This window comes from Argiope bruennichi, chromosome 8 (genome assembly GCF_947563725.1).
Source record: "Argiope bruennichi chromosome 8, qqArgBrue1.1, whole genome shotgun sequence".
NCBI lineage: Eukaryota > Metazoa > Arthropoda > Arachnida > Araneae > Araneidae > Argiope > Argiope bruennichi.
Window position 1 is genome coordinate 17,416,724 of NC_079158.1, and position 72,089 is coordinate 17,488,812.

Here is a 72,089-nt window from a genome sequence, read left to right on the forward strand (position 1 = left end):
AACCGATACAATACCAGCTGATACCTATATCTGCATGAATTGCAAATATTTTGGAATTGTGACAGTATTAGAATTTTTTATGATTTTCTGCTAAATTCAGACTATTTTTAAACTATCTTTACATATAGAAATCTAAATAAGTTCAAGTAATATCATTACATAATGTGGCAAGATTCTTTAACGACCACAAAATATGCACTTTCTTCCCGAATACTCGAATGAAACTTCACATCTTTTGGTTAAGTTGAGTCAGTATGGGGAAACTTTACTGAACATAGAGCCATTGAAATGGAAAAAAAAATCCTCAATCACCAGGAATAATAATTTTCTAAATTATTTGCTATGTAAATAGTTAAGAGAGTATTGCATAATATACAGATTAGAAATCGAAATTAAAAAAAAAAGTTTTTATCTTGTAAAAACAATTACATTTTTCATAAGCCTTTATTAAAGAGAAAAATTTATTTGGAAAAAAAAGAATCCATAACTGAAATTCTGTTTAGTTTGGTATAATTATTTAACGTACTCACTACTGAAATACTGAATACTAACGGAATACTGAAACAAATACTCTCGGAACTTAGATATTTCAGAAGCAAAGAGTTTACAGTTTATGAACAGCGCTCATCGCCAGAAGTAGTCCTCAAGGATTTTATAAAACTTTACTTTATCCTTTCAGTGAAGGTATCATTTCCCTACTCAACAAAAGTAATATAACAATATACACGTTTGCATAAATGACGTTATTTTGGGCAGATTGCTCATAAGAAAAAAATGACATGCGCTTTTAAAGATAAACAACATTTGTATTTCTTTTCTTCAGCAATTCTTACTTTTATTGCTGTTTCGATACATAAAAAAGTTTTTTTTTTAAATAATATGCATATCTTTAGTTGTAGAAACGGTTTTGAATATGAAAATGCTGTTATCATTCCATAGTTCTAACAAAGTTTCGGAGTAATGTTTCAAAATCCACATAGCATTTATTATCTAATTTTTGATACTAAAGAATTATTATTAATGTTATTGTTACAGAAAAAGGTTTCTTTATCTATGATTTGTATGGTAAATCCATCTCAAAAGAATATAACTTGCATGTTATTTTGATGCGAAAATAAGGCTGCTTTTATGACCTATAAAATATTTTAAAAACAATAAAAGCATATAATCAATCAAATTTTTAGCATTTTTTAAAATTTAAAGAATTTTTTTGTCGTCGCTGTTAATCGAAAAACGAAGTTATTTTCTACACTATGAGAAGTAATAAATACTTTATTATTTAAATATTAAATTGTATTATTAAATTATAATAACAATAATTATTTTTTACGTACAAACCATTTTGTATTTTCATATTTGTGTTGGACAGAATTTACGACTGCAATAATCAAAAAATTTAATGGAGAAGATAAAATAAGAATTTCAAGAATATTTAAAAAAGAGTACACTATTGATTTTTTTCAATCTACAAACTCCCAAACTACCTAAAGGCATTCTTTCAAAAATATCTAAGATTACCTTAAAAATGACCTTACCAAAAATATCAAAGAAACGGTTTTGACACATGCCAACAGAATCTCTTAGTAAAATCACTAAAGGCAAACATTTCTGTAACTTTTGTTCTTGTCTTGTGGCTGAAGGTATGCTTTCCATCTTGGTCCCCATGTAAAAATCATACCGTCCCGAGGAAAAATAAATTGAATTTAAAACTCCAAAGATGTCATCTTCTTGGCCATATATAATTATATCTCCTATAATTATAATATATATATATATATATAGCATAGTACGTTATATACCTCCTTTATATATCCTTTTTCAAGATTAATTATTCATAATTTTATGCATTAATATATTTCCTCAAAATATTTCTTTTATTATTAAATATTACGTTATGGTTTATGAGAATATTTCACTGTTTTGTAATATTAAGCAAATATCATGTGGCATCACGACTTTTCAAATGGATTAAATTATTATTTGAAACTACTTCTCATAACCTAAAAGTTTTCGTTCCCACGAAGCACATGTTGCATTGTTATATAATAAAACCAGCGCTCGGTGACCAGATAATAAAATTTCTTTAAGAAACCAATTGTTTCGAGAACTTAGGTAACTGCCATTAATAAGTTTGAATTTGTTATTTTCTTTCCAAGTTTCGGAAACGTTTTTTTTATCACAATAAAGTCTGATTAAACAAACACTGAAAGTCAAATGAATCCCTTTTACTTCAAAAAGTTTTATCTTTAAATTTTCGAAACATAAAAAGTATTTGTAAACAGTTAGAAACTGCTAAGCAATTTAATTTTAGAATTCAGTAACCTTTTTTTGTTATATAATCACCTTCAATTCATCGTTTTCAATGGAACCTTCAAGTAAGTGGTTTGAATAAATTCTTTTTGAAACGAAATTATATTTGCAGATTTAAGGCCTTCTGATATGTTCATTACATACATCCGATAAGTTTCATCTTAGAAATATGGAAACCGGATTTCACAAATATCATAATTATTTTAAAGATTTCTACTTAAAGCAACTAAAGTTAATTTTCGTCATCGATACTTGAATTTATAGAATAACATGTGTTGTACCGTAAATTTTTTCGTCATTTTACAATAAAAAAAGCAAATGATTGTGATATTTGTACAAGTACATTTAATGTTATAAATGAATTTGTAGTTGTTTCATAAAATCATTTTTATTATAGCCTTTCTGTTCTGAATTATAAATAAATGTTGACTTTTTGAAAATTTCAACCTTTGCATTGCGAAATAGCGTCTTAAATTTATACTAGTAAAATGCGTGTTAAATAAATTCAAATAAATATCAAAGTATCGTGAAGTCACTACTGAGGATACAAAGATTGTCATCATTAATTAGTGTATGGCATTATCTTTATTTATGTATTTTTAAAAATATACTTTTGCAATTTTTTATGCAACTTGAATTTAATATGGAGAGGGAATTAACTTTAGAAATTGGGATCGATAGCTTAAAATTTGTACTTTTAATACTAATACATTTTTCTACTTTAGAGATGACATATACAAAGTATTATCTAAGCTATTCAAAGTACTATATATCTCAAATAAATGTTAGGTATGGATCAGAAATTAAAAATATGCATATGACATACAAAAATAAATTTGTTTTAAGCTTTCTTCATAAAAATATGATTAATACATTATATGATTAATAAAAGTCAGTGAAAACACCACGCTTAATATGAAACGTAAAATAATTATCTTATTGCAGAAGATATTTTAGATTAAATAATAAAAAATAATTCAATGGTATTTTGCAGCAGTCTTCTTACATTTATATTTAATACTAGACGCCTTTGGCGACCAGCCGGTTCGCCAATCTTAATGCTTGTTAAAGTTTTAATAATTAAATATTTTATGTAATTCCTACTTTAATAGCTTCTTCATTAAAATATTTTAAAACTTCAAATTTCAATTCACTCAGAATATTATAAAGGCCTACATTCATAACGTAATCTGTATCTCTACAATTTTCTGTTAGCTCCCGTAGAATTAATGCTTTAAATTAAAGTGGAAATGATTAATTTGCAATTAATATAATAATATTTTTTACTGAAACAAAGCATTTTTTTGGTAATATGATTACTGAAAACAGAGTTTCACTCAGAATATTATAAAGGCCTTCAGTCATAACGTAATCTGTATGTCGCCAATTTTCTGTTAGCTCCCGTAGAATTTATGCTTTAAATTAAAGTGGAAATGATTAATCTGCAATTAATATAATAATATTTTTTACTGAAACAAAGCATTTTTTTTGTAATATGATTACTGAAAACAGAGTCCCTGAGCATTTGAACCTTATGGGCATGAAAGAATATCTTTCTTAATTTATGTAATATCTCAAGAATTTGTCAACAAAATTTTTTCAGATTCATCTTGAGCAAGTATATTAATTAACAATGTTTAATTTTATATGCATCAAACACTAAGAAAATAAACAGAATTGTTTAAATTAATCGGTCGAAAACAGGTTAAAAAAATTACTTAAAAAACGATGAACTTAAACTAACATAAATACAATTTAATTTCAAAAGCAGACAACTAACCTAAAAATAATTTAAGTCGAGTCCGCTACCGTTGAAATGTAAACAATCAGAATGCAAACAATCAGAATGAATTTTCAACGCCAATTACGGTAACGCAAATGCTGAATTTTTCTACGCCAGTTGGAGTAACGCTATGTAGATTAGAAATTTTTAATTTCCTTTAATCTGTTTTATTTTAATTCAAAAGTACTTCAGAATGAATCTGAAAGATCGATTAATTAACAATGTTTAATTTTAAATGCATAAAACATTAAGAAAATAAACAGAATCGTTTGAAATAATCGGCCGAAAAATGTTAGCCCTAGCCTCATTGATGTTGGAAAAAAAAAAACTGAAGCCTTACTCATTTGGCGGTGGGGAAAATGAAAGGATTTTTTTGGCTGAAAAGTTAGTTTTTAATTAATAATTAAAATTTCAAAAAAAGGGACTCCAGGTGCACATTCTCGACCTCCAAGGTAAATACGTACCAAATTTGGTAGCTGTAGGTCAAATGGTCTTTTCTGTAGATCGCCAACACACACACACACACACACACACACACACACACACACACACACACACACACACACACACACACACACACACACACGCAGACACATTGATCTTTATATATAAGTATAGATTTAACAATGATGGTGGAAATAAATTTGGTAGAGGAAAAAAATAGCGCCAAATATGAATTTTTATAATTTTTTAAAGTATAAGACAATGAAGTCTAATTATGTGATATCAAAATTACAGGAAATGTGAACAGTATGACTTCTATCTACTTTTTGCTTTGCACTGTATTATAAAGTCAAATTATTTTTTCTTCTGAAAGTAACATAATAAATTCCAGCGTTAAATTAGCACAATATGTTTGACGTTTATCACATGATCATAAATTTACACAATTACCTTCAAAAATATGGTATTGCTGCTCTTCGTTTTTCCGAATTAAGTTACTTTATTTGTTTAGTAAAAATGTGCGTTAAATTAGCACAACATGTTTGAAATGTATCACATTGATGATAAATTTACATTATTATTTTGCAAATTAATAAATATTTCTTAAAAAGCTTTTTATTATTGTGTACACAATTTCTTAGATTTTACTAAATTTTAGGAGTATTCCGTAACAGAATTCTTTATAAAGTTTCGAAAGGTACAAATTAAAAAAAATTTCGTGGAACTCTTTCGTACAAAATAGCTTTCCTTTTATCGATACTTTGAAGATTTCGGTACTTCTTTGTACAGTGATTGCGCGAAGCAGGGAAAGAAACCACTTCAGCGTCAATATTTGACGTCAATATTTGAAGTGCTTTCTCTGATACACGAACTTTAAACTTTATTTATCTTCATTTACTGTAATATTCTTTTTAATCTTTTTGTGAATTCGAATATAGACTTTGTAAACTGAAAGAAAAAGGTGTTTGTGTTTCATTCCTTAGCACTCCATTAACCGAAAAAACAGTGAAATATAAACTATATATACATCACCTATAAAAAAAATGATATATTTCTAGGATTTAAAAATATTGTTCTGAAAGAAATATGTCACAATCTTGTCATTTTTAATTAAAATAATGTATAAATGTAAGAAGATTTCAAAGAAACAAATTTATTTACAAAATCAACTAACAAATTTCCTGGGGGAAAATATTCATCAAATATTATTAGCATATCAAATATACATACATATCTATGTTTTATTCAAAAAATTTGAATGGTTCTGTAGCCGGAGTCTAATTTGCAATATTCTTTAAAATATTAATTTATTCCATCAAATGAATTTTAAATTTTGAAATAAATTGGTGTTTCAACATGTTCTGCCCCGGCGTCCTGGTCTAGGGGTAGCACGTCTTCCCCGTGATTCCGGGTTCGTATCCTGGTTCTAGCATGGTTGTTCTCTTCCATGTGTTCTCTTTGTGAGGTGCGTGAATGACCCCCCCCCCCTGTGAAAAGGGGTTGTGCAAGCGAGTGTGTGTTAACTTCATTTGAGCTAGAAGTCAGGCTTCTGCCCTCGAATGCTCAAGGGTCTTTACCCTCAGAAACTACTGCGCAAATTTTGGCTTAAAATAGTCATACGACAAAAAACAAACAAAAAAAAAACTATTTTCTGCAAGCATGCCAATAGAGCTTGTAACACTCTATATAAAAGCTATTGCAGCAAGTTATTTCAACATTTTAGATTTTCCCCATCATATCTAATGAATCCCAAATAATAAAGTAAATAATTTTATATTACTCTAAGTATTATTGTTGCATTTACTGCTAATAAGACATAAATGTTCAAAAATGTCATCATAGTGTCATAGACATATGCATATGCATCATAGGCATATACATATAGTATTTCGTCATAGTGTCCTAGACATGTTACTTAAATATACACCATAGACATAAACATATTAGTATATGGGCATACTATTTCGTCATAGTATCATAGATATTATGTGCTGATACATCATAGACATATACATATAGTATTTCGTCATAGTGTCATAGACAAATATACATCATAGAAAAAGACATATTACTTTATGGACATATTATTTCGTTATAGTATCATAGACATTATGTGCATATACATCATAGACATATTTCATCATAATGTCATAGACATAGACATATATCTATCATAATATTTAGATTATGATAGGTACTTGATTGAAAAGTAAAATTTAAAAAAAAGATGAAATATTTTTTATTTTATTTAATATTCTTAATGTTTGAACAGTTTTCTTTATAAAGTCGTTTGAATTTTGTTTCTAAGTTTTTTTTTTTTTTTTGAGAAATTACACTCATTTTTATACGCTTTAATGCTATTTTATCTTATTAAAAGTTATTTTCTCTAGTTCATATATTTGATGTAATTTTCATACGAAAAACACATAAATCAAAATCTAATGGATATTTTTTGTTTAGATTTGGCATTATAATTTCTTAACATGCTCTGCAGTTCTTGAACTAGGGAATAAGTAATCTATAGATTTTGAAATATTCTGCACTTGTTTTAACATATCGCAATACGAAAAAAAAAGTCCTTTCATTTATCAGTCGAACGCCGATTTGTAAATAGTGGATAGAAATATAGTTTAAAAAAATAAGGAACTACGCAATATATTTTTTTAGTTATTGGCATAATTTTAAGCAAATTAATTGATACACTTCCAGTATAAACGATTTTTGCCTTACACCTCTTTTCAATCGAAAGGGCGCATTTTTTTTCAATTTTAAAAACTTTTGTCATTTAACTGGTATATTTTTTACAAAATACACCAGTCATGCATGTTTCATCTATCTTTTGTTAAGCAAAAATTTGAAAATATAATTATTTTAAAGCGTTTTCAAAAATTCTTATATTTTAAGTCATATATTTTAGAAGAAAAGAAGCTTGCCATATTCTTTTCCTTTGCTATATTAACTCGGTGATGAAAACTGTAATCGTGTTGGTTTATTGTCATTTGAAAAGAGAAAAAAACTTTCTCTCTTCCTTCAAGTTAATTGCAGATCCAAAATCAATAGCGTCAAACGTCTCTATTCTTATGTTTGTGTTCTGCAACTTAGCAGTTGATTTTTCAGATCCTAAGAATTAAATTGATTCCACATGAAGTAGAAATGCAATAAAACAGTCTTGAAAAACTTAGGATTAAGAAGTGTGGAACTTGTCAGTAGAAATTTGTAAGAAAATTGTTTTGAAAAATTAAAACAAACAAGATTCTTACGTCTATCAATAATTCATGAGCTGTTTCTGCATATTACTTACAAATGAAGACTAACTGTTGTAGAGACCTTAATTTGTTCGAGGAAACGTGATATTTTAGAGGCTTATTTGCATTTAAATATACGAAAATTGTTCTTATTTAAATTCTGTGTTCTAGAATACAAGATAGTCGAATCATTAAAGCAGAATTCCAAATTTCAATTTGAAGGGTCTTAACAACATGTTTTTGATGACAAACGTAATGATTGAAATCCTCTAGTTTATCCCCTACATAACTTGTATCAATTTACTTTTTAAACGACTTGCTTGTTGCCAAATTTAAATGCTAATAGTTTCATTTTCCATTAAATAAATGTAACTTTGAAAAAAAAATGCGAGTCATTATCAATTTAACAATACTCGAGAAAGAATAATTTTAATTGAATATCTTAACTGAGTGTATTTAAAGAAAATGCTGTGTTTCAACAAAGACTCGTGAAGCACAGTTTCTTTCCTATTTACTATTGAAATATAAACATATTTTTACCTTATAAAATCAATTATAAAGAAGAAAAAATAATTTATACAGTATAACCTAAATTTTGCAGAAATACCAAACATAAATGTTTAAAAAAAAACATGATTATAGACGTTTTTTTCCTCATATATGATTAAATAAAAAAATTATTATTTATTTAAAAATGAATTTAATTATTTTCAACATTTATTATTTATTTAAAAATGAATTTAATTATTTTCACTTTTTTATTTATTTAAAAGTAAATTTAACTATTTTCTACGTTTTTTCTTTATTTAAAAATAAATTTAATTATTTTCATTTTTTATTTATTTAAAAATAAATTTAATTATTTTTTAAAGATCTATTTTAAAAAATAGAATTCAATTTATAGAATTATTATTTCTATAAATATTTAAAATTTATGCTTCTGTTTAGCTGTTCATTCTTAATTTAATTCCCTAAAATAAAGAAAGTGTGAATTAAAATATGTACATATAATTTTAAAATAAATGAGTTTTTTTGTGTAGAAATAATTGAAAAATACCTTTAGATTTTTTACAAGATTCAAATCTTTAAAAAGGAATGAATGCCATTTTAGAATGTGCGTTAAATAAATATAGCTGTGAAATAATTTATATTTGATTACTATTTCATATTTTTTCCCTTTAAATTATTAAAAAATATCACATTTCCTGCAAAGGTCTTAAACCTTTTCGGATAGATAAAATTACTAATTCCCTTATCAATTTCGGAAATATGAAATTGATAATCAAATACTGCAATTAATTTCTGCAAGATGGTATATTCATGGAAATTCCTTTTACTCTTGCATAAATGCTTGTCAAATATCCATTATTTTCAAATCGTATTTTAGAAAAAACTTTTGACAATGATTTTTTAAAAAATATCTAGAGTTTTGGAAAATTGTTCTTTAAACTCTGAATCTAGAGAACTTCTGAATATTTATGATTAGTTGTGGCAGCGAAAGTGTGCGCTCATTTGAATATCTACAGAACAAGATTTCTAACATATATTAATTAATAAATATTTCTAAGAAACCAATAAGATTAATAGAAAAATAGAAAAGAAATGGGTAGTTTATTTACATATTAAATATCATTTTATTCATGATCATATTAAATATCATTTAAAGTTCTTCAAATAGTTTTCTAAGGATTCTTAAAACCTTGTTTTTTTATTAACATATGTCAATTAATTCGAGTTCCTAAAAATTAAATTTTAGTATACATTTAAACTCAAACGATAAAAAAAATGAAGCGATCATAGTAATAAGATTCCAAATTAATAACTCGTCAAGATATATCTCGATATAAAAAAGAACGATAATTAATGAAATCAATTACAGTTTTTAAACTTTTTATACCTTGGAAGAACTCGCAGAGGAAAAAGCTTAATTAAAGCAAATAAAATAAAGTTTTGCAAATAAAGATGTACGCGTAAACACACTGTTGAACGTTTTATCTCATAAATGCAGACACTAACGTAAAATGAACTCAAATATACTTAAGAATAAGATGAATTTAGTATGTATTGTATATGATTATAAGCTCTATAGGAAACACAAATTAAGATTAATTTATTGAAAAATTCATACAACGTAATATCCAATAAATTTCAAAATAAGATTAGCTATAGCTATAGCTATGTGTTAGCCATAGCTATACACATTATGTTATGGATGCAAAAATTATTCACAAAAATTATATACAAATGCTAATAATAATAGTGTTTATAACTACATTTTATTTTTATGATTATTACCATTTTTATAACTACAAATAAGTGATTTACATTCGAATTGCTAAATTTTGCATAAATTCTAAAGTTAATTTATACCTTGTATGCTAGACTACTGTTTTAAAAGTCTTTATTCAAAAATATTGATTATATATTAGATTCAATTTCGAAAAATTTATAAATGTGATATATCTATTATTGACACCATTTAATGCAAACATTTACAGAAGGGCAATAATTTTTTAATTATATCCTTATTAACCCCTCCGCATATAATGACGAATCTAACTCGCGCATCGAATTATTGAATTTTTAATTTTAAATCTGTAATAAAGTGAAAGTATTAATCCATTTCGAATGCAAAAACTAATTAAAAGCTCTTCCATGTCTCAAATGTACTTATATCATTACAGGAATTATAATAAAAATAAATATCTCAAATAGGATGTGCCAACTAATAACAAAGTTAAGTGAATTCCTAGATCATGGGGTTGAGAAGAAAACGTATAATCAGAATTGTTTTTCCTACCACGATACAAAAACATGCTTTTAAATGCTAATCATTGTTTCTATTGAATTTTCATGTTGCTTTCTAATTATAGTTGTGATTTCCATTTGTTGATATTATAACGATTTTATCTTTGTTGAGTGAGTTTTAAAAAGTGAAGTATTAAGTCTAATTCTCCTGATATATTTCGCTTCATAAACGAATGCAGTATTTTCCTACATTTTTTTGTACTTGCTTTCCGCAAATGTTTGCCATAAGATTCAGATTAAGAGAAGAAAAGCCCATAAAATAAATGCTATTCAGATATTTTTGAATTTTTTAAAAAAACTTTTTGCACTCTTCTCTTGTTCTTATTTTAAAACTATTTTTTATTAATTATATTTTTACTATTAGTAAACATAAATACTATCCAAATAAATTAGTATTTACGTTTACTCATTACTATTAAAATAAATTAATATTTATATTTACTAATTACTATTCAAATAAATTAGTATTTAAATTTACAATATTCTATTCGAAGAAATTCAGTGAATTAAAACAAACTTAATCATTTTCAAAAAAATAAGAATTTAAATTTTATTTCTGAATGTTGCATTATAAAGATAGGGTTTAAAAATATATAAAACAAGAGAACATTTATAAATTAACATCGATAATATGTCTAAACATTCTTCTAAAAAAACTTGGGTTAAGAGATGCTACATGAAAAAAAATTATGTGTACTTATGATTAGAGTCGTAATACTTTCATATTGTCCCCCCCCAAAAAAAAAATACTGATCTTGAGTGCTGAAATATTTTTACAGAAGTAAGGAGATTTAGATACGAGATTTATGGAAACAAAATTTTCCGTCACTTAATAAAGTTCAAACTTAAAGTGGCATGCATCCATGAACATCAACGTACAACTCATACTAAAAAAGAGGAAACTGCACCTTTTTTAAACCCACATAGAGTCATGATGTTACCGTATGACTTAAAAGAGGCAAAAAAGAATACTGTAAATACCTTTTTCAATGGATAACTTAATTCAATTCATCATTTAATGGAATCAGATTAAAGTATCGTAGTAATAAGTCACGAATGTACTAAATCGAATTCAAGATTATCAATCAATTCAAATAATTATTTTGTATAATGTATTTGCTTCTGGCTTCTTCCATTTCTCAAATATCGATGTTTTTATTTTGTAAAAAAGAAAAAAAAAAAAAAAACAACGCGAAATACTTTGGCTATTTCCCTTAATTTGAATGCAATATTTTGAATTGCACACTTCGTTAATTGCTTCTTCGAATTTTGTTCGGTCATGTGTCTCGAGTTTCTCCAATTTTGTCTCGGAACAGTACTTATTTTATTTATATTAGCTACTTGGTTTCTTTTTATTGTTGTTGTTTATTTCTGAGATTAAGGACTTAATTTTGATCTTTTTTATAAATGCGTTTTTAGAGCCTCAATGAAATGCTTGGATACAATTTATTAGAAAATATCTATACATAAAAAATTTATATTAGTCAGAGACAGAACACTATTGCATCATTCTTCTGTTGTTAACAAAAGAAACATCTAAAAATTATTCCTAATTTACTCAAATGCACAGATCAGTTGAAAGAACTAAAGTTTTGAATAAAGAAATCCATCCATATATATATAATATAGTGCACGATTAAAATAATCAAATAATTTGTGATACGATAAATTAAAGTATCCTCAAGTAAATGTTATAAAGGAGTCTTTATCATTTTGTTCCTTAAAATTTTAGCTACTTTTTTGTTTATTTCTGAGAATAAGGATTTGGCTTTCCTTTTTTTTATGTACCAGAAATTTTAGAGCCACAATGAAAAGCTTAAATGTAGTTTATTAGAAAAATTTATACAAATGAAAAATTAAAATGAGGCAGAGACAGAACATTAATGCAACTTTTTTTTTGTTGAGAATGAAGAAACATTCATAAATTACAGTAGTTATAATTCACCTAAAAACACAGAAAAGCTGAAAGAACTAAAGTTTTGAAGACAGAATTCTATCCATATATCTATAATAGAATGAGCAAATAAAAATCGTAACAAACAACAAATGTGCAATACTAAAAGGTAAATTATCCCAAGAAAATATTATAAATAAATTTTATTCATTTTATTTTTTAAACAGCTTTTAAAAATTTATAATATTAAAAAAATAATAATAACCATGTGTTGAGTTTCTAAGTTTCAGATTGAATATAGTGAAAATAATGGATTATGGATTTAACAAATCGATAATTATAATAAATTTCTTTGAAAAGTATTTAAAAAAATCTAACTACATTATATTTTGATAGAAAAATTAAATTAGACTTAATTTCTAAGCATTACAGCAAGAAATGTAAACATTTAAAAGATGTGCAAAATATTTTTCGGATATCGCCTAAAAACAAAACAAAAAAAAATCAAAATGTACGTAAGATATATTTATTTAAACTATATTTATTTATTTTAACTTAATAAATAATCATTTCAGTTAAAAATAAGCTTTTTAATAAAACGCAGAGGGAAAAGTATTTAAAATGCTAGAAAAAATAGTTATGCAGATATATCATTTGGAATAGAGATAAAAATGTGAATTGAAATAACATTTTGAAGTATTTTATCCTTGCAATTTACAGGTACTTCGAAAAATGTACAAATTTCTATACTAAAAAAAAGTTTAATATCTTCCTTTTTAAAAACCATGAAAATATAGTTTTCGTGTTTTTTTAAAAAACTTAAATAAATTATAACTAAGTTTTTCTTTGAAAATAGCAAAAGGCATTCATTTTCATAAAATCTCTTATTTGCTATTCTGAATTCATTTTATCTGAAAAGCCTTTTGCTTTCAAGAAATTATTGCTTAGCTCTATTTCGAATTTAAGTTCCATGTTTTACAATATAATGAATGAATAATATAAAATGACAGTTATTTTTATCGCATATTTTCTTATGAAATAACTTTTCATTCCAGAGCATATGAATTGAGTTTTATGGATTCAAATTGCTCTGGCTCAAAACATTTATTTCATGAATGCATTAGAATGGTTTTATAATATTTATACATGATTGTATAGAAATATTTAACTATGGTGGAAATTTCATTAGCTGATGAAATTTGCATTCTTATATAATTTTATCTTTTTTTTTTGTCTTCATTATGCATTACTTTAGAAAGAACATGCATGTGAAAAAATTCTTCGTTTCTTTCACATTCAATGTTAAGAATAATTTAAATGAATTAGAAAAAAGTATTTAAAATATTGGTACTTGATGGTTGTAACAGTGACTAAAAGAATGCGCCAAAAAATATATTCGCCAATTTGAAGATTATGTATATATATAATACAATTAATAATGAATTTCCAAGAAACTACTGTAATATCAACTTTTTTGATTAAACAATATATGATTTGGGATTAATCCTTTATCTAAAATAAAAATAGAACTTTCCTTGCATATTAGATCACTCAATAGACGGCGCTGGGACACTACAATTGTTTTTTACCTGAAATGCGTTAGCTCGGGGGTGTTAAAAAAGCGGGAATCACATTCGATAGCTTAAAATTTCTTTGCCTGTGTATGGCATTGTCTTTCCTTTTTGTTTTGCATTTCTGGTTTGAATGTTATTATATGGTATTTTTGTTTTATTGTTATTTTTGTTATTGTATTTTTGCTTATTAGTGGATATATTCTTCTAATTTATTGTTTTGTATTTTCCTTTCTGTTAAAATGGTATATCTCTTGAGCCTAATTTCAGGGGATTTTCGGGTCACGAGGAATAATTATTTGACTTTTTAGAATGCATTCCTTCACAGAAAAAAAATTTCCTTTTTTTGAATTCCTGCCTGAGGGTGACACTTGAAAAAGTCTTCAGGCCGGATTCTTTTTTTATTTATCTTAATTTGAATTTCCTATTAACTTGATTTTTATTACTTTTGTCTCAATTCATCCGTGTTTTTGATGTAGCTGCATTTGCGCTCTCTAAATACTATGATGTTTTTCCTGTTTCATTTTTGGTTTTAATTTGAATAAGAAATAATTTCTAGTTGCGATTCCGAAACTATTTCGCATCGTTTTCGTTTCGTTTTCAAATTATTTCTTACTTTGATTGGTTATATATATATATTGTAACAATATATAACAACAGATTTATAACAATATATATATATATATATATATATATATATATATATATATATATATATATTTGTTACAAATCTGTGATGTTGTTTCCGAGCACGGTTAGTTCAATCACTGGAAAGATCGTTTTATGATCAGCTCTGATGGATGCTGATCGGGTGCCGAGTCCATGATCTCAGGACTTAGCGACAAACATGGTGATCATGTGGCGATTTGGCGACAAAATAAATATTACTGGAAACTTCCAGAATTTTAGCAATTTAGCCAACTAGAACCAATATATGCCTGATTGGTCCAAAACCTTCTCGCCTCGCCTCCTGGAACTATAAAATGCCGGCAGCCTCAAGCCGAAATCAATCGTATGAAGAATTTATGGCGAATAATTGGATCAGTCCAACGAAGAGCTCAAGTAATTGCTGAATTGAGCTGTATTCTGAGTTCTGGTATTTATCGTGAAAGCAGCATCGAGTCGTGTGTGGAGTAACCAATCGTGTAGTAGTGAGTTGGCAGTTGCATACAGCTAAAGCGAGAGGACAGTGGATAATTGCAGACGTTTGGAGAGATAGTAGAGTGAAGCTACGCAGATTCCCTCTTCTGCTGAATTCTGTCTAGCCGCTTTGTGGGCTGTGGGTTTTTTTAAATTTATTTTTTACTACCAATTACTACTTGTGGGCTACTCTTTGTTGTAGTGTGCTGCTGTGTTTCTTGTGTTCGTCTCGACTGTATATTTGTCATCTTCGTGTTAATAAAAGTCACCATCCGTCACGAAAGGACCGTTTATTTCATCGACCGACGACAAATCGGAAAAGAACCCTGGAAAATTCAATAACAGTATAATTATTAACTGTTACAGTAATATATTAGTATAATATATATATATATATATATATATATATATATATATATATATATATATATATGCTCACTTATGTATATTTTTATAATTTAGTGATTTTTTTTTTTTGGCGATTTTTGGTAGAGGTTTAAACCGAATTGTAATATTGATACTAAAAGACATGTTTTAACGAAATTAAATAATCTATTAAATTGAAAAAATATCAAATAGTTGAAATATAAAAGAAACAATAGCATATGTACCATTTGAAAAACAAAGTTTGCAATATGAAACAAAATATATCTGTTAATAGAAGATAAAGACCTCCCTCATGGTTATACGTGGTTATTCTTGAAATTTGATTTCATACAATAAATGCTATTTTCCAAAACAGATTCGCCTAGAATTATTGTCCCTGCTTCTAAAATGTTCCCTTTAGAGTTTTCTTTTTGGTATAGCACATAATTTTGACCAAAATGCAAATAAATAAAATGCTAATGTCAAAATGATTTTTGACATTAAAATTTTAAACAGCAGACACTGAATTTATACGTAAAGATACATTTTTTTCTTTCTTGGCTTTTTAATTGAAAAGAACAAAGAAATAGTTAAATGGTCAATTTAAATGACTAATATATATATATATATATATATATATATATATATATATATATATATATATATATATATATATATATATATATATATATATATATATATTGAACTTTCTTGCTACTGGAAACTTCTTTGTTGATCTATTAATAAGACAAAAATAAAATTAATGGGAAGTTACCTACCTTCAACAGATTTAATATAAACTTTAGTCATTGTTTTAACGTCTCATGATTTTGAACTTTAAACTCTGTCTCTAAAAATTTAAAATCACCTCCTCCACGTTGTTTTATTTTCACAGCCTTTTAAATCACTTGCCGCAAGATATAAGAGCTGTTATTTATATTTTCCGTGATTTGATTTGATTGAAATTATACATTTCCAGTTAACCGTGATTTGATTTAATTGTTAAAGTAGGAAAAATAAACAAATCATAATGTTTGTTCTAAAAGAAAAAAATATATAGCTTTAGTTTCTGTCTTTCCTCAAAAAAGAAGACGATTTTTTTTTTCACAAAGATTCTGTTTCTTGAAAAAGTTGATTAACTGAAATCATGATTTTAATAATGAAATGCATACAGTGAACTACACAACCCCACGATATTCAAGACAAATGGAGTATTACGTTTGATACTATTTTAAAAAATAACAGCAATTTGAATCATTTGAACTTATTTAAAATCAACTTAACCATACATTTCTGAATTAAAAAATTGCATTGTTTTTAAGTTTCCCTTTCTGGAATGTAATGTCATTTCAGCGACGATGTGATTTCTATCTCAAATTTTGTTCAAATAATTTGATTTATCTCAATGTTTCTTTTTGCTCTTTTTATTAAAAAATAAAAGTATGCATAATTGTTTAATTATGTTGCTATTATTTGAGTCCAAAATACTACTTATAACTTATTTTAATACTTCTTGTTTGAAATAATCTATGTAAGAAAAGAGTTCTGTACTTATTCGATTAATGGTGACATTTCAAAAACTTATTTCTTATATTACTTGATTTATTATAAATTGTATGTATGTATTGAAGAAAGATTTGTTGACTTAGAAAATTATGATTAAATGGTATATTGCAGGATAATGTCTCTGTCTCTGAATACAAATTTTTTTTATTTTTTAGCTAAGTTCTCAAAAGAAAAGAATAGATTTTTTAGTGCTCAGTAAAATATCGATAAGCTATGTTCAATTAAATTCTCTTTCATGATTAAAATATAGATGGATTTTAGTGGATTAGAAATATAAGAATAGACTACTATTCCAGCACTTTTAGTGACCCAGTTACATGAGCTAAGAATGTCTATCACAACAGTATTAATATAAATAATGTATATAATATATTGAACACAAAAAAATTAAAAATGTGCAGATATTGTCTACAGTAAAATATCTGCTAATATTAAATATTTTTCTTTTAAATTAAAAAAAATAAATCCAATTTACTCATACCGCAGTAAAATAAAATTTGAAGTTAAAAGTATATGATTCTTTTTAACTTTATTTTCCTTTTTTAGAATGAATACATATTTCATAATGAAATGTACCTCATGAATTTAATTTTCAAGGGAAGTTTATGACTTCATAGGAGGTAATAAAATGAAAAAAATGGCCTATAATTCAGAAATCTACATATGCTAATGAAAGTACTTTTCTTAATATAAATCAATTAAAATGTTTCTTCATTTTAAATGATATTATCAAAGTGAAAAGGCTATTTGAAAAATATCTAATTAGACAAGTAATAATAATATTTGGAAAAAAAAATTATTCTTCATCTTTTTTTATATCAAGTTTCATATTGTGTTCTTTCAGAAAGGATGCGAATGCAGCAGTTTGATTTATGTAGATATACTTCTTAACCTTTTTATTTATAGTGCAATAGATACATTCTTATAAATTAGCATTTAAAATGAAAAAAAGCTTTTGAAATTTTTAAAATATGTGTTTTTTCACGTGAAATTTACTTTGTATTTTGCGTCAATCGTAAATATTTTGCTGTTAAACTTCATTGTGTATTTCCATTGTTCTAGTAAACTCTATTTAAAAGCCATAAAATGCTTATTCATACAGCAACCTCAAAGGTAATAAATGGCATTTATTATTTTGTTAAATAATAAATACCATAATAAGAAATAATAAATATCATTTCATAAATTCCAAATTAACATGTTAAAACTTTTAATATGATTTTTTTCACATTTTTATTTAACTTCACTTGTTTCGTGCTTTGTGAATATCAACTTTTGTAAGCAATATTTCAATACCTGGTTAGCTAAGTTTTCAAATTTTCATATTTTTGCCAATAATGCGTAAGTTTTAGTACTAGCAGAACTTAAATATCAATTGGTTGAATCATTTAATTAAATTTTAATTCTCCAAGAATGGCAACATCTATTAAAGAATCTGAGAATAAAATTCATCACGAGATTGTTATCATAATGAATTATATATTAATGAATAAAAATTGAAGAAAATAATTAAAGTAAGCAAATTCACATTTTCATATACAAAATACGATTTGGGAAATCGTTTTTATTATTTTATGGAGTAGAATGTGTTCTAATACATTTTAATTGCCTTTGAATGTGTTATGGAACCCCAGAAGAAATTTCAGAAAATGGAATTATGCCAATTACATCCGATATCCTGTAGAAACTATTATTCTTGTAAAAGGGAACCTGGTAGTTGAGAAATTGCTTCAAAGAAAGTTACAAATGATATTATATTTGGTTTATTGAAATTAATGAAAATTAATACGATTTGTAAATTTCTATTTTTATTTTAATTCTGAGAGAATTTGTTCCGTTCTAAGATGCCTTTAAACATATTGCAAAAAGGCACCAACTTACCATTATAATCAATAAAAATTCAAGATGTCAATAAATGGAATTTAGCTCCAAGTATTAATTCTGAATATGATCATAATGCGTAATTGCTGATGTTTGAGAATGAAAAAGGGTACTTCTAACAAGATGACTCTTGTAGAGTTTCCTGGAATAATGCTGTTGATTTAAGTGTAATATTCATTTCTTTACATTTTAATTTCACGCATTTTTAAAAATTCTTGCAGATATTTTTTTGAACTTCTAAATGCCTCTAAGTATATAAAGCGCAGTATTCATTTCTTTCTTCCACGTATAACCATATCGGATTTTAAGCATCTGTTGCTGCTTTTCTCTGGAATTGAATGGCATTTGACACCACATCTGAAAAGGGTTGACTTGCTCTTTGTCTGTACTTTCTCATGCATATAAATGGAAAGACATAATGAAATGGAATGTGGAATGTAATTTTGTTGATATTGTAAATCTACGCTTGCTTTCAATCGAGAGGGCACAGGTGCCAAAAAGCATATTTGATTTACTTGTGTATTAGCCGCATGCCAGGGATTAGTCAACAAAATTTGCCAAAGATTAAACTCTTTATTCATACAAAAATCCATATTTCCTAGCTATTGTTCGACAATGGTATGCGTTGAATGCTCTAGAAACAATTTCCCATATTATGCTATGAAGCACACAGTTCTTATGAATGGGAAAATAGAAATAAAAATATGAGTATTCGTAGCATTCACAGCCTGTCCATAAAGGTCCGCAATTTTAAGCAGGTGTGGGGAAGTAAGATTTTATTACGTAATATAAGTATACAACTCCCACTAATTGAATAAAAGAACCCATTAGTAAATAGTTGTTATCTGCATATTCATGAGCAGAGATCAAAACGCAGATAGTTCGTGAATGGACGTTGAGGATCTTCGATTAATATTGCTTTCACTGTTTTATATGCTTCTTTTATATGATTGCATTAGTTATCAAATTGCAAATGATGTCTTATATTTTGCTAACATTGAGTTTGAAAGATATTTTTGATAGTGATTGCGTCCTCCTTCGAATTTTATGCCTTTCAAAATTAGAACTTTCTGTTAGAAATCACAAAATTTCTGAATGAATGGATGAATGCGTTCTGAAGGAATGTGTTCAGTTATATTTTCTAAGAGTCGGTTGGTTATCACGAATGAGTCCTACGGATATTATTCATTATCTTCTATTGAAATTTACGATTTTAATAAAATAGCAATTCAAAGTCGCTCGATGTCTTTCAGAATGTCCCAATAACTGGAAATTAGAATTCATGCAAGGAATCCACGAGCATGATAATAGTACATAAGCAGCTTTATAATAATAGTACATAGCTTGAATAATAGTACATATGTCCAATTACATTTTTTAGGAATCGATGAGTTATCGCCAATGTATCCATTGAATGTTGTTTTTTATTTTACATTGGCATTTGCGATTCCGGAAAAATACCATTCCTAAGTCTTTCGATGCGTCTAGAATTCTTCCCTTCAAATAAAATTAAAATTTCCTGATAATGTTCCACGATATTTTATCTGAATAAAAGGCATTTTTAAGACATTCTGTTATTTAATGCTAGATCTATTTCCAATTTATCATATTTTATCTAAAAGGGCAGCACCAGCTGCTATGCACTCCAGAAAATTCATAAAAATTTATGTTTTTATTGAACAAAATTTCCTTTAAATTATTCTTTTTGCTGGAAAAAGAGATGGCATAATATGAAATATTTTAAATGTCAAAGGCAACTGTAGATTTGCGTTCAAATAAAAAAAATATTCTCAAAACTCTGGAAGTGTTTCAAAATTAAATTATTATGATATGCTATATTTTCTACGAAGTAGAAATATTACTTCCGTTATTAATACTGCTTTACTGTATTTTGCTGTAATATAATATTTTGCTGCGGGCAAATTTTCATATATTTTTTAAGCGAAAGTCTAAATATTCATAAGTCAGCTTATTAATATTTTTATACCGTTGTGGAATTACAGTAACGAATATACTGTGCGGTAAAAATAAAAGTTATTTTATTGCTGAAAAACTAAACCAGAATAATTTATGGTGTAGAAGTAAATTTCCGAAATGCGCTAATGAGGTGACAAAAAAATATTTGTAAATCTGAAAATGGTTATTCACTAACAACTGTTTATTCCTTCCTTTTGCAAAACTAATTGTATGTTGAAAAGGATTATTGGGTTTAAAAAAGAAGTTTCCATTCTTTGTATTCTTTCTAAATTTTTCTTCATTCTCTTTTAAAAATAAAAATGTTAAGTAACAACATATATAAGTATTTTTATATATATTATATATAATTATATATATTACATTTTATATATTATATATATAATGATCTTTTAATTAAAAAAAAATACAAGCATTTTATGCTTCTCTTAAATTTATAAAATCTTAAATACAAAAATAAACTTTTAAAAAAATTCAAATTAATTTAATTAAAAATGGGCATTTTTATTAATTCTTTAAATATTAATAATATTGAGGATAATAAGATGAATAAAAAGAATATCTTCATTTTATTTACCATATAAAGTTGGATCTTAATATATATTTATTAAAAATAAAGGAATAATAGTTAAAAATAAATGATGATATTAAAATCAATGCTTAGATTGGTATGCCTACAAATGCGAATTATAAAGGATATATTTCTTAAAGAGAATATATTTTTATGGCAACAGATATATTTCACTTGTCTTTATAGAATATTAATAATAAAGAAGTATTAGAAAATTATTTATACCGTGTTTGAATGTCATAAAATGTCGAGTAAAGTATTTGTTTGTTAATTGCACATTTATTCTAAAATTTTGACCGCAGTATCTTCTATTAATGTTAACCCAGTATTTACAAAAAATAAACTAGAATATCTAAATGTGTTTGCGCTTTAGAGCATAGATAGTTTGATTTAAAGCTACCATAATTGGTAATGATATACTTTAAAGAAGAAAAATGAGCAGTCCGGAACAAAATTTTGATATTTTAGTTAGAATTTTAACTAATTTGAAATTAAGCTAAGTTGATATTTTCTTTTTTAACTTTCAAAATTAATGGAGCACAAAAATAAATTAATTAAAAATTAACGCTATTTTGGTAATATTTCGCAATTATTACCCAAAGTATAATTGCAAAAAAAATGATTTTTTGCACAATTTGTAAACCATAACTTTCAAAACTAATAGAGCACAAAAAATTACTTTAAATAATTAAAAAGCAAATGGTATTATTGATATTATTTCTAGATTGTACCATTTATTTTATTTTAAATATTTTTTTTAAAGATACTAAGTTAATTGTCGTGTATCCTTTTTCTAAATTGTCACAACTTAAGAATTTTATTTTTGCTTGGTTTTCAACGATCGTTTTGAATGATGCAAATTAATTCAAATCGCCTTCATTTTTCCTTCAGATATTTAATCACGTGATTTTATTCCACTGTTTAAAGTTAAAGAAGAAAAAATTGTTTTGTATTTGTGACTTTTTTAATGCATGTAGAGATACATTAAGATATTAAAATTAGAAAAAAAGATGGAATTGCTTGATTAATTTCTTACAGTGAAAGAAATTCACTTTTAATTAGTATAATTTTCGGATTAAACATTCTATTAACGTATGATTTTGATTTAAATTATTTCAACTAATTGTTAAAATCTCTATGTTATGAAAAAAGGAGGTACGCTATCCTTGATGTGATGATCTAGTAGGTAAGTACTAAAATTTTGTGTAGTGATTGAGAATGGCAAGATGTTTCGAAAAAGACATAGAATATGGTTTTAAAAAAAATGTGATGTAGCTTTTTATTAACCTAATGCAAATTAAATGCAGATATTAAACTAATTATCCTGTAATGGCGCGTCCCTTCGACATATTTTTCAGAACAATGGGTGGATTTTTGATATAAATTCTGAGTTCTTGTTTCACGTCCACATTGTTCAACAGCAGTCGTGGAATTAGAACAAGATACTCCTGCGTACATCATGGGGTGCTCGCACCTATACAGGGGCTAAGGTCTTAATGATTAAATATCCACGTCAAATATGTTACATATTAATAGATGATAACATTTCTGATACTTTGGATCTTTTCGTGGTAGGGTTTTAGCATTTAAATGTTTTTTCGTATTCCAACAGCATTAATCCCTTATAATGGAAAAACAAATTGCATTTATTTTTCCATGCACAATACAGCTCGACATATCTAATTCTGGAAATATCAAAAATATATATTTAAATCCTTCGCATACGATGACGACTCTGAATAGCACAAGAAATTTTTGAATTTTTAATTTTAAATCTGCAATTAAGCGAAAATATTAAGTAATTTAAAATGCAAAAATCAGTTAAAACATATCATTATCTCAAATATTTTTATATTCTTATAGTAACATAATATCAATTGTCCCAAATAGGATGTGTCATCTAATTAGGAAACTAAGTAAATTCGTCGTTCAACGAGTTAAGAAGCTGCAATTTATCTCGTAATAAATCACATCATTAAAAAAACAATTAATCTTCAAATAAAATTATTAAGTTAGTGACAGTAATATTTATATATTATCTTATAATATAAAATAAAATGGGTTTTCGGGAAAAAATTAGGATTATAAGTAAATTAAATATTAAGATAGATGATGATCAGATAATATCTAAGACGAGTGTATTACGTAAAATAAGATTCTGTAAAGCTTACCTTATAGTACCATATCGCATAGAACACCATACGTAATTCGATTTTTAATGGAACATTTCATCGCTATAACTTTAAAATACATCAACATTTAAATAAATATTAATATTAATATACATGCATAATACATAATATTAATATGCATACATAATACATAACATTAAATACTTACGTATATCTTTTTTTATGTAATATAAATTATATTGGATTTTCGGAAAACATTCTTGATATTAGAATAAATAATTATCAGATCATAACTAACAGAAGAATATTTTTTAAAATAAAACTTAGTAAAACGTAGCCTACCGTACGGTATCATCACTTTTTGAAACTGTTTAAAAAAATAAGATGGCATCGAAATGAGCATCTTACATCATTCATAATTCTATTATTAATGGAATATTTTATAACTGTAATAAATATTTTTATAACTATAAAATACATTGAAAATAAATTTTTTTAAATTGTTTCACTTTTTTTGTAGCTTTGTCAATTGGTATTCTTTCAAAAAAAAGTTTTATTCTGAGAATTATTCGAGTTAAAATATTATTCAAACGTTTCATTGAATTTTTCTGAAAATTGAATCGATAATATTAAATCATCCTTCTTATTAATCTAATAATACCTTGTTTTATTTTTCTTTACTTTTGGAAAGTTAAACATATCATTCCTCGTCTAATTTGTAGAAAATGCAAAATAAAATGTTAATTTGCCCTGATCTTTCATTACAGTAAATGAGGAAAAAAATTAAGACAAAAAAACAACAAAAAGAAGGGGAAAAAACACATCTGTAACTGCGCATTAAATAAAAAGGAAAAAATGGTTTGTGCGGAAAAATTCTAGTGGCTTATTTTTTTTGTTTGCTTCTAGCTTGAATTTGTAACTGTGCTTTTGCTAAAGATTCTATTTTTTTCTCTAATTGCTATTCTTTTTTCCTCCTAATTTTCTAGGAATGAGTTATCAGGGATTTTTTCAATCGAAAACATTCTGTTAAACATCAGATTTCTTAACTGTAAACTAATTGAATAATTTTTTTCTCGTTGTCTTGTTCCCCATTTAAAAAACAATTTCGTAGGAATAATGAAGATACAATAAATGTTGCAGGCAAAATTTATCTGTTAATGGATGTTTTTTAGAAAATACATTTCGTAACTTACTTGTTTCGGACGATTCATTAAATTTATTTTAGGATTTAGCATTTCCGAGTAGTTTTCTAAAAGTTTTTACAAGAATTTTGTTTGTTTGTTAATATAAAACAGCCAGGGACTTTTCTTGTATTGTTCAATTATAAAAGGAGTTTCTAAGCCTGTTAATATTCTTACAATTGGAAAGAGATTGCTTAGTCAATAGGGCAGATTGAAAATTACGCACAATTTGGAAGAATATACTCTAATAAACACGTTTTTTTCAGGCAAATCATTCTTTTTTGATTTAATTGGGAATTAAAATAAATAATTTAACCAATTCAACAATTAAAATAAATGTTCCATCGGGCATTCAAATGACACAGTGGAAAATACTTGTTTAAAAGTGAAAGTGGCACTCTGAAAATGATTTAAAATTTTATGACTGCTGAAAGAGTTTATATTTTTTTTAACAAGAAAGGATTCCAATTTCTTTTTCCAAGTGCTTACCAACATTGAATTCGTTTTTTTTCTTCTTATATTGGAATTGATTCAACTGTCTGTTTTCTACCAGAAATCATAACAATTTTTCTCTGTTTAAAGCTATTTTACCAAACAGTATAGAGTTACTTCAAATTTTGCACTGTAAAAAAAGGAAATTTTTTTAGATTGTTTGGAAATAGATATCTGGGGATCTGTTATCCAGTTTAAATTATATGCAATTAATCACACGATATTCCGAATGCAAATGGACAATGGTATACAAATCATTATTACTATTTTATTATAAATTATTATTACTGTTTTGAAAATTATATAATCTCCTGGGAATGCATTTGCATTAAATGATGGATAAATGGTGTTACTTATTTAAAATTGTGTTTATTGAATAATTCCGTGCTAAATGTTTTTATGGATTTACTTTGTTAGTTAAATTATTATAATTTAGGTATTTATGATTATTATATCACTGGATATTGCAGTGTATGTACTGATACTTTAAAAATATTATTAATCAGTTATCTAGTATTACATCACTTCTATTTTCTTTCTACTTACTTTTGATAACATATCGCAATAATAAAGCAATGAAACTAATTAAAATAGTTTAAATAAAGGGATTATCATCTCTCATAAAGGGATTCTCAATAATCTCATCAACGTGGTATCTATTTCAATACAAATGTTTTAAACGGAAGAAAAATCATCGGATTATTTTCAATTTGCACTTTTTCTCCAAAAAGTGCGAGATTTTTGATTGTTAAAAGTTTTTTAGTTAGAAAGAAGGTATTTTAATTATTACAAAGGACTAGAAAGATCCAAAAAGAAAACCCATAAATTTTAAATTAGTGTTTTAATTAATTACTTCAGTATTCCGTTTTTCAAAACAGTTAGTATATTTCAGGATACTCCGCAAAAATTCTAGAATGTAAGATTATTCTGGAAATTTTAATTTTTATTTAAAATACTTATGAATGGCTACTGAATAGACTTAGGACATAATTATTAAAATCAAATCTTTTATTTTCCCTCTTTACAAAACAAATATTTTAGGCCTGTTTGATATTTGTAGGATATTTCTTAAGTAGGAGTTCTGCACATTTACTAGATAATATAAATATATACAGCTCATAATATTTTCAATGCAGAAGAATCGTATATAGGGTTAATGGGAACAAGAATATAATACGCAAAGATTTAATCTGAGTGTGTTGAGTGTTCAGGAATTGTAAATTAAAACGATAAATGCTTTCCTGTCTTTTTAAGGAAATTATCTACTATTTCTACTAGTTGCAACGGTCGTTAAAACAAAAGTGTAACTAAAACTTTTTTATTATTCATTTTTATATTCGCAACGTAATTTACGAAATTATACATTTCTTGTGTCTGTAGAGTATAAAGGTTAAGAGCAAGGTTAAATATTCATATTTAGATTTTCCTTCTGAAAATCAGAATAAAATTTTTTCAATTACCTTTCACAATTTTCATCATGGGATGGTTAGAAGCATGCTTTTAATACTTCAAATGAGTGTGTTTTTTTTATTAATTTTTGATTAATTTATTACGTGATAAAAATGATACACTAGAAATATGATAGACTGAATGAAATCTGAAATGAGGAAGACAGACATCGCCAATAATGTTTATTATTTTACGCCAAATCAACAATTGATATTTTTCAAGAATTTACTATATTATCAATAGGCATTTGTTTTCACAATGTAATAATGTTTTGTACCAGTTATCTAGTTTAGTTTCTCTTTTGGATTTATAATGTAGGTAATTTTTAAAAAGAAACTATTCTCCAAACCATAAATCTATGCAAATTGAAAACTGTGAAATTATATGGATTAAAATTCCTCTGGAAATATAAAATTATGGAAATATAAAAATATCAAAATTGATGATATAAAAATGATATAGAAACGATTTCTAATACCCAATAAGCATAGGAAATCTGCAGTTCTTGCTGAGAGGGAAAAAAAGATAGATGTATATTTACAGGTTTAACATTAAATTAGAGTGAAAAGTAAATCCTCTAATCTTTCAGGCACTGTTTGTTTGCCAACGCTGCTGTGTTTTTGTTTAATCTGCTTTCAATCACAAAGGATTTCACTTGTTTACGTAAAATAATTCTCTCTCGTTATTTCAAAATTAGAGTCCTTAGCTAATTACTTGGAGCTAATTTATTTGTTTAAGTCCACAATCGATTCACATTTCCGCAAAGGAAGAGCTAAAACAAATATTTTGCTCAAACTCTGAATCCTCGAAAGGTCTAGAGATTAAGAATTATAGATGATGTACTTGAAATAAATACGTGATCTTGGTCGAAGTTACATTCCAGAATCCTGTGAAATACAATCCAATCCGCAACAAACCTTAAAATAGGTTGCGTTTCTTTAGTGTATAAAAGATCAAACAATATAATATAATATATATACGATAATTTTGTTTTGGTTTTAAAGGATTTGCAATGGTTCAGAAAGTATGGATTTTTTTGTGGGGGAGGGGATATAAACATTGGCCAATCCTGTTAAATCGCATGAATTCCAGTTTTTCTCTCCTTTAATGCTTAGAAAAAAATATATAATATTGTTTTGTCAAACATTAACAATTGTTGCTTATATTCCAATCACTTTTAAATTTCCAGTGGCTTTGAGTTTAAACATAGTATTTCCGTGTCGTCTAAATGAAATTCTAAATTTTTTTTTCGGTGCCGCTAGTGATCCACATATTTTTTCGCATTTATTAACATATAAAGAGCTGGTAAATTTGAGGGTAAAATCTCGGCTTTGGCAGAGGTTCAATTTTATTTAGAAATCAAATTTCATCGAAGAACATTCGTATAATCGCTTCAGACATTCATTACATCCGTGCGGGGCCAAAGTTACATTCGATACATTAGTGGATAGATAGTGGATACATTCGTGTGGCTTGGAAGTTTGGAGAATACATGCCGGTTCATGTATCCTTTTCGTCCTCTGACCACGGTTCAAAATTATGCAATCTGTCTCAAAACAGACAGTGGTTTTCGGAATAGGACGTAAATATAAATCTACCCTACTTCAGTATTTGTATATTAGAGAAAATGCACAGGAGTGTTTAACATTTTTTTCTGTGCATATTCTTTGCAAACTTGCATGAGAGAATGACAGTACGAAAATATGTAAAATATATACGAATATAATGTAAAAATTCAAAAACACTTTTCTGAGAAATTTCGGAGGATTCAACAGTAGGAGGAAAAGTAATTATCATAAAAAAAAACAAAAAAAAAACAGGAAAATGCTCTGCAAGAAAACGCAAAAATTATTTAACAAGATGAGCTAAAACATGCTCAGAAACTATTTGTAAATTGTTCAAGCCGGAATTTCTTAATATTTATGGTTTACAACAGTTTTGTCAATCTTTTGATATATAATATTGAGATTTCTCTAGATATTGACGTTTGAAAGCTAAAGACTGTTGTGCCCAGAGCTAAAATGTTTCATGATTTCATAGGATTGCATCAGTAGGTATCTCTTCAGATTTAGCAATAGCAGAAATAAGTATTTTTCGCATTCAACACATTATGAAACATTGTTCATTTTGACGAATCTCCACGTCTTAGACCTCTCTGAGTGCGAAAAACACATTTAAAATCTAGAGAAATCTCAATTCTGCATTTCTGTAACAGTGATAACTCAAAACGCTTTGATCTGCTCGGGTGAAGTTTGGTACATTATCTTTACATTAAATTTGTAAATTTCTATTAAAAAGTGAGTAAAAATTTTTTAGAGGAAATCTGCTCTGTCCTCTGTCATCTGTGGCTCTGTCCTCTGCCGGTTGGTTGGTTGGTTGGTTTGTGCGGTTTAGTGGCACAAGAGCCATATTTGGCTATGCTGCGCCAGTCCAATGGTAAAATATAAATGTGAGGTAAAACGTAGATTTAAATAACAAATTTAGTTAAAAAAATGATAGACTAATTAAGGAAGGAATCAATGTCTGGGTTCTATTGATCACAGTGATAAGACAGATATTCTACATACTAAATACAAGTATAAAATCTTATAGCTTTTAAAAATTTAAAAATATTTGGGTGGGGATTTTCACCCACCAGATCCTGCAAGTTCAACGAAGTTAAATGAAAAAAGCGAATACATTGGAAGTTAAAATCAGTACATTCAATTAAAATATGTTTAACAGTAAAATCTACATGACATGGCACTTTAGTGCCTCTTCACCAAAAAGAAGATGTTTGTGCGTGTCCTCTGTCATTTTAGTGGTAGCAGCATTAGCGCTGTCTAAATACAGTGCAACTTTTATTAGTTTGGTTCAGAAAACATTTATTTTTAATTGAATTTCATAACGATTGTATTTTTGATTAATTTCCACTTTAATATGTGATCTTGTGATTACAATTCTAGTTCTCTGTCAGTATTTGATTTCAATTGGTTGGGGAAAACCTATCTAAAACACAATTTGATTTTCAAATACTATTAATGACATGTCCGCGATGGATCGACAAAAATTTCTCACGGATCGTGCTATAGATTCAGAAAAATAGCTAAACTCAAGCCAAAGTTTAATATATCATAACTTTTGAGCACATATGCTTTGTAAAGCATTTTCTGCCTTACCCAAGGTTCTCAATTTTTTTTTTTTTTTTTTTTTTTTTGCAAAATGTGGGTGGGGGGCACTTTTATTAGAGAAAACCCGAGAAATTTTGGAGAAAACATTACCGCTTTTTTAATATCTGTTACTTGATTTACCACTTCAGATTTGGTTTAATACCTTTATGATTTCAAGTATCAAAATAATTTTATAGTATCTGAATTTAAACCCTTTTTATATTAAACTCTATTTTTTGTAATATTATATTTGTATTTTCAGGAAGTTTTAATTTCATTTCATTAATAATTTTTCTCCCAATCACTCGTGAATTGAAAAGGATAATTTCTTTAGTCTATAAATAGATATTTAGAAATAAGATATGCCTTAAATTTCCTTTAAATTTCGATTCAATTTAATTTAATTTTCGACCCTTAAATCTGAAAAGTTTTATTTAACATTATTCGTACAAAATATTTAAATCTTTACAGTAACTGATAATCAGTTCAGGAGCGTTTAACTCTAGAATTTAAATCATCTAACAAATTTTCAATATATGAAGTAAAGAAAAACACCGTGTTCTGAAGAATATAATTATTTTCAATTATTTTCTACATGTGTACTTTGTGATTATTTTTTTTCAAACTCACTATTAGATGTTGCCACTCGCGCAGTATCAAAATTTAATGTAATCAATCGATTAACTGATAATTAAAATTTGAAGTTATTAACAAAGTGTATTGTCATAAAAAATAAAGAAGTGTATAAAATTTCAGAGTTCTTGAAAACTGAGAAATGAATGGAGAATCTTCAGAAAATAGAAAGAAAAAAAAATTCAGAATAATTACGAAAAGAAAATTCAGAATAATATCAATCATCACAGAGTAATAATTAAAAAAAAAGCTACGCTATTTGCAAGAAAAAAAAGAATGAATTTGCAGCGCAGATAAAATTACAAAAGCTTTCAAAGTTGTTAAACAAAAATTACAATTTTTGTATTCTCTCTCAAAATAACCAGAGACAACTGTAATATTTGAATTTATTTTATTTTCCCCTTTTATTTTTATAGCTAATAATATACAGGCGATTATCAAAATAATGGAAAACATCACAAACTAATGCAATTTTTATTAATAAGGCGTAGGGACAATTTTGGCACTTAATATAGCTTGAATTCAGCTGGGAATCGAATCGGTGAAGTGCTGAGTAGTGTTTAGAGAAATATTGAACCATAGTTCATAAATATATTGTGAAAATTCTGAGAAAGATACTTGTGGAGGATATCGATTCTGGATTGAATGCTCTAAAATAGACCATAACGGTTCGATTATATTGAGGTTGAGTGACTGTGCGAGCCAAGGTGGATGTTTCACTTCATCCTCGTGTTTATAAAACCATGATTGGATAAGTTCTGCTGTATGAATAGAGCAATGTCATCCTGAAAATTCCTGGTAATATGAAAACACTACTTTCATTGGTTTTAAGTGAGTATTTCAAATATTTTTCTATTTTGATCTAACTTTGGCGAATGAATGTGAAACCATTTACACATAAGCATATGAAATGAAATATTACGAAATAAATCTTCTGGGAAACTAGTTGCGATTTAGGAGAAAAAAAAAAGAATCAAAAGTGAAACACAGTAAGAGAATATTGCTATTTTCTTTAACAAATATTCAGTATTTCATATTTTTTATTGAATATCATTAAAAATATATTAGTAGAGAAAAGATTATATTTAAGTATTATAGCCTAAACCATTTTTTTTTAATATACCACAAATTTGCAGCAAATTTTATCATAAATTCTTAATGATTTGCACAAAAATCTTCTTTTATCAAACCTCCGGCTATAATTTGTAGCTTTTTATTTGCAATTTTCTGTTATCTGCATAATGAGAACAATAAAATATTTGTTTAGATAATATTTATGGGCCTTTAAACAGAGATGGTATGATACAAAAATATTTTAACACTGCAGAATTCACAATTTTTTTTTCTAATTAGTCTTTTAAATGGTTTCCTTTTTCTTTTCCTTCCATTTTCATAGGGAATAAAAGAAAACAAAAAGATGACTATCTAAAAATCGTTAGACTAATATTTTCAAAAGAATTTCGCCTGAAATGTAACGTACAATGTTCCATCTCATTATTTCTTATTAATGTGTTAAGAAAAAAAAACACTTATTTTCACAGTAAAATAATTTTTTTTTTGCAAGATAAAATAAGATATAATATTTGCAAAAATAAGGTAAAATGTTCATTGTAGCTATTAATTAAATGAAAGTAATTTTTTCAGGCATTTTTTTTCCTCGGATATATTTTCCCTATTTTGTTTTGTGTACATTTGTATTATTGATAATAATTAAAGGTTTTTACCATTTTTATAATGAAAAAAATTACCATATTGAGTATTTTTTTCTATAAATTACACACAAATTATTGTGGGTTTCAAAATTTAAAACGCAAAATATTCAAAATTAAAGTCACAACTATATTCAATAATTTAAAACCAACTTTTTTTAAATTTTTATTTATTACGACAAATATGAGCATATCATCAATTCTTTTGAAAACATGGTGAGAAAAATTATATTTGTGCATTCCATTTATGACAGATCAACCCCTTTATGGGAATGTTTCGAGTATATTTCATTCTCATACATGAATAAAAGGGGTTGCGAGTATGAGAATGATAATCTGCCTATATGGTAATAATTGCATTCGGATCATTAGCATTTAATAACTTTACTGCTCATGTTTGATTTGTTAATGCCATGTTCAGGTACCTCACTAATTTGTAATAAGGTCAACATTAGCTGTTAGGAGTATGATTACGATGTCAAACGCAAAGAGCTACATCGACTCGCCTTGAAACTATATGGAAAAATTTGAATGACGGACTGCCCCTATAGCATTGGTAACACTAAGATTAAGTTCTAAGGGCCATCACCGGCCATGGTACAACCTCTTCCGCGGAAGGCACGTCCACTCATTGCAAGAGGGTATCAATCCCACACCATTTATCTACCAAAAGAACCAGTCATTATGCTTGTAACTTCTCATATCCGTATCTGAGGTACCCCTGAGATGGAAGTTTGAAATAGATTAAAATCGGCAATAAAGTGTACATTCTTCTGAAGGCTCTGAGCATGAATTAATATGATACGCTCTTATCACTTATGGTTTTTTTCTCGCATTCAAGTATTGAATTTATCATATATTTAAGAATTAGCGATACCTTTGAATTGAAGAAGTTTCTAGTTAAAAAACAATTTTGCACTTTCTGAGGCTATTTATATTTTGAAAGCCGTCTTTAAGCATTCTGAAGACAAACGATAATAAATTCGTTAAAATAAAACTCCGAATTCATATATGAAATAATTTTGAAGAAAATACTCTGATTAAAATTTTAGGAAAGCCTATAACTAAAGTATGTGGAGTTTTGGAGTTTTGTCTACAAATTAAAGACTAATTATATATTGTATTATCAATTTGATATAATGAAAATATTTGTTTTATTTCAATACATTTTCTTCTATATGCAATTATATTGAAAATTCTACTTCTTTATTGAATAGTTTTCTTTGCAAAAGGAAATAATATTTTTAATATTAAAAAAAAACGAAAGTTGCAATATTAGTAATAAATGACTTTTTTTACCATTTATCATATAAATTTGTTCAATAATTAAAACCATTCGATTAAAATCACTGCCAAAAAAAGAACACCAATAGCTTACCATAATAAAAAAGACACTCTTAGACGGAATCAAAAATTGTCAAATTTTCTGTTGTTCATTAGCTTTGTAATCAAAATAAACAAATATATTTCTTTTTTTATTTAAAAAACAACAACATGCACTTCTTTCGTTGAGATAGCTATTCAAAAAGAATGCTTAGATAAGATTTCAGAAAACATTTAATTGTATTCAAAAATATTTCTGTAAGGTATTTTGAAATGTCCTTATACAGTTTTTAAGGATTATATAGAAACAAATTCTAAAATTCAAAATTGCAATAAAAACAATATTTTTGGCATCCTCTACCCGTTTTTAGGAAGAAATGGAAAAACTAAAACTATCTTTGATTTTATATTTATAGAGGTTATCCAAATTCTAAAAGAAAGAATTAGATTTAACTAAATTAAAAAATATATCTGGATGGAAATAAATTTTTTAATATTCTACTCGACACTACCATGAAAATAATAGTAGAGCAATCCAATAATAATTTCCTCATTCTGTTCTATTAAAGCTTGATTGTAAAAGGAATTATTTCAGCTCTAAGTTTGCAACAATTGAATAAAAAAATTAAATAATTCCAAAGTTTATAGACTAATATATATTATAATAGCTTTAGTTAAGATTTTGCGCTGTCTATCAAAATGTAGAAACCAGGCTCAGAAGCGCAAAGATTCTTTCTTCATATATTTTCTATTGGAGAGGAATCGTCATGTTGTTGTTATTGCTATTAGATAGAAAATAAGAGCAATTAAAGGGACTTAAAAGAAACTGAACAATGGCCAAACTCTAATCTTAAATATCTATTTAAACTTCGATTTCTAAAACTTATCTAAATATATGAATTTGAATTTTTTCAATATTGAAATGGAATGCATCCATTTGATACTTTCCCACATCAAACAAATCTTCTTAAATTAAATGTCTTTATTATGATTTCATTGTTAAAGTTCTTTGAATTAATATTAAGAAATATTGACTTATATGGAACAAAATGTTTTCCATTACATTTCAGCATTTTAAACATAATTTCTCCAATGTAGAGTTATAACTCAAATTACTTGAAGGAAATTCTGATATTTATATTGGATTTAAATACGATGTGTATTGGAAATTATATGCGATTGGAAAATATGCATGTTTAAATGATTTGCTTCGTTATTTAACGTCGACAAAAATCTATTAGTAAATGGCAGACTTCAATGTTCATTCTTTATTACAGTTTATATCAAAATATTAAAATGTTCCTGTACATTTAATTTTGTCTCTAAAAGTTGATAGCCATTGCGTTCGGAACTTTATATAAAAATATTAAATAAATACTTTTGACATTGCTTTTGCAACTTTAAATATTTATTCTAACTCTCTATTTCTGTATTATTTCTTTACAAAATTGGATTTCATTTTCGTCGAGCTTGCAACTGGTTTGTTATTTCTAAATATTATTTGAAGCAATTTCTTACTATGAAATTGCGTTCTTTTGCGATGAAACAGCTACTCCCACGCAGTTGCTATTTCCTGATTTATTAGATGAGCAATTCGAATTGAACTATAAGGCTGAAAAAAATCGAACGCATTGATATTGGAATAGCTTTTATTCTTTTATTGTATTAAGATATTTTTTAGTCTTTGAATCTAATGAAATTATAAAAGAAGGCTGCATTTAGAAATTGTTTTCCCATTACTTGGAAGCAAAACAATTTTGCTTATTTTGATATATTGAAATTTAATGTTTTTTAAGATATTTTAGTTTCTTGAAAATATAAAAAATATGTTTTCGATTGAAAAATACAAATTATTTAGTTTAAAAAACAGTTTGAGAATTAAGAAATCAAGAATTTTTTTTGTGTTTTTCTATATAAATTTGCAGTTTTCGGTTTTCTATCAAGACTTTTTATTCATTTTTTTAAACATTGCTCAGAATACTTATTTATTTGTTTTTGCTTACAATATTTTAGATTGTTGAAAAGATAGATTTCAAATATTTTGATAACAACATATATTATTTCATTAGAAAAAAAATGCTTGCATTATTTTTTCAGTAGAAAAATAAACTATAAATAAAATAACTTCATATCAGTAGAACAATAAACTATACCATGTTTATCATTAAATTTTAAATTCAAATTTAAATTAAAAAAATATTTTTATGCGAGGTCAATTATTCGATCAACTATGAAAGCAAGGATAGAAAATATAAGCATCTATTGCATTAAAATAAAGAAAAAAAAATACGTTTGCAATTACATGCCTTTGAAATTCTTTGATAATATATTTGTACAATGCCTTATTGGCTTAAAATACCCTACATACCCTGTCTTCCAAATATCGGCCGGCATTCAGAATATCGAATTACATGGCGAAAATATCGTACAATACCTTGTGTTAATATGACACGCTTATCTTTATTTCTGGACGAAAAACTGATTATTTTTGGCATTTTCAAATATGCTTGGGGAGGGTTGAGAAACCATCATGCTGTTATATGAAAATTAATTTGAAATGCTGGGAATAAGTGCATTTAAACACTCCTTCCTATCACGGCCTAGATTTCTATTCCACATTAAGAAAAAGCTTCACATGCACTAATAATTACTTTTAAATGTACTCGAGATACTCTATCCATCTCATTACTAATCTACAGAGTATAAACAGAATCAGTTATTGCGATTTAGTAGTAATGCAATATAGTTAATCACAAACTGATTACTCCGACACGCCCGAAGGCCCACGGGGGAAACTAAATGACTGGACCACCGCAACAGCAACATTGGTGGGAATTGTGGTTGAGTCCTAAGGGCCATCACCGATCATGGTACAACCCTTTCTTAAGAAAGTAAATTCTTGTCATCGATGGGAGGAGTCAGACCTCCTCCCATCGATGACTCCCCCTTTTTTTTCCCCACAAGGGTGGCGAGAACCAACCACTATGCCGGAAGCTTCTTATCCTCACTTACGAGGTGCACCCCCGTGGGGCGCGATAAAGTTTATCACCCTCTGTGAGTATTATATGCAAGATGTCATTAATTTTTTTATTAAATATTTATATAATTTATATTTACTATGGATCTTAAAGCAAACCACGAATAACTAAATTAGTGCTTTGTTCTGAATATGTTATCTCTTTAGTATTTAGTATGTAAACTCATTTTATACTTGCTTAATAAAAAATATCGATAGGCGGCACTCTAAAGAACTCCTCTTGGAAAAATAAATACTGGAACAAAATAAGTCAAGGTTTCCAAAAAAAAAAGGTTCCTTTTGCAAACATTTTTTTCCATTCGAATGGAAAAAGAAATTCCGTTTCCGGATAACAGAAAAACTATTTTCTTCAATGGAAAGCCAATTGTATCTAAAGAAGAGAGTAATTATTTTACTTCTTTTACTATGGAAACAATGAGATATTTAAGAGTTTTTTTTCTATTGTGAACACATTTTTCCTTTTCATTCTCTTTTTATTTATATATTGCACATTATAATCTTATAAAAATAGAAGGGAAGAGAATTGTATAAAAAGCGTACATAAAAAGAAGATCTATTAAAAGTATGTTTTAATGGATATATTTGAAGAAACTTTCTAGAGACTGTAATGAATAAACTGCTATAAGCTGCATTAAATTAAAATGTAATGAGCATTAGTTTCGTATAGAAAAAAGCTACCTTTTTAAAATATACTGTTCATATGAAATTTACATAAAAATTGTTCTGAGACTTACGTTGAATAGTTAAATCTGAATTTTTCACAACCGGTAAGTTTATCCAAAATCGAGAAACCCAACCAATCTAAAGCGGATAGGCAATTAGCGAAGGACTGTACTACAGGTAACACAAATTAGAAGGTAAAAAATTGTTTTTAGTGAAATACGTCGAAATGTATGGAAACAATGCTTTAAAAATTACTGTTATATACTCTACTTGCAGGCAGCAGTTTTTCGTGCATTTTAATTTATTTCATTGGAATTAAAATCGAATAATTGATTGAAAATTTTCAACTATGTATTTACCTGCTAACTGTATTCAAAATACATGCCAAACTATAAACAATGCATAGTTAAAATATTTAAAAAATGGAAGGTAAATATTAGTTATAAATTATTACTGATCTACTCAGAAATGAATCACGGTTACAGTTGGCCATTCAGCTAATAGATTGATTTCAATAAACATGCATCAAGAGTCAGGAATCTATTTTTCCCACAATATATGGTTGCGATCAATATTTTGAAGTATTATTCTAAATCTTTGATTTTTTTTATCATTCACTTTTACTGCATTTAAACTTGGGAAGAAAAGTAAGATATATCTACGTATGTAATACCTGTTTGATACTAAAATGGAATCGGACTTCATAGAACAATTATTTTGCACAGCACAATCTCCAGGATTCAATATATTCGACTGATATGGCCATAAAAATAAATGCTTAAATGCTCTCGTAATTTACTTTGCAATAATGCGCATGAATTTGCTATTTAGCATCGTATTCCTGAAATAATTGAAAACTTCTTGGGAATATTAGGTGGAATATACTTACCTATGCTTCTTGAGTTGTTAATATATTGTATGGCAGACATTACCCCGTACAAAAAGGAAGCAATTATTAAGTTAATGTCAGGTCCTTAAATATTTTTTACTTGATTTTTTTTTCACAAAAATACTGCCTTTAAATTATTATTAATTTCTTGTTCCTATAATTACATATTCTTATTACAAAAGTTTTCAAGAATCCAGCATGGAAATTTAGAAGTAGTAAAGGCAGTAAATAAATAGATCATAGTAGTTATTTTAAATACTTTTATTACCAACAAAAAATATCAAATATTTGTTTCATACTTTGCTTCGCAATTAACATAGAAAAATGAACAATTGATTTAAAAAATGATGACGAAGATACGGAAATCAATAAAAAATATAATTTAAATATATTTTGCAGCAGTAAATGTTTAGAATTGCTCTAGTTACTTTAAAAAATATAAATATATGCAGTATATCGATTCGACAAGGAAAGGAAGTTTCTATAAATGGAATATAAAAAAATGGATATGTTTGTTTCAGTCTGTGAACTTTTACAGACTGAAAGTCTGTGACTTTTTTCTTCGCGAAAACTGCCCTCTAAATTCAGATCTCCATATCTAGAGATTTGTTTTCAAAATGTTATTAAATATTTAAATTACTTCTCAGAAAATGAAAAAAAAAACACCTTTTACACCTTTCAGATTACCTCTACCTTGCTCATACAAAAGTCAACCCATGAAGTTTAATAAAATGCGCATTTTTTTGTTTTCAACGAGTATGTTTTTTTACATATATAAATCTGTTTTAAATATAAAATGGCAAGGAATTCATTTCTTTGCATTTAAAAAATTTATTTATTATTTCAAACTTTTTAATGTTTTCCCTTTTTTTATTAATGCTTTAATCTCTTTTTTTCTCCTTATTTTATGCTTTTGTTGTTTGACCGAATCGTTATCTTCACTTCACAAACATTTCTCCTATTAAAAGATAATAGGTTTGACGACGGTTGTCTTTCGTTGATAATTGTGTTAAAAAGTTCCAAAGTTACCTTATCTTTTATCCATTACTTAAAACAGAATTAAGAAAAAAGCAGAAAGTGCTATACTAGGAGCTTCTATGAAAGAAATACAGAGTTTTATGCTCTTTTATAGAAACATGTTTTCTTCAAATTTCAGGACGCATAGAATTAATTTTATTCATTACAATCATATGAAATTTTACATGACAATATTTACAGATACTATGCATCTGTTAAATATATTTTTATTTTTTGCTGCTTAGTATTAATTCTTACAGGCCATTTATTATGCAAAATATCATATATTTTTTTTAATTTTCAAGTCACACGACATTTATTATTTTTTGTAATTTCTTTATTAGCATATTTAATTAAAAATATATTCACTATAGTAATTAAACCTATGTTTATATAGATATTAATATTGGAGTGATTTGAATCAAAATGACTTTTTCTGAGTGTACTGATTTGTGGTTACGATTTTAAAATTTATCGCATCACTATACAAATTCAATTTGTCATTAATAAACAAATGCGTTAAGAAACAAATATTTTTTCAACTTTTTTTATAGTAAAAAAATCATTCGTTCTATATGTTCCTAATTTTCTATAATATATTAAATTTTACTTACAAGAAAATTATCTTTATTTAAAATCGAAGTTTTGGCAATTTCATCATTGAAAAAGTCCCAGTTCCCTTAAGACCATAGCTAATATCTATTGCACTCTTTAACATTTTCATTTCATAAATGATATGCATCATGATTATAACTGAATTCATATATAGCGCTTGCAACAGGAAATGATCCATCAACTTCTATTTGTCTAAGAATTATACGAAACCAACGAATTATATGAATCAACTTGAGGATTAAATGAAATGTGCTACGCTTATGAAAATTAATCGTCTGAGAATTGAATATATGAAGAATCTACTTATCCGCCGAACGCTGCAGTGTATAATAATAAAAATTTTTGAGTAAAATAGATCCTATATTCCAACCCTCTCGTTTCTATTTAATTAAAACATAATCTTAATTACAATATCATGTATCAAGCAAATGACTCTTTTGGCAGCTTGAAGCAACCATCTGGTGTAATCTAAACGCATTCGCCTACATTCCTGAAAAAGGACAATTATTCAAAAGCTAATCTATGCGTTTCCGCAGGTAAGTCGAGAATGCAGATTAATCTTGAATAATGAATTTCTGCAGAGGCCACTTATGAGCAGAAATTGCGATAACTTCCGCAAGATGGAAGATTGAAATCCGTTTGACATCAAGGAATTCGTGAAGTCACCATTTGCATGATTTTAAAATTTATTCCAGAGGGACTGTGGAATTTGTGTGACTACGTTATTGGATTAAATTTTTGAAAAATGTTGTAAAATAGTTATATTTTTGACTTTTTGCACAAAAAAGATTGGAGAAACCTCTATGAAATTAAAATATACCAGTTAAATTACATACATTAAAAGAATTGAAAAATTAAGGTTTCTTTTAGTTTAAGAGATATAAAAACAAAAACAAAAAATAGTTTCCATGTTTAACAAATGAGTTGCTTAAAATTTTGCCGATAATTAAGAAATTTTTTATCTGGTTTCTGAACTAAAAAATAAGCTGTATTTCCATCCACTCTTTAAATATTGATGTTCGACTGATAAATAGTATGAAATATACTATTTTTTCGTATTGTGAATCATTAAAACAAATATAGAAGGCGTTTAGATGAACGAATTATTTATTCTCCCTTTAGGAATTGCAGAGCATATTGATAAATTATTATACCAAATTTGAACAAAACATATACGTTAAATTTTAATTTATAACCTTCTTCGTAAGAAAAATCCTACCAAAGATTGCAATTTGAGCATATAAGGTGTAAAACAGATTAAAACGTACATAAACGAAAATAGAAAAAAACAGTGTAATTTCCAAATAAATAAATAAACTTAGAAATAAAATTTAAACGATTTTGTCAAAAAAAAAAAAAACATTTTTCAAACGAAAAGAATATCAAATAACAAATTTTTTATATTTTTGAAAAAAAAATCTACTTTTTAATGTACTTAAGGAAGTTTTCTTATTGAAAAATAAAATTTATACCGTGTATATTTTTTATGTTTGTTAGTTAAATTTTCTTTTTGTAAAATAATAAAAATTATTTCCTATACGAATAATTACAAATTTAATGGGAGAATAATTTTTAAATAAATTGAAATATTTTTTTGTATTTCATTTTTGACTCTTATTAATATTTAAACTGAAAGTACTTAATATATATTTTACTTTTAGAAAGGGAAGATATTCTAAGCCATTGTCAATTAATTGTTTCAAACAATTCTAAGTGATATGAAATGATTAAAAAAAACATTGAAATTTTAATTATTTCTCTCATGGCATTATTAAGAGCAGAACTACTTGTTGTTCAGAATATAACATAACTCAGAAATGTTTTGGAGCTGATTATGACAATATCCTTTATTGTGACTACTGAATTTAGCTAAAATCATGTACATTTACTTTGACATGGGTATAAATTCACAAACAAATTTTAGATGATTAACACGAAATTCGGTATTTGAAATGTGTAAAAAAGGCGTGAGTGGTAGGATATCATTTTATGTATAGTTCAGCAACGGATTATAAAACCCTCAGCGTATTTGCACATGCATTTGGATGGGTTTAATTCTTCAAAATAGGAGTGAAAGGAAAGATGAAAGGAGGAGATGTTTACATTTTCTTGTATGTAATAGGGAAAATCCAAAGTCAAAGGGAATATCAGAAATGCACTTATCGTTCCGCGTCTCACCCCTTAATGAGTAGTGTCGCCGAAATATGGTCGTCTCAGAATCCGTTAACGAACTATACGCATTTTTCCACTGAATAAATATTAAAAATACTTTTTATTTATTGTCCTTTGAAGAAAATAATAATTTAATAGGATAATGAATAATTTTAAAGGAACTGAAAAATTCATAGTTAATCTATATTATATATTTCCCATTTACTTCTTCCTTGTATTTTCTATTTAGGCTCGCCTTACTTGCTACTTAATAGAAGATTTTTTTTTTTGAAATTTTAAACTATTCCACATCTGTCATTCTTTTGAGATGGATCATAATTAAGAAAGAAATTGTTAAAAAAATTATAGGATGTTTTTTCGGTCATTATTTAGCATAAAGAATATTTTTAAATATTATTCACTTATCATTTTTTCGCCGGGATTACTGATATTCTGTCATTTTAATAAAGTTTCTGTATAACCTGATATACATCCCTAACAAAGTAGTTTTAAAATACAAACTGTGAATACCTGAACATTGAATTCCTAATTACATTGTCCCACAACGTAAGTGCTCGTGTCATTTGACATTAAGTTGCACGTTATCATCGTAAACTTCACTTTCTTATTCATTGTATAAAATATGTAATTGGGCAAAATGGCAGGCGAATACAATACCTAATATATGTTCAGGGAGGTCTGCAATGAAGGGATCAAAATCATGAGTTTGAATTTTTCGACGATTACAATATTTCTTCGTTGTGTACTTCATTTGCGAGAAAATATTACAGTTCTTTCTCAACTTCAGATAACAGTCCCCTTTTTATTTTTCCGGTTTTAATTGTTTTCCATTCTTTATACATTGTCCCGTAGATGAACCGTGGATTCTCCAAAGTCAAAGGTAACACAGTCTAATCTCAACTCGAGGCTTTATTCAAGGAATTAAACCTTATATCTGTTTTTGTCCACAAGACGAAATGACTCGAATTTTCTTGATTTACAAATATACAGAAATTATAAGAACATTCTTGAAAAAACGAGAAATAACAAGAAGTAAATCAGTAACAAAACAATTTTGAGGTAACTTGCCTGCAGTCAGACACGAACTTGCGCACTGTCTCTTTCAGTTCATAGCATTCTACCACTCAGGCCGCGCCAAGTTAAAACAAGTTTCTTCACAATATAAACAAAAAGTTGTCGCAACCGACATGTTTTTTAAGAAGTTTCGCTGATTCTTCTATTTACTGACGTTATTTTTTGTTACTCTTATTTTTATACCCGCAAGAAAATATCAGGTAATTCCTAGGCATGAATAAATCCAGATTACAATTAATTGAATAATTACCTATCTGAAAAAATTTTAGAACAGAATGATGAATTGTTTTGGTATGCTTCTACAGTGCTTTACCAGTGTGTTTCCTTCCTTTCAAATAGAAATAGAAAATGTTCTATAATTTATCTACCGTTAAATTATAAGTTGTAGTATTAATCACTCAGCTTGCAATATTTTACTTTTTCTTATCGTTTTATAGATAATTTGTGGTTTTAAGAACATCATATCTCTGTTTCAGTACTATTAGATATGTATGTTATTTTGAGCGAAAAAATGTTAATGAAGTCCTTGTTGCCTTGAGAGGAATTCAGTAGTCTTAAGATGTCCAAGTATCAATCGCCAGCCTTTTATGAATTGTCAGGAATACAAAGCTCTCGACAACATGTGTTATCTGATAAGTTATGTTCCAGTATCTTTACAGATAACTTGGAGTATTTCACAAAAAATATCAAAAATCCAAAATGTAGCTGTTCCAGACAATCTGCTTGAAATGTAGGTAGCATGGCTTAAGAGAAATAAAAAATTACTGAAAGAATAGAAAAACAATTTTACACTCTGGATATTCTGTATTTTCTGCAAGACTTTCTGGGGAAAATCCCTGGCTCTTTCAAAAAGCCGAACGTTTATTATAAAGTACTGTAGGGCATTATATATATATTCAGTAATTCGATGTTTCAATCTGTGTATGTTCATTTTGGGAAACGAAAGTTGTATTTCAACTGTCGTAATTCAATTCAATATTTGCAAGTTGTATTATGTTTAACTGTTCCTCAGAACTTTTAAATATTGCAATTGCAGCAGAAAGTGCCTAATTTAGTAATATGAAATAACTTTAGTACCAAATATTCTACGCATAACTAGGAGAGATTCGATTTTTCAAAATCGTTCAAGGGAAATAGCAAATTAGTTCAATTATTTTACAGGCATTATTTCAATTATTTTCTTGAGTTGTATAACTGTTCATTATCTTAAGCAAAACAAATAGTTATAGAATTTAAATAGTAAGAACCAGGAAACATATTTATGATTTATTTATTCTCATTAATTTTTCTTACATCTTTCCGCAATATTTTGATGTTCTTATAGTATTTCTTTCAAAATGCTCGAAAAATGATGCATGGCGAGCTATCTTTTGCATTAAAACAAATATAAAGGAAATTTGCATTCAAAAGTAGTCTTTACTGAAACAGTGATTTGATAAGTTATAGATTTTTTGTTTCTTTCCCAATTTATATTTATTAAAGAAATAATAAATAATAATGAATACATTTTAAAACATGAAGAGTTATTACTGGAAAATTAATATTGTGGTGGAATGAATATCATTATGATACGTGCAATGGAAACAAGAGGACGTATGTTTACGGGAACACTTCTTTAATGATCAAAATAATATCTCGAAAAAGCATCAAAATTCATCTTGAATTTTAATTGAATAAATTCTGATTAAAATTTGGAAAAATCTTTCCGAGGTGCATATTTCAACCCTCCAAAGTATATCAGTTCCAAATTTGATAGCTCTAGGTCAAACGGTCTGGTCCGTTTATCGCCAACACGCACGCACTCAAGCTCGCTCAAATACACATATACATTCATCTTAATTATATTGCAAGATTTTATCAACAAACAAACTACATGAAAAATTGTTATTTGGATCTATGACATACAATACTTCACGCGCATCACATATTTAGCTCCAAATCAGAAACAATTAAATAAATGTATATTAAATGAATTTCGTTTTAACAAATTATTTATGAATATTTTTTCTTATATTAAAAGTCAAGCTCATTATTTTTGAATTGAAGAAAAAAGAAAATCAAATATTTAAAACATGTAAACATTTCAAAATATTTTGTAAAACAAAAAATACATCTCCAAAAAATCTAGAAAGTAGTTTTTTTTTGTTACATATCGATGTGCATGGAATAATTCTTAAAATAATTTGGCAAACTGTACTCATTCCTTATTAATAAAAAAACTACGGAACTACGGATGAGTACGCTGAATTTTTTTTATATATAATATAAAAGTGAAACGTAATTATGAAAGTTTTAAAACAAGTGCTCAGAAATTGAAAAGTATTCTTTGAGATTTGTATTACGAAACATTTTTTTTTCAAATTTTAATGAAGAGATATTTTAGAGAAATATAAATAATATATTGAAAGAAAAAAATCGTCTAGAAATTCCACATGAGTTTTAGAGAAATGCTGATTGAAATCTACAGAATTCTGCACTTAAATGAAGATAATTTATTCTAGGAAAACCTAAGAATCTTCAGTTTCTGGAAGAGTATTATTTTCTTCCTAGATTTATTTTCATACTTTAATACCTAAGAATTTATGACGAACTGAGAGTCACAGCTCATCAGAACACTCTTTGAAGAATGAAGGGACTGTGACAATTTATCAAGATTTTTAGTAGAAAGTTATATTTAACAGAGACTAATTGGAGGATTTCCAAGAAGTACGAGTATTATTCGAAGAAACTTCTTTGTCTTCTAAGAAAAGGTTCATTAAAGTAGTTTTTTTCCCGGCAGAAGTTTCGAGATTCCTTCAAATCTCAGAAATTAATATTTTATCTAATGAGAAGAGGCTGGAGCTCTCTCGTAGTTTCATTATTACATTGATAATTAAACTAGATGTGTTATAATTAGATGTTTTAATCCAAATTACGTTTGATTCCACGTAATTACTTAAACAGTTGTTAAATGTCTATTTCTGAAAAGAAAAAAAAAATACATAATTTGTAATTTTAAGGTAATAATCCAACCATTCGTCTCCTAATTCTCCTGACATTCTCTCTGTATGCTGTTTTCGACCAAAATAAATTGGTATATATGTATTGGCTTATACTTTTTTATTCCTAATTATATGAAGTTATTTTATTTTCTTACGTAATCGGTGACCGTTATTAAATGATTAATTACTTAAATGGTTGTTAAATGTCAGTTTCCGAAAAGTAAAAAAAAGCCATAATTTGTAGTTTTAAGGTAATAATCCATCCATTCTTCTCTAAATTCTTTTCTTTGTGCACTTTTTCTACCAAATTAAATTTATATATATATATGTATCGGTTTTATGATTTTTATTTCTAATTAAAGACATTTTTTTTCTTTACATAACCATTATTGAATGATTAATTACTTAAATGGTTATTAAATGTCTGTTTCTAAAAAGTTAAAAAAATCCATAATATATATATATATATATATATATATATATATCGGCTTATGCTTTTTTATTGATAATTAAAGGAAGTTATATTTTTTCCTTGACATTATCAATAACCATTAATAAATGATTAAATGAATGCTCTTTTGCGGATTTTAGTACTTCAACATAAATTACAATTCCCTGTTCTTAAGTAACGTTTGTATATTTCAGTTTTCATTTTTTCATTTAAATTTTCTCTTATTTTCGAAATAATTTTTCAGATGATACATTTCAGACATCTTAATTTAAGTTTGAATTTCTTTTAATAATAATCGAACTTATGCATCACATATTGAAGCTTGGAAACTCGATTAATCTTAGTAGAAAAACTAATATTTAAAATGATCGTTAAAATTCCTTAAACATCATAAATATTATTCAAGTAATACATTTCATATAGTATTTTTGCCGGAAAAAATTATTTGTTTAAGATTTTTTAATTTTAATTTTAAGTTTCTGTTTCATGCTCAGTTCTGATAGTAAAAAGAACAAGTTGATATAAATCTTCAATTACATAGTATATTAGTTGTAAATAGTATCGCAATTTATTCATTTAAAGTAAATTAGTTTTATTTTTTATTATTTCAATTATATTTTCTCCTACACAATCTCTGCCAATTTGCAGAGCTGCAATAGTCAAAAATTAAACACTGTTAATATTCAATGAATAGTTTCATATTTTGACGACACGAACATATTCAAGTAGCTATTCCGATCGTTACGGAGAATCCCCACATATAAAATAGTGGTTTCTATTAGCATCTCCATCTTCCCTTTTTTTTTAACAATCGTAACTTTTTTAAATAGCGCACAATGCAAGGAATAAAAACTATATTTCAAAATATATATTTAAGATAATGCAAAATTAACTCTATTCTTTATCTAATGCAATGCATTTAATATTAGTGAATGTTCGCTATTTATAGTCGTAAGATCGCATCAATGTTTTTACTATTGCCATTTACTCCCTCTGCATAATTCTAAAAACCATTAGACAGAACATTAAGAGTAGAGTTTTACAGTGTTTAGTAATATAAAGCAAATAAAGGCGAAAGGGGATATTCCAAAGTTTTTATGACCTTTATTCGACATTTACAGATAATAATGTCGAAATTACTTGTAGATGGAGCTGATCAAGAATTTTTAACTTTCAGGCCAATGATTATTAACCTCCATACACTTGCTTCATGTCGTATTTCTGAGTAGATTTTGATCATCAAAAATGTCTTCTTCTTGTTTAACTAAAAATAGGATTTTTGAAATTTATTTTATAACATATTTAATTAAACTTAAGTATCTGATAACATATCTTAACTACAGTTCAATATCCTCACAAAGATTTTTGATTTTTCTCTGATTAATTTCACGAAGCATAAAATTATATAATCATTAATTTTCTTACAGATTATCTTTTTTCCTTAATGTTTAGTTATAATCTTATTATTTAATTAATGATATTTTTAATGCTTAATATTTGCTTAACATTTTTGCTTGATTTTTATTGCATAATATTTTATTTTGTTATTTATCAGTAGTTAAACATGAACTGGAGAAAATCATGTTTTTGGAACTTTTAACTACATATTTGAGGGAAAATTCTTTTTTTGATTCAGTTTAATTGCTGAGATTTTATAAATGATGTTCTCATAAAATGAATAACAAAAAAACAAAACAACAAAAAATGAACAACAAAAAAGAACTCTTGTTTTTCCAATTCATTAAGTAGTTTTATTTTTTAATAAATTTGGTACATAATTGGATTTTTTCATTGTAACCAATATTAGAATACAGCCAAATCAAATACATCAATCTTTTAACAAATACATAAATTTAAAACAAATAAAATTTTTTAAAAAAAGGGAAACTTATTGATATTCTAGAAAAAGATATCACTTTTAAAGTAATTACATATTTCTATTTTGTTCGAAAAAAATATCGACGCATTTCTGAAAAGTAATTAACGTTTAAGTAGCAAACTGTCTTAGATTCGCCATATCATCGTTACTTATCAAAAAATAAAGTTCGCATTTAAACTATTTATTATTTATTTCGCCGAAATTAATGACGGACATTGCCAAATTTAAATATCGCTCATGACTTTATTATTTCATGTAATTTTCTTCATTACTGTTAGATGATATTAACTAAACAAAGGAAATTTTTATTAAATCTCCCTCTGTCCATTTTATTTTTTTGCAAATAAATCAAAATGTTGATATTACTACTTTCAGATAGTTTGAATTTATCATTTTTATTCACAAAAATAATGGAGGAAATAAAACAAAAAAGAAAAACAGATTATTTCTAAATAATTATGGAAATTAATAAAAAAAATCCAACACAAGATAAAACAAGCAAAAGAAGAAAATTAGAATTGTTATTATTATCATCACAGATATATTGGAATATATATATATATATTTTATTATTTAAAAGAATAAATATTCGAAATGAACTCTAATCGGGATTGAAATAAGCAGAATTTTCTAAAAATAATAACAGAATTTTCGAATAATTTAATCTAAGCAAATAAAAAAAGTTCAGATGACAAATATTAAGGAGATTATTTGTAACATAGAATATTTCGTTATGCAATGTTCTTTATATGATGAACTGTAAATAATTTGAAAACTCAGAGATAAATTTGATAACCTAGTTAAGTGAAATAATTACAATAATGCCACATTAACCTAAGATGGGGAAAAAAAGATAAACTTTTATGTAAGAGTAATAATTTCAGATTTCAACCTTAAGAGGACACTATTTGTTAAGAAGTTGTAACTGTTAATATTATAAAATCTAAGTTTCACCGGATCACATTCTGGGTTGTATCGGCCTTTCTAAGGGAGACTTAACATCCTATCCCATATTACTATAGATTTCTTAGCGGTCAACAACCTGTTGCAGCTGATCTGACATATGTCAGATCTTTCGAGGATAAGCACCAACAACAACAAAACGTAAAAACAGACATACAAATATTTATGATATATTTATATAAAGATATATGCATCATAATTTTTTATCACATTTTGAAAAAAACAGAGCTTTTAGCATTCATAAATTCTGATTTTCTTGTTGTTCTGTCAGATGCTTCTATGAACTTGTAAAATTTTATGAATATAATATATTTAAATTGAACAAGAACAATGTATCATCATAGCTTCAGCTCTATGTGTACTGAATTTGAAACGTTGCAGAGAGGATAAGGACAGATTCTGTTAATTGTTATGCCTTTCAAATTTAGAAGAAAAATCAGATAATATACTTTATTAACAACAAAAACATAACTACTTCTGAGTATTTTCTGAATTCCTAAATGCCATTGGCAACTAACTAGTTCACTATGAATATTGGTTGTATTTAATTCTACTTAAATGTTTTGTATATAAGTTGTTGCTCATAATTCATTCAACGAAGTATTTTTGAGCATGACTTTGGAATAGACATTTAAGTAGTGCTATTTTAATAATCTCATACCTACTTTATTAAGTAAAAATTTCCAATAGAATAAAGTCCCATAACAGCATAGTGTCCTTAAAAATTTAATTGACCACTAATCTATCATCTAACTGCATGTTGTATTTCGATATATTGTAAACTTTCCTTACTTATTCCTCGCATAAATTGCGCAAACGATAAACAGAATCTGTTTTTATTTTATTAAATCAACTCTATATTGAAACAATGGAAAAAATTGAATTCCATTGCAACAACGGAACATAAAATTGAAAATTATTCAAAAATTATGTTTTAGAAATTTTAAAAATAAATGAGGATAAAATGCTCTTCAACTTAATTTTAGCTCTTCAACTTAACTTATATCAGAATTTTCAAATGGTGTCAAAAACGCATTTTCTGCTTTAATATTCTCAATTTATGAAGGAAAAAAGGCAGAATTTTAATTAATTTTTAATTAATTATAGTTTAAATATACCCTCTTAGATGCACATTTCCACCTTCCATTGTATACGTATGACAAATTTAATACTTCTTGTTCTAATTAATGTCCTTATAGAGAGATCAACACACACATATATGTTCGTAAACACTTACGTTACGCGCTGCACGTTTGTAAACACACACACACACGTACGCTTGTAAACGCACACACATACACACACCTTTTGTTGTTAAAGGCATAGGAAGGATTAGATTTTTCTCTCGAAATTTGCTTTTAACTGCTATGTTTTTGATACTATGTAATTTATTTGAAATTTAAAATATGGAATGTCAATATTTTTTCTACCACGGATCATAAAGTATCAAAAGATTTGTGTTAAAGATATCCATAATTTCATCTACTTTTTTCCTTAAAATTGAGTTCTTATTTTTTGTAAATTAAAGAATTGTTATTCTCTAGACATTAAAAATCTTCTGAAGATAAATTATAATCTAAATTAAACTAGAACGAATTTTCTTCCAAGAACTGCAGAATAAATAAGGTTTTCCAGCTTAGATCTACTATTCATGCAAAAACCAATCTTGGCCTTAAAATAGTTTCTTTAATTTTTAATGCATTGCTTCCTCACTCTTGTAACGCTTTAACGAAAGGGAAGCAATCTTAGTAACTACTGAATTTATTTTATATTAATATATACAAAAAAATATAAGAATTGAAAACTTTCTTCATATATGAAACAATAATTAAGATTTTGAAATATTATTTAGAAATGATTGTCCTTGCGAGCTAGACATAAAACAAATTCGAATTTCATTCGATTTACTAAAGAAGTTTTTAATAACATGATTGCTTCTATGCTTCTCAGCGTAACTCTGCTGAATAAGACCATTATTCATGCCGGATTCTAAAATGGACGATGAAAAAAGTTTTCTCAATTCAAATTCTAGAGGAGATCTGTTTTCTTCAAAAAGATTACGCAGAAAAAAACTGTGATTGATAGGGAGAAAATTTAAAGTGAGTCCTCCGATGCATGGTTTGAAAGAGATGTTACTTCAGTACTTCATACAATTTTCTCTCATATTTGATTTTGTAAATGCTATTCCATACTTTTATTTGACTCGAAATATTTTTCGATTTATATTTAAATATATTTGCAATTTTTGGAACGTTTGCTTTAATCCTGGGCTAGAGCTTGGATGGGTCCAAAATATTTATTTTTATTACTTAGCATTGAATAGAGATATACATTTTGAATTTTAAATTGTAATACATGGTTAGTTGCTAAGTTGTTGAAATGGCTAACAGCCCTCTAAGTTTGTACCCAGAGATGTAAACAAATAAGAAACGGAGGGTGTGAAGATTTTAACACCGTGTTCAGCGTTTAAATAATTCACGTATGATCTGAGAGGAGAAGTATAAATTACAAAATTCTAGACGTTATAAAGGTCACTAAAATAATCTATAAAGAGAAATAAAAGCTTATTTACATCCGAAGAGAGTTAAAAATAAGTAAAAATTTCTGAAAATATTTTCCAATCTTTTAAATTAGAACAAGAATTTTAAAACTCCTCTTTAGTGTGCGTTATACAAAAAGGAATAACACATAAATTGTATAGATTGATATCTGTATTATTTTTTGAAAAAATTGACTATTTTTTTAATTTTTTCGATTTAAAAAAGCTTGAAGTTTTTCTTTATCCGTTAGAACAGTTGATATACAATTTCAATTGGGATTACAATGATTAATTTTCAAAAAAAAGAAGAAAAAAAAATGAAAATTAAATTTGAAAGAGAAAAATAAGTTTTATTTTATCTCGGAAAATATTAGGCCTCCTGAAGGCACCAGTTTTCGGAAAATACATCCAGTTTTGATAAATTTTAACTTTGAATTTAATTTTCCCCTCCATTTTTTGGAAATCGAACATTATGGCACCATTTGAAATTGTCATAGATTTAAAATAATTTTTTCCAAGATGTAGTTTAGTTGTTAGCATGTTTTATAGCTCATTTTAGGGTCTTCATAGTCTCGAAATCTTTGTAGTTTACACTTTTCTTCTCATATCAATAAATATTTATTTAAACTTGAAAACCTGGAGCTGAAACTTCCAACTCTCCGTTTCTTATATGGACACATCTCCGGGTACAAAATTAGAGATTAATTTTGGATAGTCATTTCAACAATTTAAGTCAATAAAATTCATTTATGTCTTTTTTTCCATGGGAAAAAAACCGATTCGACTGAATTATAAGTTTTCTTTATGATTGCTCCATTCTTTTTCAATCACCTTGCGTCTTTTTCTCAATGCATTTATTCTTTCTAAAATATGTTATTCATTAAAAAAAAAGAATTTTCCTCTTAGAAATTTCTTATTTAAGTATTGTTGACGTTTTATCATTTTAATGTAATTTCTTTTGTCCAATGTCCTTTTCCTTAAAAAAAATCAAACCAAGTTATAATTTTCCTTACAATGTGAGCGAACATTTGGAAGATCTGTAATAATTAATTTCCTGATGATTAACGACAATTTTACTCATTCGTTATTTGCAAATGGGCATAATTTTCTTTTAATCACTTTTTAATGATATCAACAAATAAAGTCTTCATTAATTAAAAAGAATGGATCTTTCCCGATTTTTATTTTTTTAAATACATAAAATTACTTTAATTACCGCATGATTTTAATAAATGGTCAGATGTTGAATGACATTTTGTTAAAAAAGAATTTAAAAGTCTATAAGTGGAATAAAGGAATTGTAAGATAAAAAATTATTAATTAGAATAAGGGATAAAAAATATTAGCACGAAGTATTTTTTCTGAAAAAGAAAAGTTAATTGTTTTGAAGATTTAGCAGTTATAATCTTTCTTCTGTAGTTAATCAACTAGCAATTACTTTAAATTTGTAATTAAAAAAATGTAGAAGAAGAAATTTCATTAAAAAAAGATAGCGTGAGGATCACAGCATGAGACTATAAAGAAACGCTGCAATGCTTAATACACATATCACATCTGGAGCTGATAGTCTGCTTTGAAACAAATTTTTTGTTTTTCTTTCTCAAGTCAACAAAGAATAAAGGAACATTTTACTAAGAAGTTGTTAATAAACCTAATACTTAAGCAATAACAGATTACAGAATCCATGAACTCTAGGTACAAAATTGTAAGATATCATATAGTTTTTTTAAAAACATCTCAATCGTGAAATGAATCCATTTATACTCATTTAAACAAAAGAATTCGTTACGAAAAGTAACACATAGCTCAAAATATGTCAATTAAGCATTTGTACTTTATAATTCAGGGCAATTATTAATATTTCACAATAATTTCTGCATAAAATTTGAAGTTTAATTTATTTTTCTTTTTATTATCTGCAACTTATAAAAACTTTAGCTAAATCTATTGATAGCTATCGTTAAAATATTATTATTTTTTCTGTCTAAAGCAAATTTGATTTTCAATCGAATAAATGATGCAGTTTTAATATACAGATGCATAGCAATGTTCATCCAGACCATATTTTAATGAAGATGGCATGGCTTATCAACGCCATTATGTAAGCTGACACTGCCGAATTTAGACTTGTATTATAGTGCAGAATTTTATATCTATTGAGTATATAATGAACTACTTTGGATATATACAAAAACAAAGTTAGAATCGAAAATGCTGCAAAATTAACTGAGAATAAAAGAAGCATTCTTACACGATTCTTGAGGTAATACTCGTTTTAGAATATGAAATACAAGGTTTTGCTAAAATATTGTTCACAGAAGGAAAAAAAACACGTTATGAATTGTTTTAAAATTTTAGAAAATCTGACATTTCGACTATCGTTTTAGAAACAATCTTACATTTCGACTTTAGTTTTAGTCGAATTTGTTAATCTGGATGTGGCGCAGTTATTTCTGCTTCATCAGGTTTCTGTTGCCCAAACCAAAGGCTGTTTGACACGATCTATTAACACATATTTTTTTTCTTTTTAATAATGAAAATTGTAAACACTGTTAGTTCGGCTAATGACTGCATGAGGACCAGTGTAAGATTGTGAGAGCGGTATTCAACAATATCAATTCTCAAAAACACATGAAAATAAATCCACAATGCAGTTCGGATAAATAGCAAACTCTTTCCACGATCAGATTTTACACTGGTAAAAGGGACCTCATTTTAGTAAATGATATTAATACATATATTGGATTGCATGTTTTGGGAATCTTGTCAGAAAAGAAAATATAAAATTGCAGTCTTCAAATTGTACCATAACCAATTTAGCTCACGAAGTTTCTACGTTATTCGCAATAGATGGACACATGTCAAGAAGAATTTATATAATATCAACCCACCTAGAGTTCTCATGAGCTTTGGGATGCACTCTTGAGGCATCGCTGCATTCTTTCGACAAGACAATGGGCTTTGGGGTGATAGGGACAACAGCGAATTCTGTTAATTCCAAGAAGATTATTAAGTTTTTTGAAAAAATTAGATGCAAACTCTCTATCTTGGTTTGTCGTTTTGACAGTAAAATAACTAAAATGAGGTATCCAACCAGATAGGAGAGCTTGACATTTGATTTCAGAATATGAGATTACTTCCATCCATTTTGTGAAGTCCATTATAACGAGACAATAAATATTGCAATGTTGTTTCTACCTCTTGGTTGTTGTGAAAATGAAACTAATGCAATTCATATTGGAAAAAAATATTTCTAAATTATTTCATATTAATATCATATCTAGATTTCATATTTCAAATCAACTTTTTCTTCCACATTTTCAAATAAAGATTACCTAAATATAACAATTGGATGACCTAATGCATAGATTACTATTTTTTGTAAATGCATAATTTAGAGATACGTTATTGTATTCACGAAAATTATTGATCATTATCTTGTGATTTGTCCCTATTGATACATTTTATTTGTAGTAAATTATTATGCCGAACAGAGATAATATGTTATTAAAGGAGCTATCACTCATAGCAGCTCATATTAAGGGTAAAATTCTCGGTAATCTTCTCTATGAATAATTGAGATATTCTTAGTATTTCTAATGAATAAAAGATAGTTTGACTGTCAATGAACGAAGTATAAAAATATGAAACGCCTGGATCTGAAGTTTGATCGGTTATTTGTATTGTGTAATAAAAAGATAAAATATTAAAGTACTTCTAAAAAGTTCATTTTTCGAACTGAGGGAGGTTTAAAACATACATATATGTTTTATGCTCCAAGCAAAATTCTTTAACGAATTTATGATTTTAGATATTTTTATATGATTTATTAAAATTTTACATAAATAATATTCGACATTCAGCTGAGTTCTGAAAAGTAGAAACAAATGTATGAAAAACGTACCATCAAAACATTCAGAGCACTTTACAGGGTAGGCCATGACACTTAGATCTATCAGCTAGGCAGGTAGAGAGATATATCGTAGGTTAGAAGATGGTTGCTAAGAAAAGATTTTTAAAATTTTATTTGAAAGGAATAGAATAAATATAATCATATATTTTTAATTACAATTAGTCATTTTTTTCCAAGTTTTCACTTAATAAATTCTGAATTCTTTATTACGTAAAAGCTACTTATATATACCACTTTAAAGCTAAAAGTAGGAAGTCTTCAATAATATCAGTTTTATTTTAGAACATTTTTTCTTGTGATTTTAATAATATTTTAAAAACATTTGTTTACAACAATCCCTTTTTATTATTTTAGTTACTGAATTCACCATCATGTCTATTTAGACGATATTTACCAAGTTTTTTTTTGTATTACATCATGTCTGATATATATTTAAAATTAAATTTTAAAAATAAAATAAAGGCATATCATTTAAACCCAACAGTGTTTCATACTAAATGAACGAATCCCCTTTAGATTATTAGGAAAATTAAGTTCGTGTTAAAATTAAGGCAAAATAGAGAAAAGTGTCAGAAAAAGAAAACTATGAAAATTTATATGAATAAATTTTTTTGATTACTTCACTTCATTTCCCTGTGCTATGTAGAGGGTCCTGCAAGAGTGTAAAAAGCGTTTATTTTCTTACATTTTTTCTCCTAGATGTGCGTTTCCATTTATGAAGCGTCCTCATTTTATCTAAATGAGATGGACAAGAGTATGAAACGTTTTTAACCTTTATGAGGATTAATAATAAAAAGTTTAAAAAACAAACAAACTAATCTTTGTGCGTCCTTCTTAGTTTAAAGATGATAATTTGTAAAATGCTTTTCTTATATTTTATTTATAAGAACACAAAATTACGCATTTTTATCTAGATTATTTGCGGAAATATGCTCATTTCTATATTTTAAAGAGAGTACAACATATTTAGATGGAAAAAGTTGGTTTTAGAAAAGTAAATTTAATCGGTTGAGAAAACTGTCATTTGCAAATATCTAATATAATATCATCAATCCATTGTGACTTAAAAAAACATTTGTCAATGAATACTTTTTAGGAAAGAACATTTGACCATTCATTAAAAAATACCCTAGTTCAGTGTCTTCATAAAAAAGCAAAAAAAAAAAAAAAAGGAAGCCTTTCTTTTTATCTACCTTAGATCTATCTTTTCTATCTCATATCTTGTAATAATGGGTTTAGATGGATGTCTTTGCAACCTTTTATCTTTCTTTTATTTTTCTTCCTAGAAGTCACATAAGTCGATGCTCTGAGGGGAAATGCAACGGCGAAAACAAATCGCAAGAACAAAATTCAATGCAAAAGGTAAGATATGACTTCTGTAGGTGTTTCATAAAATAACAACAGTTTGGGTCGATCAAGCTGTCTTTGGCGACCATCAGGAATATTGATTGCATAATACTTCCTATAGCAAAGTATTTTTGAATATCAAATTAGGGTAGGCGTCAAAGAAGTATTTTTATAACATTTTATATACGCGTGCTTTGTTTAGTGTGTAAATTTTCCTCCAATTAGAATAAGCGCCTAAAATCATCGTAGGACCATAAAAAATTTGTCTGTAGTATATAATAAACAGAGTGATATATTTTCTACTTGTGCATTGTCTTATGAAATGCAGTAATTTTACTTCTTTATTTTTTGTGTTAACTGCAATAGTAATTTGCAGAATCTTTTTCTTTAATTTTGAGAAATGAAAAAATCTCGATTAAATATTTTAAGAAAAAATTGAAATAGTTTGAATTTAATTGCAACAAAGAACTATTTTGTTGAAAATTATGCAAGTGAATTTATTTGGAAGAAACTTTTAAATTTAGTATTTTCGATAAGTATATTGGTAACCTTAGAAAGGTGATTTATTGAATTTTAAAATAGTGTAAAAATATTTTTATGGTATAATATTTATAGAAAAGCTTGGCAAAAAAGTCAAAATTTTACATAATTTTAATTAATTAATCTATTTATATAAAATAGAATGCACGTTTGTTTAAATTTTTGAACTTTATGCAGCTTCACATTCCTTGAGATATTCAATCAAAATTTGACACGCATGCGCTTTAGCTCCTAGATGGATTTATTGGGTTATTATTGATTAAAGTTTGCTTCATATATTCTTCATGATTGAGAATTCTTCTGATGCAGTTCCTATTTTCATGTTCTTCTTAATTGTTTTTCTATTATGTTTTCATTTGGATTTTTCTGTGCAAATAAATGTTTTGATGTTTTGAAATATTCGCCAACAAAAAATTAATACGTTCATTTAGGCGCAATATGTTTTTTTGTAGTTTGAGTTATTCCATGGTATTTCATTTCATTTAACAAATTTGTTTTATAAGATCAAAGTTCAAATGCAAGATTTTGAATGTTTGATAGAGTATTATGGATAATTCGAATAAAAAGGCTCCTAGCTGAATGAGCAATTCGATGTGATTGCATGTCATAAAATCTACAAAATTCAACATTATTTCCACAAAATAAATAAATAAGCGCAGCCAAAATATTTTCAAAATATGTGCTTATTTATATATGCATTGGCATTCCTAGCACTCATATTGCATGTAACTCGTTGAAAATTTATCACTTGAATGCTACCTTAATTTTGTAATTGCTGAGATTCTGTTTTGGTAGCAGATAATGTCAAAGTGTCTTATTATTACAATTAAACGTCTTATTACGGTAATCTTTGTTTTATCGAATTCGTCCCATTAATACCATATTTACAGTCGAAGCTTAAATGATCTATTGATAACATCTTAGTTACAGAAAGCGATTTATTGTTGATGATAGGCAATTTTTCTCTCCCTTGATTTGAAAAGTGCATCTTTCAAATCACCCAGAGTTATTGATCGAATAGTTAAAGAGATCCTAATTAAAACGCAGCTAAAACAAAAGATCATATTGGTTTGGACTCCTGGCCATTCAAATATTTTTTGGTATGAGAAGGTGAATCTCCTGATAAAATGATACGGAATTTAACCAAAATTTTCAACAGATAGAAGTTGAAGGTATAGCATATTATCAAAAATTCTTGTACTAAAAATGTACAAAAGTTATCAATTTGGCTGGTACAAAGAAACTCAGGGAATATTCCTTTCATTTTATCCTTTACTCCATAGTTTAAAAGTAAAAGTGATACAAAATATGCAGAAATCTAATTATAATGAATCTAGAAACTTCATGTTGCTCCCTCGGCCAATAATATGTAGCTAAATTCTAGAAAATGAGACTCAAAGAAATCTTAACATATATGCAGCAAACGCTGTTACTAAAAATGCTTTTATGCGGATACTTTAGAATAATGATTAATTAAAGTTGAATTAAATTTTCGGTTGAGTTGTGTAAGGCCTCGCTATGACGTTGAGACTCTTTTCGAAAGCTTGACGAACAAAATTATTCGCCAAATAGGGGGAAGTGGATAAGACAAAGGGAAGTAAATAAGATTGAGCTAAAAGGACCGTGAGGTGGGAGAAAAACATGTGATATTTTTTATGTGTTTATATGTAATTATGTTTTGTCCTATTAACAAAATGTATCAATTAAGAATCTTCGGAATTAATTACTCGTCATCCAGATTTCCGATCACAATTCGCGAGTTTATAAATCTGATATAAATTAAAGAGCCCGCATTACAAGCTGTATGTAAATACTGTACGAATTCATAGCTTGTGTCTCTTACTTTTTCTTGCATGCATACATAATAAATAGACGAAGGCAAATCTGCGGGTACCTTAGCTAGTATTTAATAAAACAAACGCCCCGATTAGCATATTCCCATTTTCTAAAATACATTTGTACTAAATTGGTAGTTCTTGGTCAAACAATCCGGCTTGTTCAGCTTGAATAAGAAGACATACACACAACATACTTCTTCATTGTTAGTATATAAGGCACGTAATTTCATGAGCTAAACATAAAAACATGGTGTTGTCGAATTCTTGTATCTTTCACAAGATATATCCCAAGGGATTATCATCGCCCAAACTTCTGCCAAGAAATGAAAAACGATCCAGTATTCCATCCGTTGTTCTTCGGTCACTCAGTAATTGAAAAATATTCGTCAAACCAAGAAAATTATTATTTCTGCTTTTGGTGTCAAACACTATTATGTAGGACAGAAAGATTATTGATTGCTCCATAACTGGCGATGGTCTTCGACAAGAAGTATTTCTTTTATATCTGGAGAGCGTAATATTTTGAGGAATTGTAAAAATTATTTGCTTCAGTAAAACAATAAATATTACTTTATATATAAAGATATATTTATGAAAGATGAATTAAATGAGGTTATTAGAAGTGCTTTAATTGGGTTCTTAGTTAATATTGATTTACGAGAATATTTAAACAATCTTCTTATTACTTTTATTAAAAGTTTAACTTATTAATTTTTTATATATTAATGAAATTTGCTCTTTATCCTAAGAGTATCAAATAGTTCCTACTCTTATCCTGAAGCCTGACATTTAAAATAATAATAATAATATACATACTATGATATGCAAGGTGTTCCTAAAAATTAGTTGGATTTATTTTTTTAAGTATTATATATAAGAAGGCCCTTCAAATTTTAAAAGTATCCTAAATAAGGTGAAAATAGTTTATGTTAACGATATAATATTGCTATTAATTTACAAAAAATTAAAATTTGTAAATTTTTATTCCATTTCTAGAGAAAAAATTACTCAATGTTAGAAAAGTTTTCCTTTAGATGCAACTAAATTACTAGGAAAAATTGCATATTTATATTTTGATACTTTGAGTGTGAAAAAGTTACCCTTAATTTAAAACTTTTAATCACATAATAAATTAGAAACAGAGATGTACCAAAAACTGGAAGAAAAACGACAACTTAAAAGTCGTGACATAACATGAACACATAACACCAGAAAATGTTTTGAGAACTCTTAGATTTCATGTGTTTACGAATCTTCTATACCTTCTACTATAATGAATATCATTTTTGAATTGAAAAATATCATAATATGGATTAACGTTGAAAATCATAACAAATTCTATTCTATTCTTAAATGAGTGCTAAAAGAATGAATACAAAGATTATTTTTAAAAAAATATATAATACAGACAATTCATGCTCAGATGATTAACGTAAAATGATTTGTGACTGTTTAAATTTCCAATCAATTTAGAATCGCGCAAAATTTCATTCATAACGGTTTTCTTTTATTTTTTGATTCGCAAACATCCTTTAACTTTTTGAGAAAGTTTCTATTGAAATTATTAGCTTCTTTTACATTATTAATGCGAATTTGACGTTAATTTGAAAATTTTTAATTAATGTTAAATTTAATAATTATTAAATGAATTTCGCCAGGAATATCGCTTATATTTGTTTTTAGATAAATCATTTTCGATTTCAAAAATTCTTAAAAAACCATTTTGACGAACAACAGATACTAAATTTAAACTGGAACTCATTGAAAGTTTGAATGTTAACGGAACATAAATTAAGCAAGAATTCATCTAGCGTTTATCAGTATGATCTTACAAAACATATCCCCCTCCCAAAAAAAATACATACTTTCTGAAAATGTTGCAAATCCTTTAAAACCCAGTTCAATACTATTCAAGCTCTTGGTATATTACATTGTTTCATCCTCTATCGAGTAAAGAAATGCAACCTATTTTAAGGAGATGGAGATTGTATTTCACAGGATTCTAGAAGGTAACTTCGACTAAGGTCACGTATTTATTTCAAGTTCGTCATCTATAAGGTTTAATCTTTAGACCTTTCGAGGATTCAGAGTTTCAAGAAAAATATTTGCTTTTGCTCTTCCCTTACGAAAATGTGAATTGATTGTGGACTTAAACAAATAAAGTAGCTCCGAGTTATATTAATGACTTTAATTTTGAAATAACGAGAGAGAATTCTTACGTAAACAAGTAAAATCCTTTGTGATTGAATGCAGATTAAACAAAAACGTAGCAAGCTTTTGCAAACAAACAGGGCTTGAAAGTTTAGAGGATTTTCTCTTTATTGTGATTTGATGTTAAATATGGAAATATACATCTACTTTTTTCTTCATTGTAATTGCTGCAGATTTTCTTTGCTCATTGAATAGTAGAAATCATTTTTAATCAAATATCAATTTTTATATAAATATTAATTTTTATTTTAATAATTTAAAATTTAAAAAGTTTATATTTTAATTCATTACGCTCATTAAAAAATTGTAAATTTTTCCTGATAGAATAATTTCACTAATAATTAAGAAAAAAATTATTACAACTATTTTCGTTTTCGGAGAAAAGGTTGTTTGTTATTTCAATGGTTTTAATCATCTTTCAAATACATTATGCTTCAAAGAAAATAAAAGATTGTTTTGTTAGCTAAATAGGATCTTTTCTTAGAGGGATTTTAATCCATATAATTTTAGAGTTTCTAATTTGTATGGGTTTCTGGTTTGGAGAAAAATTTCTTTTCAGCAACTGGTGACATTATAAATAAAAAGATTGACTAAACGTGGTAATTAATATAAAGCAATTACACAATATATCTGAAATTCTAACATTACAACAATTTTTGTGGAAAATATTTGCATTTCCATTCGTTTATGATAAATGTTTCACAGTTTGTGTGCTCTCCAGTGAACTTTTCGTCCCTCTTGCCATATGCATCACAAGAGGTCGCTCTTTTCAAATTTTATGAAGAGCACACGCATCCATTAAGCTGAAGAATATTTTAAAAACTCAAAGTTGGCGAACTAACTAATGATTCGAAATCAATTAAATTTGAATGAAAATCTACTTAAAGATTTAATATTAAATTTTAGTTTGGGAATTAATTTCTTTTTTAACATTTTTCCGAAATTATATTTATGACTTTTATTTTTCCGAAGTAATTTATACTCTTATATTCTAAGAATATTAATACCGATTTGTTTCAAATGCAGAGCAGAAAAAAAGATGTCGAAAAAAAATATTACTTAAAAAAAAAGACATTTAGGAAAATCCTAACCGTTCTGTTCGAAATATCTCTGAAAAATAAGCTTAAAATGCCTTTCTCAGAAATGAAAAAATTTTCAGAGTTCCGCAAAAAGCAATTTTCAAAACTTTTTCGATTCTACTCATTCACTTATAAGAATTGTCCATTAATATGAAACAATTCTCGGAAGAATGAACATTAATTGCATTTCTTTGAACAAGAAACTGGATTTTAAAATTAAGATTTTTTATGCTTAAAGAATTTTCGGAAACTTTCAACAGCTTAACGTCTAATTCTTTTTACATTATATCTTCAGTAAAACTTCCAAGAATCTGCTGATTCTTTATTACTTTTTGATATCTAATTATGAATTCTTGAAATAATTTTAGGAATAAAAGTAAGCTTCATTTTCCTTTACCTGGAAAAAATTGATTGAATTGATTGCTATTGTGTTGAAATTCTTATGGGCAGTTAAAATACATTGATTGGGGAGGAATACAATTCTTTTATTAATGGATTAGTTGCCGTTGGTTACCAACTGGCACTCTGGAATATTGATTATATTTAAATTACTTAGATGGAATTTTATGTCCATGATTCCTTCAAACTATTACACATTTAAGCTCTCTGTTATTTTAGCTCATTTACATGTGTTGAGGACATTAAGTACTGCATAAATCTTTCTAATAGTGACCTGTCCCATTATACTACTAAAAATGTAAATGTCGGGTTCGTCCGTTTTCTAACTTTCTCAATATTATAAATTCACTTTTTTATTCGTTTTGTAAACTGCACAGATAATTAATTGAATCCTTCTTCTTAGTATTTAAATATTGGATGAAATAATGAAAATGTTTTGAATTTCAGAGTAATAATGCAATCTATTATTGAAGAGTAAAAAATATATATATATATAAGTATTGCCAAAATTCCTGAAAAATTTGCACTACTATGAATATAGAATAATTAAAAAGATTATATTTTGAATTTTAAGATAATGTGAAAATAACATTTGTGCTGCAACTATTTTGTATTGCATTTTCAGTAACTATTGAAAAAAAACATCATTCGTTGGATTTTATAAAAAAATTATTCAGTTGACTTAGTGGAAAATTTATTATTAGCCCGAGAGATATATAAGTATAGATAAAGAAACAGAATTAATCGATTATTTGAATTATGAACTCTATCCCATAAAGGCTGCCATTACGTCAACTGATTAAATAATTCATATATAATATCCCTTTGAAAAAAGATTATTTGAAGATAATGCTATTATGTGATATACATGATAAACAATTATTTGGTTATTTTGGGCTGTTTAGAATAACAGATACATTGCAAGGCTATTGAAACTACTTACTACAGGAATGAACATTGAAACAGAAAATATATTTAATATTGAAGAGATTAAATAAGTGATTTGAAGTGTTCAATGCAAAAAATGGGGGGCATTTAATTTTGCGGTGCTCGTTTTTCTTCACTATAATTTAAATTGAAGCAAATGAAATGAATGCCAAACTATTTGGTATTGATACCACAGAAATCTTCAAAAATGTATTACATTGTAATTATTAAACAAGGAGTAAAGATTTAAATGGAAGAATTCACTGTATACGCAAATCGAATCCCCGTTCTTGTTGTAGATAAAATACATATGTACAAGTCTTTACATTTCCCACTAGTTCATTTTCTTAAAAAATAATTTCAGATAAATTTTCTGATTCTTAATATGTGAGGGATCACTTTTATTATATCAATAAAAATTAACAATTGGAATTTTTATTTTTCTGATAAGAATCCTATTTAAGTTAATTAAAATTATAATTGCATGCGAAGTAAACCATGGTTCAAGGTGGTCTTATACCAAGGGTCATAATTTTATATGCATTATTATTAATTCTGTTTCTGTCTTATCTCAAATGCAAAAAGAAAGAAAAGTTATTTTATATCACGTAGGTGTTTTTGAAATTTTAAAAATTGGTTGAACTAAAGGGCTTTTCTCGTTTCATACCGGAAATTATGTTAGCAATTTTCTTTCCTATACTTCTTAAAAGTTTTTGAAGCCATAATAAAGTAGCAAAATTTAAATCAAATAGGTTGCAGGATTCTCCAGCTGAAATTTTCTTTTCTCCATCAGCGCGCAGAGAATCAGTTGTTACTTTTATAACTCACAGATAATTAATTTCCTATTTCCCCTAATTTGTTCCTTAGAATGTTATTATAATCTAAAAAAAGACTTTATTTAACATCTTAATAGAAGAGGGAACCTCTGACAAGTGATTGAGAAGCTTTCGATATGATGGTTAGTTCTCACTGCTACTGTGGGTACAAAAATTATATGGTATTGAGTCACCTTTATCATTACGAGACGTCTCTCCTACGGGATGATTCTTAGGCCTAACCCTTAGTTCCCGCCAATATTATCATAGCGTCCTGTTCCATATGCTTTGGGGTGTTAGTCAGCTACGATTAATTAACATCTAAATATATCGAAATAAGCTATCCATTCTACAGCGTGCGTTTGTGAACCATGGTTTAATGAATGACAGTTTAAATTTATGATAAGTGGTTTACTTTAAAAGTTATGCTCAAACTTACAAACGATGAATGGTTTTACTCAACAAAATATATTGCACAATTGGAACATAACAGAAAAACACTAAAATAATTCTTGAAACTTGTAATTAATGAAATATGATTCTTCAAAATTTTTCATTTTACATGAAAATTCTCCTATCATAGCTGTACTCATAAATATGATCAAAGCAGTAACAGGTTTCTACTAAATACGAGTGAACACTGCTATAGATAAATCAATTTTTTTGCCACAAAATGTTAGCCCATGTCAACATAAGGGCTGATGATGAAAGGCACAATAGTCTTTCTTATATAAAATTGGTGATTGAATTGTTCTCCAAGTATCAAAAGATACTAGTTCTTCAGTATGTTTAAATCACTCATATTTTTGCTTTATAAATGAACATTTAACGAAGACTCTATAAAATTTCTTAATTTATTACAGTAATTGTTCATTTTTTAAAAACTATAATTAATTTTTCAGGATTAAATAAAAATATAATGCATTATTATTTGGAGATAACATATGTGAAAAGACATAAGCAATAAATTTAATAAACCACTTTTTGAAAAAAAAAATTTTTTTACTTTAATAAAAAGTAAATTTATTTTATTTTAATTATTTTCTATTTTTAGCAATTTTTTCTTAGTTTATTTATCACAAATATTATGAAACAATTAATGATTTTGAAATTCATTAATGCACCAATTGATTCTTTTACATGAAAAATGCATTGAATTAATCGATTAATTCATAAATAAGTTCTGGAAATATTAAAATCGAATATTGTCAATTAGAGTATACTAGCGCATAAAGTTTCAAAACTCCCGCTTACTGAAAATACTCTTGATTTTTGTATAAAAAAATTTAATTAATTAAATAGATTAATTGATAATTATTATTTGATGCTATTAAGATTGAAAAATAATATTGTGAACATACAAAACTTATATAAAAACCTTCAAAAACACTACATATTAGGAAGTATATTAAAAATAGGTTAAAAATATTCTTACAATTATTATAAAAACCAAATTAAATAAAAGCATATAAAAGCGGTGAAAATTTATCACGAGAAATAACAGATTCTATTTTGTGGCAATAACATTGATTTGCTTTGAGAAAAAGAATGAATTGTTCCTGGACTGTCTCTTATCGCTACAGAAATTTTGGTTTTTCTAATGTTTATTTTACGTTCATTTTTTGGCAAAAATTAGGGGATTCTCTGGGCAACTTATGCAATCAAGTGTGCATTCTTTGGAATTACAAATGTACATGAAACTTGTTTCTAAGCAGAAATCTTTGAGTTCTTTAAGGTTTCATAACATCAAATAAATGATCCAATTTTTAGTTTTTGTCGAGATTTCTTTGTCGACGCCATGTAAAGAATAGTATAGAGAATCGACTCGAAGAGCAAAAGTCTGGAAAGAAAAATAATGAGAAAAATTTTAGAACTTATATCATTGGAAGTGAATTTGTTCTGTTCAATTCGAATTCCTAATAATTCCCTTTCTAAAAGGTTTTCAATTGGATGTAGGTGAAGGGCTTTTGAGGACATTTCGATGGGAGTGTTGTCGAGTGATAAGAAAAGCAATATTCGTTGTACCATCGAAATAAAACGCTATTTGCGCATCATTTGCTCGCATCATTGCTCATAATGACAGGATCCCCTTTCATCTTCCTGAATCGTTGAAATTTGGAGATCATGTGCTTACACCTCTCGCAGTAGTTCCTCCATAGATTTTTGGTTGGTTTAAAGTCTGGGATGATAGATGTCCTGCGCATAACAGTCATTTGTTTCTGTGTAAATAAAGCCCATGTTGATGGGAGCTGAGAATCGACACATTATTCTGTTGGAATTTAAAGTTTTCTTTTTCTATGATTTTTCAATTCCACATAGATGGCTTTTGAGGACATTTTGATAATCTTTAGAGTATTGTCGACCAGTAAAAAAGTGATATTCATTGTTTCGTTGAAAAGAAAATGCTCACAATGAGAGAACCCTCATTGTTGTTGTAGACTAAAGAACTCGGGAGGGTTTTGTCATAGATCATGCCAAATGTATGCTCAGACTTTTGGGCCATCGAAATTGAATTTGTTTCGAAACATTATGAAACAATGAACCATTTATCCATCCATTACATATATTTTTGAGCCCCAAGCACACATATATTTCTGTGGTGTAATTTCGGCATAGGTGTCCGACACATTTTGCAATATTTATGAATTTGTTTGCATGTGTACAATGGAGAACAGAAGATTTCGAAATAGGAAATACTAAAGATTTCGCAACTTCATGAACAGACAGACAACTTTTGTGTTGCAATTTCTCATAAAAATGTCTCTATCTTGCCGCTGAAATGTCACTCTTGGTAGACCTGAACGTTATGCTGCAATCGCATTATCACCCCTCAATAGAATTTCACAAACCTCAGATCTGCTATAATTCATTTGCTTAGCAATATCAGAAACTTTAATATTCTTTAAATTCAAATTTCAGCTATACCAGCTGCAGAGAATCGGAAGTGGTGATATATTTTCTAACTATTCGTAAAGAACGAGAATTTGCATTCAGAAATGGTTATGTCACAGGCACATGATGCATAATACGCATTTTTTTTTTCATACGAGGGTTATAAAAATGAATCTTTTCATTGCCCGTATATTTTTAGGACAGCTTATTTTTTTTAAAAAAAGAAATGTTATAAAGGCGTGATATTTATGTATTATAATAAATTTATTTTGAGATTCTATATTAATTTTTATTACTTTTTTAAATACAATTATGATTGTAATTATTTTTTGTGATTATTGCATCATATATTGACCTGTTATTTCAAATAATCATAATCCCATATAATTTTGAGTTGAAATATGGCTCTAATTGGAAAAAGAATTTAAAGGACGAGAAGAATAATATTTAATGTTGTTTGAGTCAATAAATGTGGTTTCAAAATATTGTGAAATCTAACCTTTGATACAGTCCCTGGCCTTATCAATCATATTAAATAAAATATCCATGACATTGTAACATTTTAAACAAACAAAACAAAGGCAAATTTTTCTATGACTAAAACTCATCGACTTATTGAACCTGAAAATTACTATTTTAGACAAATTTTCTATATGAATTTGGAGTCTCGACAGCGACTTTAAAGGATCGTTTGCAAATTGAAATTAAAAGCACATTTTTTGTTAATTCTTTCTAGTGTTCTTATAAATAAATTTATATACGATCCCTATTTTAACTAAACAATTATTTTTAATCAGAATTTTAGTAATTAAACGGTGAGATTTCTTTTATCGTATATTTTAGACTGTCGACAATTTTTCACTAAACGTGAGCGATAGGGCAGAAAAAATTATCGTTGCCATTTATATAAAAAAAAAATATTTATAAACTATAAGAAATGCATTTTTGACTCAAACAACATAAAAAATAATTATTCCCGTCTTTTAAAACATTTATCCTACTGGAAGAATACGTTTAACTCTAGCAGTTTAGACACTAGCTATCAGAATATGATGAGAGTGAATACTCTGCATATACGTGAAATAAAAAACAACAGAATATTTAAATAAGCTGAAAGCAGAAGTCAAAATAGTGCTCAAGAAAGCTTATAGAGTCCGTGTATATTTTGAAAGAATAAGTATGCTAAGAACTTATTACGGGAAATAACGGAGAAAATATTTAATACATAGTAATATGATGAACATTTTGAAATACATTTACCTTAAGAGCTATATTATATCCAAATGAATGATTCAATCTGTAGGGGGGGGGGGAATGGTAATTTGAAAAATTATCCCATACTCATACTATAAAACAGATTCCTGGGAATCTGGCAACCATTTTAAGCGGATTTACCTGTCTAGTCTTTTAAAGAAACAGAGTGAAATGATAGATATTGTTGTTACTATTTAGTCAGACTAAGCAAGGCTTCTTAATTTCCCATCAATTCTTTAATTAAACTTTTTGAAACATTTCATAAGTCATTTTGTTAAAATTGAAATAATGCAAGTACAGTTCAGTTTTAAAACATAATATATCATTCTTGCAATCATTAATAATATTCACGACTATGTACATTTAGACATTCTAAACAAGTAACCAGTATCATTTGGTGAATTAAATTATTTAAAATTGTGCAACATACTATTTACTAAATAGTAATTAATTTTGATAAAACCTATTTTTGAAACCTTTGAAGTTAGATATTGAAAGCTGTAATTCCTTCCTTCCGTAAAATGTTTTGACATCAAAATATTTCTGAGTTTTAGCATCATTCTGTTAAATTCATAATGGATACTATAAGCGTAGAAGCAGTGCGAATACGTATACGCCAAAAATTTAATTCTGAAATTAGAATATGGAATTACATTTTCTATATATGGATTGCTAACACTAGCATATGCTCTTCTTAAAATTGAATTTACAATTGGAAGAAGATATTCCAAATGTTATTTAAATATATTTTTTGTTGTATTCTATGAATAAAATATTCTAGTATATTTTAAATGAAATAACTACATATTTTAACACGAATTCGTTAAAATTCTTTATATAAATAATGTTATTTTTTTCATACCAAGCTAAGAAATTCAGAGGGAATTTCTCAAGATTCCTTTTAAAATAATAAAGTGGAAGTCATTAAGGTGAATAAATTATTGTTTTTAATAAAACTTTTTAAATTAAAAAAAGCAAATCTTCTTCATTTTAAAATTATTTTTATTCCAAGGTGCAGGATGAGTTTACAAAAAAAAAATTATTTCATAATTTGATGTAATCCTCTTGGCATTTTTTAATTATGTTAGTTTCCCGCTGAGTTGATTTTCGTTACATTAATGTTCCGTTCTAAAGCAACACTAGAGTTATTTCAGTACGGACCTAGTATTTTCGAATCGCAGTCAAATGACGAGGATGCTGAACTGGCACCCATTCTCCAAACTTCCACACCACATCAGCTGGATGACGCTTCGCCCTGACTGCGTTATCGAGCTCCAGACCCACTTGCACGACGGTTCTTCGATGGAACTGCGTCTCGAACTTGAAACCCTCCCATTCCAAAACCCAGACATTACCACTAGACCACCTCGGCCCGCCTTTCCTATGAAAAGAAACTTTAACGAAATTGATCCCAAAGTAACTAAACAAAACAAATTCAATCATTAAAGCCAAATTTTATGAGGAATAGGTAAGCAAATAATTCATAGTAGTGCCTATAATTTTGGAATCTTTTTTAGAAAGAGGACACTTTTGAGATTTGATGGATCAAAATGCAATTTTTAATGACAGAAATACTTTGAAATTATGTATCATTGTTAAGAAAATTTATCTACAGAATGATTTGTATACACGATATTTGTTTTGGAATATGAGTAATAAAGAAATAAAAGAAGACACAAATAATGGCATGTATTAGAATTCTCACTTATGATAGTTAATACATATTTAGATAATCTTTAGCATCCATTACGGCCTTGTAACGTCATCCCATCGAATTCTTCAAAGCTTTTAGTTCCTCGGTCGTGTTAATGTGACACCAGGATTGAATTATTGCTTCATTTAATTGGGGTTTATTACTGGATTAATTCTTTGTAATAAGTTTCTTTACTCTTCTCCACAGAGTTTCGATTAAAGTCTGGGCTATTTCCAAACTATCACGGTAGTGAAATATGATTGTCTTGAATCCGGGTTTTATATACAGTGACAACATAACATGGAGCTGTGTCCTTTAGAAATATAAATTCATCACAATCTAGGAAAATAATGCATGTCAAAACCCGCAGGATCGAGTATTTTATTTATGTATTTTTGGGCATTTATATTCCCATTTATTACACAAATTCTACCGACATATTTTTCTGTTGTAAAACTTCATGTCATACTATTAACTCGGAATTTAAGAATATGTATAATGCAATCAGGATGAAAATTTTCACTTGCTACTATCTTTACACTCTATACCATTCAAGCTGTGAGATTTTGCTCTCATCACACTGCCCCATTGTCCATTTAGCATGGGTCTTCTCCAGACTTAAATGTTCTTGAAATTAATTTCAGAATTAAAATTGTTTTTTTGTGGATTTCTTATATTTTCATCAAATCCTTACAATCTGAATCGAATGATCCTTGCACTCCATTTTACATTGCGTTGCACCATTTCACTTTGCATACTCCCACATGATTTTTTTCCTATCGCGTAAAAACAGTCATTTTGTTATTCTATCATTACTTGTTGTTGTGCAACTTTTCCTGCCTTAGCAATTTGATTTTCTAATTAATGACCTTTCATATAGTTCAAAATTATCGCTTTTCTTTGGATTTTCAATTTTTTCCCCAATTTGTTGCTTATTTCATTAGAACTAAAACTTTGTTCAAACAATAATAAAAATTTTCTTCGGTTTTGGAGTAGACAATTAATTTTATGTATTGTTTCTTTTATTTTTCACATTTTGAAAAGTAACAAAACAGAAGAATATATATATACATATATATATATATATATATATATATATATATATATATATATATATATATATATATATATATATATATATATATATATATATATATATATATAAACACTGACTGGTACCAATTCCAAATTTATAGCAAAACGGCGTCCTCTCAGCTCCAAAACATGGCGCCAATTGCTAAGTTCTACTAATAGCGAGATATTACTTTATGGGTATTCCT